Genomic DNA, 72,089 nt, shown 5'->3' with positions numbered 1-72,089 from the left:
ACCCTGGGATGATGACCTGAGCCGAAGGCAGACATAAGGGACTGAGCCTCCCAGGCTCCCCTCAAAATGTGTTTAAATGAAAATTTCAAATCATTTCCATAAGGAGCATATATATGGATGAATATTTGGGTTAAAAAGTTTATTTGCTACCATCTAACACTAGGTAAATAAGAGGGAATTTGTCAGCCTTTTAGCTTTGTTTTCAATGACTGAAAAGTTTTTAGGCCATGGGACTTTAAAAGGGAAAAGCAAAAGTTAGCAACACTATCATCCCATTCCCTAAGAGGCTTTCAATATAAATAGCATTCAGGGATGGGGATTCAGAAAGGAAGGAAACAAGTGAAGGACTGTTGCTGTTTCATGCAATGTGGAGTGGTGTTTAGGAGTACAACTCCTTCACTAAGGCAAAAAGAAGTTCCCAGGTCCACTTGGTTATGAATGTCAGGAAGTAGCAATAAAACAAAAACAAACAAACAAAAAAACAGGATAGGGTGAGCCACAGTGGTTGAAGATAAGGGATCTTTAGGTATTCAACCTTACTTAAGCATGTTTAAACTCTCTATTACAAAAGTTATAAAGTGATCAAAACAAGGATATTTGTCTTGGTTGGCAAAACTGATTCACATAGAACAAGGAATCACTTAAGTCATTCTGTATAAACTAGTTAGTTCTCAAGAAAAAAAAAATAAATGTCTTCTTCTGGCCCATCTAAAATAACCAACACTTCCTAGTCTGCCACTAGTACCTCTCCTACCAAATAACACATTGTATGTTGCCTAGATGACAATATTTATTCTGTCCAAATATAGATACTCTATGATTTTCCAGGTAAAGCAAGAGTCTGGGATGTTAGGGTGCAATTTTATAAACAATTCCCTCAATTTCTAAACTCAATGGTGATATTTTAGACGCTCCACACTGGTAACCTTTTTTTTCCAATTTCTCTTTGCTCTAGTATTTTCTTTTCAGGAAATACTTTTCTTCTTATTAGTTTCATTTATCAAGGAATAAAAGACACTGGGCACTTATTACATTCCTCTCTATTTTGTTTATTTTAACAAAACCTACTTCTTTCTTTATTTTTTTATCATTATGTTATGTTAATCACCAGACATTACACCATTAGTTTTTGATGTAGTGTTCCATGATTCATTGTGTATAACACCCAGTGCTCTATGCAGAATGTGCCCTCTTTAATACCCATCACCAGGCTAACCCATCACCCCACCCCCTCCCCTCTAGAACCCTCAGTTTGTTTTTCAGAGTCCGTCTCTTATGGTTCGTCTCCCCCTCCGATTCCCCCCTTCATTCTTCCCCTCCTGCTATCTTCTTCTTCTTCTTCTTTTTTAAACATATACTGTATTATTTGTTTCAGAGGTACAGATCTGTGATTCAACAGTCTTGCACAATTCACAGCGCTTTTTTAAAAAACAGATACCATAGCAACTATAACACTATAAATTATAGAATGCAGAAAGCAACTTTGTTCTTACTACATCTTCGCCATATCCTTTAATACTTTAAATTCTGAAGATAGCTGCTACTGGAGACAAACCATAAGAGACTCTTAATCTCAGGAAACAAACTGAGGGTTGCTGGAGTGGACGGTGGTGGGAAGGATGGGGTGGCTGAGTGAAGGACATTGGTGAGGGTATGTGCTATGGTGAGCGCTGTGAATTGTGTTAGACTGATGAATCCCAGACCTGTACTCCTGAAACAAATAATACATTATGTGTTAATAAAAAAAATAAGAGAGAGAGAGATGACTATGAGAAAAAAATTTCTGAAGATAGAATTCCTCCATGAAAGGCAGAGGTTGAAATGAAAAGTCCATTGGGATAAAAGAAACAACTTTAGGTGTCCTTATGTTCCCCAAAATGTGATTAAAGTTTGTTTCATCACAATTATTTAATATTTATTAAAAATTATTGTACCTTAGGGGTGCCTCGGTGGCTCAGTTAAGCACCTGACTCCTGAATTTGGCTCTGGTCATGATCTCAGGGTTGTGAGATCAAGCCCCAAGTTGGGCTCTGTGCTGGATGTGGAGCCTGCTTAAGATTCTCTCTCTCTTCTTCTCCCTCTCCCCCCTACCCCCGGGCCCATTAATCTACCTTAAATTTTGAGAGTACTTTGTATCCATCCTTTATTTGTCCAGGTTTCCTTCCACTTCAAAAGTTGTGAGTTGCAAAAATTTGTTTGCTGGTTCCTTCTCTATGCAACCTCTTAATTTTGGAAAACCTCAGGGCTCAGTCCTAAATCTTTTACTCTTCTTTCTGCTATTTTCACTCCCAAGAGATTTCATCTGGACACATTGCTTTGAAACACACATTTGCCAAAATTTTCAAGTTTACATTTCTAGCCCTGGTTTGTAAACTGAATTTCATTTTGATATAACCAACAACCTACTGGAAGTCTCAACCTGACTTCCTACAAATATATCAAACTTAATGTGGAAAAAAAAGAGAACTTTGACTTCTCAGTTTCTGTCCAAAGACTTAACATGGATTTCCCTCATTTTAGTAAACAGCTATACCATTCATGCAATTGTTGAAGCCCAAAACTTATGAGTCATCATTAATTCTTCCCTTTCCTACACATTTCATATACAAAAGAGTAGTAAGCTCTACTACCTCCACCTGAAGCATATCCCAAATAAATCCTCACAATCTATATATTTCTATTTCTTTCCACATGTACTTTGCTACAGCCTATTATCTTTCACTTCATCTAACTTCAATAATCTCCTCCGTGGTTTTAGTACTTCCAAATGTGCCTCTCTGCAAGCCATTACATTCTTGTTTTAAAAAGCCAGTGGCTTGAACATTTTCTTTAAATAAATTCCAAGCCTCTTCCCAGAGCCAGAAATCATGGCCCTTACCATCTATGCTGCTGCCTCTCAGAGCCATACATTTTGTCCGCTAACATCTAGCCACGTTGGTCTTTTTGTTTCTCTCTCCTGCCAAACACGTTCTTGCCTTTGAGTCACTTGTCTTTACTGTTACCTCAATGCAGAAGGCAATTTTTCTTCTTGTTTTAACAGGTATAAATGTCTAGCATGTAACTGGATTCCTTGCATGGATCTTGTATATAGTTTTATTTCCCGGACTTCCATGATAAAATAAATGTTGAATCCCTTTGGTTGTAGTACCTGGGATTTCTTCATTTCTTTGAGCTTAACCTCAGAACAAATAGCAAGAAAGACAGTACCTTCCCTGCAGTTTTCAATAGACTTGTTCACTGTAGGAGGACAGCTAATCAAGGGAAATAACAAGGAGTGAAGTTTTAAGTTTTCTGTGGCTTAATTGTCAAAAGATTTTCCTAGGCTGTCTAAAATTGGATACTTCTAAAAATTTGATTTTACAGTAGGCCCAGATTAATAGTTGTACCAAAAGTTGAGTGGAATTGGGCTCGGCTCTAAGTCCTGGAAACTGAAGAAAAAAAACCTCTCTCTTTAGAGCTGAACTCACTGACAGCTGACCAGTGGGTATGGTACTTTCAGAGCTACAAAGGAAAAAGGACAAGTTGCTGTGAATGGGTTGGTGGCTATTAGCTTGATGTAATGACTTTCTGCAAGGATAAACATGAGAAACACAACAACAACAAAGGTCATGAATTTTATAACTGTTATTGTTATCACAGTTCCTGGAAGCTATTCCTTCTCACCCCCTAGCATCATCTTTGTTGATGTCTGTCATTCTCTAAAGCAGGGGTTAAAGTTTTTTTTTTTTTTCTTGTTGGATAGTAAATATATTAGGCTTTGTGGGTAATTTGATGTGTCACATAAAAGGCAAAGCATTGAATGGTTACCTCTTCTTGTAATTCAGATTTTCCTTGATACTTGATAAAAGGTAGCATTGTTCTGCCCATGTATCACCCAGTATAGTTTCCCTTATAGCATTCAATTGCTATTAGAAAGACTTTTGTTTTTCTGTAAGCTATCAATCACCTTTCAGTAAAAATTAATCCACTGTCCCTTCTATGATCACAGCGACTCTAAGAGTTTCTGGCGGAGAGCGGGCACTATAAAATACTTCATGAAAAAAGAAATAAATTAATGAACACCATTTTCTCTATTTTTAAGTGGATCATAGTCACATGACAAAATATTGATTATGAAATTATATATTTTATGTAAAAATTATACAAATATTTTGTAATATCACAAGATGTCTGATGAGTCAATCTGAGTCAGTCATTCAAGGAGAGAAATGAGGAAAAGATATTTTTTAGATCCTTATTGTCTACTTGTAATTTTCTTAATTGATTAGGGAATATGTCTAAAATATTAGGGAATTCTTGTAAGATCTTAGGTTATTCCAAATAAATATATTTTATTTCCCATTTATTTAGCTCATCTTGACTAAGAAATCCACCTTTAAGGATTAAACTAAAATAGCTATTCTCTGTTTCTGAAAGAAATAAGTGTTTCATAGGATATTTTCATAAGATATTTTTCAGCATTTCTCAGAGAAAGTATTCCCTGGTTAAAATAATGTGGGAAATATCTAGTTTGCCATGTAGCAAGGTTTTTTGTTTTTGTTTTTGTTTTTTCTTTTTTTGCCGTAGGCATTCTGATAGCCTTTAAATGCTAGTCTCACTGTGAATGTCCAAGGGAAAAGGTACCTTCAGTGTTTTCCCATGGTACTTTAACCTGGAATCCTTTCTTTCCATGGTACATATGACTATTTTGGGGAATTGGAAACATGGTTTCATTTATCTCCAGAATTTAAAATTATACTTCATATAATATTTCAACCTTCATATCTATGAAGTGCCAGTCCTACCTCAGTACTTTAGATCTCCTGGGTATGGTGAACAAATGTCAGCATAAATTAAAACAAAAACACAAGACCAAAGTTGTCTAAATGTCACCTAAATTACTTTCTAAAGCTCTTTCAAAAAACATGAAAGTGTAGGGTTTTGTATTAATATTATAGGACCAGGGTATATAAAGTCAGCCATACCTCGGGATTAAAGGGTGACCCAAGGCTGCTTGTCAGCTCTGTTAAGTCACAGAAGTGAGGCCCCAGCCCAGAAGACCAAGGCTGAAGCCAAAGCTGCTGCTGTGCTAAACCTGGCCAGGGAATCTCTTTCCATCAAACCCTAACAGAGAATGAGCTAGATGCCTGCATTGCTGTGCTCACTGCGGTGGGGTCTGTGTACAGAAGTGTGCGTAAGAGGTGATCGTGGACAGGCACGCATGTGCGGGCATCTCTCTGTGCATGTGTGGGTGTGGCTGTGGGTGCGGCACATGGCACCCTGCTCTGTTTCCAGTCCTGGTATGCCTGTCCCTCCTACCATTGCCATTCTTAATGCAACTTTGATGGGAAACAGTTGAGTTCAGCATATTTTTAAAAGGAGGGGGAAGATGGTAGGGATGGAGGAGGTGAGTGGGCCACAGTGTGTTGCGACAAGGTGCTAAATGACCACTTATGCATCACCTGCCTTTCCACGACAGGTCTCATCTGTCTGGTTGAACTGCTGGTGTCTGGTAATTCACAATGATACCCACTCCTAAACTTTGTGTTCAAACACCAGTTTAAATGGTTATTTTCATATAAACTTGTGACACATGAAAATTTTCAAATAAAGTGGATTTCATTTAGAGAAAAAAAAAGCTTTTTTCCCCCCCACTATTAAGACCTTTTACACAAGGGTGAACCTTCACAAATGGCCAAAGGAGGTCAAAAGATACAAAATTCTAATTATAAAATAAGTAAGTTCTGGGGATTTAATGTACAGCCTGGTAACTATAGTTATTAATACTGTATTATTTATTTGAAAGTTGCTAAGAGAGTAGATCTTAAAAGATCTCATCACAAGAAAAAAAAATCATAACTATATATGGTGCCAGATGTTAACTAGACTTATTTTGGTGATCATGTCATAATATATACAATTATTGAATCATTATGTTGTATACCTAAAACCAATATAAGGTTAAAAATAATGTTATGTTTTGGGGCATCTTCAGCTCAGGTCATGATCTCAGGATCCTGGGATTGAACCCTGCATCGGGCTCCCCGCTCAGCGGGGAGTCTGCTTCTCTCTCTCCCTCGGCCCCTCTCCCCTACTTGTTCTCTCGCTCTCATTTGCTCTCTCCCAAGTAAATAAATAAAAGCTTAAAAACATAATGTTATGTGTCAATTATATCTCAATAAAAAAAGAATTCCACACATCCATTTAATTGCTTCATGTCATTCAATTATTGACTTTAACATTATTATGAACAATAATGAAAAAATGTTCCTCAGTAGAGGAAGATGAATGTTGGTTATCAATAGGACAAAACTATCTTTATTTTTTTTCTTTCTTTTCATCTTCCTAAAGATCATGTTTGGGTCAGTAAGGCTCTGTCTCTTGTTTGGAGCTTGTGCTCCTGGGCCTGGGGAGATGGTGGAGGATCTGGAAGCATGAATCTCCCTTTTCCAGTTCCTCTCCAACACAGCCACAAGGAATTGATGGATAACTGCCCAGTGGTGGAAACAAAAGAGAAGTTCTGAGAAGCAGGTGAGAAGGGCACTGATGTCCTTCTTCCTGCTCTGGATGTCCCTGTCCTGATGACCTCTCAGAGGAGGTCCCTCTATCTCTGGGAAATACAACTCCCACATGTTACAAAATAGAAAACCAGATTCTGGCCAAGGTATGTTCTGATCACTGCTCTCAACCCATCTCCCAATCCCCATCCCATCAATTTGATATTCTTTCCAATGAACCAGGACAAGAATGCTCAGTCAGTTGTACCTCCTGACCTTTCATTTAAATCTCTCCCCAGTTAGATCAAGTCTCAACTCCTGCTTGATTCTCTACTTTGCGGAATTATGAAGATACCTGGCTCACCTCTGAAGGCAACGCTATGATTAGATCTTCCTACAAACATCCAGTGACTGGAGATTTTTCTTCCCTGACAAATTAGAGGCTGTTGCATCTCTGAGGACCATGATGGAGTGTGCTGTCTAAGGCATGTCCTTGGAGAACTCCTGCTTGTGCCTTCTCACCAGAATCCTTTGGTGTCAGTGTCACAGTTTTCACAGGCTTGGTTCTAAAGTCAACCAATAGAAGCCCCCATAATATCATGCCTCTCCCCTGTCCTGTACAATAAATACTGACTTCTGTTGTTGGCATTCCTGTTGCTGAATACAATCCTTCTTCCCGTCATGGTGACTGTACTTACCCCTCTTCTGTTCCATTCTCTTCTCCCCCCAACTTCGAAGTCCTGTAACCTATGAATGCCCCAGCCTCGTAGCATATGTCAAAGTTAGACTGGCTTTCGATGCATATATAACACGATGTCCTTTAATACACAGATTCAATTTATTCAAACACCTAACCGCATCCTTTAAGAAGATGACTGTGAACTCAGAGGCTTATGTCCCCTGGACTACTGACAGCTCTGATTTCTGTTCAATTCTCATTCTCCATTTGGTGCAGTGCAGTTGCTCCGTCATCTCCAGCACAACAGCAACTCATAGATGGGGCCAAGACCCTACTTTATAAACTCATACCCCTCAATATCAAACAGAAAAGACAGTTGAGTTTTACTGCTGATTCAAGGGTAACAGGAAGGTTAGTATACATCACAGTGTAATTCAGCAGATGATTGGAAGCTAAATATCAGGCTTCTCTTTTCCTGACTTTCTCTATCATTTCAAGAGTGTTCTAGCCTCCCACCTTTCTGCAGAAACATCTCCTTCCTGAGTTCTTCCTTGCCCTCAAATTCTCAACAAAGAGCAGTTACCTAGTTTTGTTTTCTCCTTCTGAATCCCAAATTATCTCGCAGTAAATTAGGGAGGTTCATTCCTAAGGACAGGTATTTTTTTCCCCAAGAAATATTTTGGCAACAACTAGGAATTTAATAATTTTTCTTTCTGCCAGGCAAGCGTTTCATAAAGAATACCATATCTACTGTTACCAGAGCTCAGCCAAGTGACCAAGGATGGAAAAAAGCAAATGTCATCATTCAGAATTACTCCTTGATAGTATCTATTTTAAACAGCTTTTTGAGATATATTTCACATTCTGTATAATTTGCGCAATTAAAGCACGCAATTCAATGGCTTTTCGTATAGTCACAGAGTTGTGCATCAATTAACACAAACAATTTTAGAATATTTTCATCAACTTGAAGCTATACAAGCCTTACCCCCAAGGCCTATGCCCCCCCAAAACATAAGCAACCACTAATGTACTTTCTGTCTCTGTATACAGATTTTCCTAATCTGGACTTTTCATATAAACGGAATTATAGAGTATGTGGTCTTTGGAGTGGCTTCTTCCGCTTAGCATAATGTTTTTGAAGTTTATTCATGTATCAGTACTTCATTCCTTTTTATGGTTTAATATTATTTCATTTGTATGGCTTATCACATTTTGTTTATCCATTTTTCAGTTGATGGACATTTGGATTGTGTCCACTTTTTGGCTATTGTGAGTAATGGTGCTATGAACATTTCTGTATTAGTTTTTTGTGAATGTATGTCTTCAATTCTCTTGAGTAAATACTTAGGGGTTGAATTGCTGGGGTATATGGTAACTCTTTGTCTGACTTCTTAAGGAATTGCCAAACTATTTCCCATAGCAGCTGTACTATTGTGCATTCCCAGCAGCAATGTATAAATGGGTTCTAATTTATCCACATCATTGCTAACACTTAGTATTTTCTGGGTTTTTGTTTTATGTTTTTATTTGTTTGGTTGGTTGGTTTGATTTATTTATTTATTTATTTATTTATTTATTTATTTATTTGAGAGAGTGAGAATGAGAGAGAGAGAGCACATGAGAGGAGGGAGGGTCAGAGGGAGAAGCAGACTCCCTGCTGAGCAGGGAGCCCGATGCGGGACTCGATCCCGGGACTCCAGGATCATGACCTGAGCCGAAGGCAGTCGCTTAACCAACTAAGCCACCCAGGCGCCCAGTTGGTTTGATTTTTTTTAATTTTAGCCATCATAGTGGAGTAAAATGGTATCTTATTGGGGTTTTGATTTCCATTTCCCTAATGACTAAAGATGCTGAGCAGCTTTTTATGACTACTGTTTATTGGCTACTTGTCATCTTCTTTGGTCTACTCTTTAAATCCTTTGTCCATTTTTTTTTCCTTTGCCCATTTTTAATTGGGTTGTTTGCAACTTTGTTGTTGAGTTCTTTATATATTCTGGATACTACATTTTTAAACGATAATATAATTTCCAAGTATTTGCTTCTATTCAGTGGGTTGTCTTTCACCTTATTGATAGTATCCTCTGATGTACAAACATTTTTAATTTTGATGAAGTCCAATTTATTGTTTTATTTTATTTTGTTGCTTATGGTTTTGGTGGAAACCATTGCCTAATCCATGGCTGTGAAGATTTATACCTATGTTTTCCTCTAAGACTTTACATTTAGATCTTTGATTGATTTTGAGTTAATTTTTGTGTGTGACATAAAGGTCTAACTTCATGATTTTGCATGTGGATATCCAATTGGCCCAGTACCATTTGTGGAAAAGCCCATTTTCCCCCTATATAATGGTTTTGGCATCCTTGTTGAAAATTAATTGCTTGTCAGTCTGGCATTATTCTGGACACTCAGTTCTAATCCACTGATCTATATGTTTATTCTTATGCCAGTACCACATGTTTTGAGGACTATAGCTTAGTAATGAGGTTTGCAATTGGTAAGTGTGAGTCCTTGTATTTTGTTCTTTTTCAAGATTGTTTGACTATTTGAGGCTCCCTGAAATTCCACATGAATAAAATTGTGACTTAAGGAGCCTCAGTATTTTCAGTAAGGAAGGAAGTTCATCTCAGGGAAATGGCAGGATAGAAGACATAAGGACCTTAATGGGACATAAGACCGTATGTCTGCCAATCAATACATAGGCAGACATAGAGACACGTACACACTCATACCAAAAACACTCATGACAAACATCAGTAAGTGATAAAAGCACTTCTTCCTAGTTGGTCCATATTCAGACTCAGATTCATTCTCAATATAACATTCTAATTTGAAAAGAAAATGCATTTATTAGTTCTATAATTTAAACATCTAAAAATAGTTATTCTGTAGGATTATTTTATCACAAATCCCAAAGACAGGAACCCCCTGTCCAAGTCATTTAATATGGCATTCAGTAACTACTTACTGAGCATATTATGAGAAAGGCAGCATCTGAGAGTCAGACACAAGAATTTAAAAATTGCATTCATAAGAAAAGGAATACAGTGGGAAGCATAAAAAAAAAAACAAAGTGTCTCAGAAACACAAGATCAAAAACCCTTTAATGGGAAACAGATAATTCCCTGAAACTGGCAAGTATATTATATGTTGAAAGCCTCAATGGATGTTCCTTGGGACAGCAAAATGGTTGCTGTTTTTCAAGTGGGTACCAAAGGCAATGTATCTGTGCTTCTGAATCTTAACCACTCCCACGTAGAAAACTTAACTTTCTTTTCACCCACTCTCTTGATCCTATCAGATTGTTCACAATGTCTTCAGGATGGCTATAGCTTCTGCTCCACTCTACAGACACTGTTCCGGCAGCCTGGTTTTGACTTCCTCAGGTCATAGGGGCTCCAGAACCAGCACCAGCCGCATCTGCTCCTTTGCACTATCTTAGATGACAGTCACTCATAGCAGATCATCTAGAGTTGGCTAAGAGCATTCCATAGCCCACAGACCTCCTGGGGGGTTGAACCACCTAAGACACTGGGCGGGGGGGAGTCTCAAATCTGGGGACTACCATCTGGAAGGCAACTATGCCCACCACTATACCACCAACGCTGGGGAAGACCATCTGATTCGACATTTTTCCCTTAACTATTAGAACCCCTGTCTGCACTAGGTGAGTGTGTCCCATGCTTTGAGAATGGGCTTTCTCTACCTGGCCTCTGTCTCCTGTGTCTGGGAGAAGAGAGAGAGAAATCAGGGTGGCAGTGTTACCAAACTCAAGTTTGGCTGCCTGTTGCTCAAAAGACCATTTACTCGGGACACATGGGTGTCTCAGTTGGTTAAGCATCTCCCTTTGGCTCAGGTCATGATCCCAGGGTCCTGAGATCAAGTCCCTCATCGGGTTCCTTGCTCAGTGGGGCGTCTGCTTCTCCCTCTGCCTGCCGCTCCCCCTGCTTGTGCTCTCTCTCTCTCTCTCTGACAAATAAATAAAATCTCTATTAAAAAAGACCATTACTCAAGAGATGAGTTTTTTATTAGAAAGGAATATGAGCTTCATTCAGGAGGCTGGCAACGTGGGGAGAAAGTGGACTCTTGTCCAAAAGCCATTTCTGAGGTTTCTGACTGGCCCAGGGTTTTTAAAGGGGATTAGGGTAGTAAATCAGCAGGGGGAGTACAGGGGCTGCAAAATTTCTTGATCATGTGCAGACTTGATGATGCAAGCCACAAACATTATCTCAGTGCTCAGGGCTTGTGCAAGGGGGTCTGGTGCTTGTTTCATTATGGGCAGGAATATTTTGTTCTTTCTGCAAGGGAGGGCAAGTTCTACAGATACACAAAGGAAGGTCAGTAAAATCATATATGCAACCAAAAAAAAAAGCATTTTGCTAAAAATTGCCAGGCTAATCAGAAAGCCAATTTGGCTTCAGATTTGCTGGCTTCTGTGGCCTGGGAATGTTCTCGTCCTTCACTCCTCAAGGTCAGTGGTCTGCAAATCTCAAAGAAAGGAAATTAGTTCTCTTATAGAACAAGGGACTTGGGTCAGAAAGTAAGAAGTGTGTTAACTTGAAGCAAGTTGACCCTTGAACACTCCCTGTCCAGTTTGCTTCCTGGAATGCTGGTTCTCTAATTCACTAATTCCTCCAACACTAGGAGAGTTAGTGGGCTTCATGGGGGCAGTAGGCAGTCCAGCCTTTTTAGGAATTCAATTAGACCTTAGAGTTGGAGGCTCAGGAGCAATGAAAAAGGGATAAATTCAGAGAGAGCAAGCCTTATGGGCCCAATGACATGGATCACCCTGGTCTCCTGGCTCTCCCCACCCCAGGGCTGCAGCATGCTCAGAATGCCCTCCTTACCTACAGCTCACCCAGGACACCAGAACTTAAGTTGCCTGGAGGAGTTAGCAATTACTGGTAGACCTCACCTCTCCAACTTGAAGGAAGTGCCAAGTTTGTTAGTGCCTCCTAGCTTTGCTCCACCAGCTGCTGTTGCAATGGTATGGTCCCACCCTCCCTTGCCCCAGCCAAACCTGAGGGCTCCTCCATCCCCTCGAGACTTGCCCATGACAAAGCCATCTCCAAAGATAGAGATGTGGGAAATAGTTTCACACTTTAGTTTATAAGTATATGAGAACATGATTTATCTATGTATATGTATCTGCATATGCTAGATTTTGGATGAGGAGGCTCAAGAATGACTCTGTAGACGTTTCCTTAATCTGTATGCAATGAATCCTCCCTTGTTGGCCCTCCAATTTACTCTAATGGTGCTTTCACTTTACATGTGGTGCACCGACTGTGGCAAGTCAAATCCTGTCTCTGGATTTCTTTCCAAGCATTCTTTTAAATCTCATTGCGCCATCCATGGCCCTGAGTATAGCATGAGCAGCACAAGAGTCCCACTTGAATGTGGTATCTTCTAAAATGTTGTAAATGTCCATAAGACCTTGGACAACACAAAGACTCTCGTAAGCAGCCTCGGCCACCTAGAATATGTTATCTCCACATACCCTTGAGGATTTGACTTTGATAGGTTTCATTTTCACTTGTACTATTTTGTTACAAGTACAAGCTGAAGACCAGTGGGAGAATTCCACCTCAGAACTGGTGTTTTCAATCAGTTGGCTCTGTGTTTCATCGCTCTTTCTTTTAGAGATAAGGGCTGAAATGAATGGATATTGGTCCCCATGTAAGAAGGACCCCAGTAGCACTGTCCTTTCCAACTGAGTGTGTTTAAGTCTTGTGTACAAAATATTAGTTGATGACCCCCTTCAGGGGCATCCTTGTCTGAATGTCATAGATACCAGCTAAAATGATGTCCATAGGGAAAGATTCCTTGAATGGATTTAATGTCAGCTGAACTTTTTATACTCAAATTCCTAAAATTTCCTGTAGAATGTTGAACTCTACAGAATCCAGGTTTGGGTCAGTAAAGGTGACATCCTGATGAACAACCTTAGCTAAAGCTTCAGGTGCCAAACTGTTATCATTAAGGACTTTGCTAAGAAGCTCTACCATTTTTTTCTCTGTTGGGCATAGTCTTAAGATTACCTTTCTTTCTAAATCATTAGTAAACTCATTGGATTCCTTTCCAGAATTTTTTTTTTTTTTCCAAGCCTGGAAACTTCTCCAAATTCTGTTTCAAAACTTCCTGTACTAATACATGAGCAGGGTCTTGATATCAACTGTGAACTTCTTGTTCTTTCCTCCCCCTTTCTTTTCTTCTATCAAGCCTTCTGGAAGAAGGCTTCCTTCTGCCTGCATGCCCAGGTTATGGCAGCTTTCTCAGAGGCATGGAGCAGCTCACGGGGCATGTCTGACATTTTTTAACCTTGCTTTTCAGTTGAAGCTGCTGATGGAACTGGTACCCCTGGGCCTTCAAAGTTCTGGAAGATAGGAAATTCAAGACCAATGTGTCAGCAGGCTTTATTTCTCTTGAAGTGTCTCTCCTTGGCTTGCAGATGGTCACTTCCTTGCTGTGTTCTCACATGGCCTTTCCTCTGTGCATAACTTTTTTTGCTTTGTTTTGTTCTTTGCTTTTCTATTTTAATTACAAAAGCAAGTTTCCAACCAAAACACAGAAATCAGTCATAGAAAAATAAGAAAGGAAAAATCTCCAAGCTGTATAATAAAATCCTAGGAGTTCGGGCTCAGTGTGTATGTTGCAGCGGAGGGAGGACAGACAGATGACTGGCCATCAAAGATAAGGTAGAGCTATGGGAGATATTGAAGTTGTCCTTAATAATGAGAGAACACAATGATCTCATTGTTTTCATAAAGTCTTTAACCATTCTAAAAAGTAAAAAAAAAAGTATATATATATATATTTAATTTAAAGTTTTAAAGTTTTTGTAATGCTTCCAAAATTTTGAGAGTTTGGAGCAATAATGAATTAAAAAAAAGGTAACTAAAAATGGACAAATCATTATTCTAAATCATCACTATTCTTTTTGTTCATGTTTTTGAATTAAGGAAATAAATAAAAATAATACTATATAAAGAAATCTAGACCATGAAGAACTAGAATCAAAAGAACCATAGCTTCATATTCCATTTGCATGTTTCCTGGCTTTCCATAAAAACCTTGTACCCTGTTGAAACATATCATAAAACAAAATCAAAAGAATATATAGATTGTTAATATCAATTCTTTAAAGTAAAGATTACATTCAACCTCTCTATAAATAAGAAATTACTGGGCTGGGGGATGTCAAGTTTTATCTACCAGGTAAACAAAATTTTGGAGTACTTGGAATCTCTTTATTTAGCATTGAGCCAGAATGGATCAAATTGATTTTGTGGGTTTTTTTGGTCATGTTTGTACAGAATAGATATATATTGCAAAATTATGTCAAAATAATTAAAGTCAGTCTATTGGCTTTAAACAAGGTATAAATTTTAAAGGAATGTTATTTAGGTTTATCTGAATTAATATATTTTTCATTAACAGTAAACTATATTTTTAACTAGTATGACATTATGAATGTATAAATTAATGTATTACTAACATATCAATAATTGTCTAACCAATAGTTTATGTTATTTTTTTAAAAGATTTTATTTATTTGTCAGAGAGCGAGAGAGTGAAAGAGAGACATAGAGCGGCAAGCAGAGGGAGATGCGGTCTCCCTGCTGAGCAGGGAGAGAGATGCTGGACTCGATCCTAGGACCCTGGGATTATGACCTGAGCTGAAGGCAGACACTTAACTGAGCCATCCAGGCATTCCTTAACCAATACTTTAAAAGGGAAAGAATAATTTTCTGAAATGTAACACTACAAAATACCTAAGAAAATATTTACATGTTATCAAATTTCTTCATTTGGGATTTCCTTGGGTTGTTGTAAGTTTAATAATTTGTGGGTTTTTTTCTATTATTTTGGTGATGATCTTTTCTTGAACCCTATAGGAGAATCCTGTTTTATGACACTGTATTATGAACTTAATTTCAGATAGTTCCAATGTCTCTGGTATGTGGTAAATAGAATTATTTTGCAACATTAAAAATAATACCCAAGAGATATTCCAGGTAATTAAATTATTTAAAATATGCTGATACTAGTTTAATTTTAACATTTCATAACAGATGCAGATGCAAAAATCAAAGAAAATCTTATTTGTGCATTATGTATATTTTGGTCTCAAAGTTGCAAATAAAACAACAAGGAACTAATTGCCATGATAATCAATTTTGTAACAATTCTCTCTTTCAATAGAGATTGTAATAGTAAATAGTAAATAAGCAGATTGAAATGTAAAAAAATGTATTTTTTCATTAAAATATGTAAAAATAAAGAAATAAAAAAGTTGTACCTTAATGTGATAAATGCTAACCATCATCTAGGAAGATTAATTCTGGAGATAAATTGTATATTCTAAGTTATGATCAAGAATCTGCTAACTGGGGGTGCCTGGGTGGCTCAGTCATTAAGCGTCTGCCTTCGGTTCAGGTCATGATCCCAGGGTCCTGGGATCGAGCCCCACATCAGGCTCCCTACTCGGCCGGGAGCCTGCTTCTCCCTCTCCCACTTCCCCTGCTTGTGTTCCCTCTCTAGCTGTCTCTCTCTCTCTCTGTCAAATAAATAAAATAAAATCTTAAAAAAAAAAAAGAATCTGCTAACTGACTTAGAAATAAATACCAGGCACTATGTCGAAAGAAATTGAAAAATATATATTTTTAAAAACCTTACTATACTCGTAATTCTTAACTTTTAAAATGTATTAAGGAGAAACTACACAAATTGGAAAATATGCTCTATGCATAAAATTAAATATTCTTACCTAATTCAGTGTGCTTTCCTAAAGAAACCTATAAAATGTTAACTATATCATTAAAACAATTGAAATATCACACTTACTGATACTGACCAAAGCCTAAGAACCTAACTCCTATGAAAGTAGCAGTATGTGTCATTTGAAACATTTTTAAAAAAAACCTCCCTAATATTCCTAATTACAGAAAGTTGATAAGGAAACAAAGGCCAATTAAATAAATTAATTAAATCACAACAAATTTGACTCAATGGGATTTAAGCTGAAGTTCCAAAATGAAAAATATCCCTTTGGCATTACATAACAAAATTTCAGACATTTAAATGGCCATTGAATAAAGTTAGTGCAACTATAATCTACTTTCTCTCCGGCCAGGTATCTTTTTTTTTTTTTTTTTTTAAGATTTCATTTATTTATTTGACAGAGAGAGACGCAGCGAGAGAGGGAACACAAGCAGGGGGAGGGGGAGAGGGAAAAGCAGGCTTCCCGCTGAGCAGGGAGCCCAATGTGGGGCTCAATCCCAGGACCCTGGCATCAGGACCTGAGCTGAAGGCAGTCGCTTAACCGACTGAGCCACCCAGGCGCCCCGACTCCAGCTAGGTATCTTAATCAAGAAAATATTGTACTGTACCAGCTTTTAATTTTTTAGAAACCTTGGAAACCATACAGTCTTATATATATGATCACTAGACATCTGATTAGGGAATATGGATCATTAAAATATTTATTCTCTAAATAAATAAAATTAATATATTACTTTGTCATTATTTTTTATTATAACTTCAAAAGACAGTTAAAATACACAACACAGAGGAGAGGAAATGAAAGAGTATTATGCAGAGAATTACATAACACTTGATTAAGCCATATTATTATAAATTTCATGAATGCATATTCATTTAGACCCAACAGAAATGGCTAAAGTCATTTAAATTAAGTGCTATCACTTCATAGCTATTACGTGATACTGGGAAATAGTGTTACTGTAATAAAAAGGATCATAAAACAAACTGTACACTAAGAAATTTAACTTGAGCAAGTTAGATACAACTAAAATGTTAGAAATAGTAACTCTATTTTATTACTATTTTATATGAAAAATATGAATTTTCAGAGTTATTGATATGTTTGGGAGAATATTAATCTTCCTAGTGCAAAGGACTACAATAGGACTCAAAGGACACTGGAAAATTATATTTTTGAAAATTAAATTTCATTGGAAAATAAAGGCTTTGAATATCACCTCTTTGTAAGGTAATAAGGAAACAAAGAATCATTTCAAAGGTGACTTGAAATAATCCATTAAAGCTTGAAAAATAATTTCTGCATATGGGTGATTCATACATTTAAACAGTAAGGGAAATGGGCAGATATGTTTTTTTAAAGACTAGAGCTGTAATGTCAATCTGATTTGGGTGAGATTAACAAATTCAGGATAATTAAAGACTAATAGTACATAATGTGTGCATTTCTGCCACAAGTACCATTTATTAATTCATCAAATACTTGAGTATCTACTGCGGTGTTAAATGGGGCCTCTCTTGATTGGATGGGGGTCCCCAAATGTGGGGCCACCGATCAGGTGGAAGCTGGCGGCACAGGAGGTGAAAGAATTCACCTGAAGCAGAACAAAGGAGACAGAAGTTTATTGAATACACTTTGAGGGAGCTGCAGGCAGGACAGCAGAGGAGTGCTGTCTGCAAGGAGGCAGTGGGTAGGGGCTGTTTTTAAAGGGGAAGTTGGGGAGGGTATGTGCTATGGCAAGGGCTGTGAATTGTGTAAGACTGCTGAATCACAGACCTGTACCTCTGAAACAAATAATACATTGTATGTTAAAAAAAAGAAGAAGAGGGGCGCCTGGGTGGCTCAGATGGTTAAGCATCTGCCTTCAGCTCAGGTCATGATCCCAGAGTCCTGGGATCAAGCCCAGCATCGAGCTCCTGGCTCAGCGGGGAGCCTGCTTCTCCCTCTCCCTCTGCCTCTCTCCTGCTCATGCTCTCTCTCTGTATCCCTGTGTCTCAAATGAATAAATAAAATCTTAAAAAAAAAAAAAAAGAAGAAGATAGTAGGAAGTGTAAAATGAAGGGGGGAGGAATCGGAGGGGGAGACGAACAATGAGAGACTATGGACTCTGAGAAACAAACTGAGGGTGTTAGAGGGGAGGGGGGTGGGGAGATGGGTTAGCCTGGTGATAGATATTAAGGAGTCATGTATTGAATGGAGCACTGCGTGTTATACGCAAACAATGACTCATGGAACACCACATCAAAAATTAATGATGGGGGCACCTGGGTGGCTCAGATGGTTAAGTGTCTGCCTTCGGCTCAGGTCAAGATCCCAGGGTCCTGGGATCGAGCCCCTCATCAGGCTCCCTGCTTGGCGGAGAGCCTGCTTCTCCCTCTCCCTCTACTGTTCCACCTGCTTGTGCTCTCTCGCTCTCTCTATCAAATAAATAAATAAAAAAAAAATCTTTAAAAAACTAATGATGTAATGTATGGTGATTAACATAACATAATAAAATTAAAAAAAAAGTATTGAGGGTTCAAAGAATTTTTTTTAAGATTTATGTATTTATTTGAGAGAGAGAGAGAGAGCACGTGCAAACTGGTGGGGGTTTGGGCAGAGGGAGAGAATCTTAAGCAGACTCCCCACTGAGCCTGAAGCCAGTGCAGGGCTTCATCTCATGACCCATGAGATCACAGCCTGAGCCAAAACTAAGAGTTGGACACTTAACAAACTGAGTCACCTAGACAGCCTGAGGGTCCAAAGAATTTTTATTCATATGTTAGATCTATCAAAGTTCATATTATAAGTTAACTCTGAAAAATTATTATTCCTCTTAAAATAATAATAAACCCATTGTATAAATAACATAGTTTATTAAAATAATTATACTTTCCAAAACAAAAAATTAGTGAAAAGAGTGACATTGTTTTTCATTTCAGCGAATTTCTTAAATAAAATGTCCTAAATTTCCAGCTGGCTTAAAGAAGGCAGCTGAATTTGTATGTCTTGCATTCAGTCTGTGCTAATTGCACTCATCCCTTAGCCCTTTGAAAAATCCACAGTTCACACATGAGGAACTGTGAGTGAAAAATAATTATCATGAGACAAATTTCAACCTCTGGGGTCCCTGAAAGGGTCTCTGGAGTTCAATTTGAGAGTCGTTAGTATATAATATCCCATAATAATACTATGAAAGGGAACATTGATTCTCAGTAGATTGCTTAACTCTAACTCTTGATAGAGACAGAAAAGATGATTATATTTAGAACTAGTCAATACCAGTTGATATCTTTGACTACCTCATGCTACATGTCACTATAATTCCAGAATTCCATGCTTAATATTGACAAGTATTTCTTTTATGGTCTGAAGCAAGAGCATTATTCATTACCTCATCTAGGAATTCTCTTCAGGAAACTTCCCTATATTGATGGACATGGTTAAATATAATTTGATCACCACACTATAGCCTATTTTCTTCGTATAGAGGTAATTAAGATTATAATGACAGGATCTGAGGCTTAGCAAAATGACTAGCTAAACTATAAATCTTACAGTTCTCAGTATAGAGTAAGTAAAGATTTTGCCAAAAGCATTCTCTAACGTATACTCTCCAAAAAGCAATTTTGCAGTAAAACCCCCACAGTACCATTTACTTATTAATTAAAGGTGAAATAAATTATTCTTAAAACTCTTGACTCTCATTTTCATGGACTTATTTGTAAAACTAACAGCTGTATTGGTATATAATATAGTTATTTATCATTTAGTGATTTTTCAACCATGCTAATTAATGATTATGTTTCTTAAATTTTGAGTGGATATTGTTTCAGCTTATTTGTTTTTATTTTTATTTTATATGCCTACTAGGTTCTACTAGTATAAGTTAACATTATTAACTATATCATTTAACTAGCAAAAGATCAACTACTATACCAACTGTAATAAATTAAAATATTTAGCTGACCAAATACAATTGCTGTTTACATTTTGATAAAAGTAGTTTGTAATCATGTGAATCAAAAAGGTATTTGACATCTCTGGACTGGTAGAAGTTGAATATTTGAGCCAAATTATTCTTAGAAACAATAATATGAATAAAAACTTAATATATCGGGACAATTAAGCTTATTTTAAATAATTTCATTAATAATATAAAATGACTCCAGTTCATTTCTTCCCTACTACATCATTAAATATTATTGAGTTAGGTCCTGACACTTTATTCAGAATTATGTTTCTGGCATTTAAGTATTCAGCTCTAAATGTTAAGGATGTCATTTATATAAGCATCCATCTTTTTCACTATGGTCTGCCATCAAATATTAATAGTAGAAGCGTTAATTCATTTCAAGTAGTCTCAAATATCTGTCCTGAAGAAGGTTTCTACTCTACAAGTGCTCTGACAACCTCTAGTAAGTAATTACTCTTAAAAATATCTCAGTAAATTCAACTCACTCCTAGAGGCATTTTAAATTATATGTCGTTAAAATGTAATGCTTTCTCAAATGACAAGGTCATGCCAAAAAGGAAAACTACACTTTATTTTTATGAGACATACCCACTCCAATAAAAATGTTACAACTTACACTTCAAATCAGGAAAGATAAGTCATGCTACATTGAAAGACACATAGTAATCAAGGTAAATTGTTATAAACACAAACAATAAATCGATACTGTGAGAATATCACTCTATGTGAGAAAATGGTCCATTTGTGTGAAGAGTAGGATAATGCACATTTTTTAGAATTTGGGACCAAAATGTATTCACAAAACAGGATGTTAAACTGTCTCTACCTAATATTCCCTCCTCACACTTTGACTATTTCCTTCTTTTTGGATGGATTTTTTTTTTTTTTTAAGATTTTATTTATTCATTTGAGAGAGAGAGAGAAAGCTAGAGAGCACAAGCAGGGGGAGTGGCAGAGGGAGAAGCATACTCCCTGCTGAGCTGGGAGCCCAGTGCGGGGACTGGACCCAGGATGCTGGGATCATGACCTGAGCCCCAGGCAGACGCTTAACCATCTGAGCCACCCAGGCGTCCTGGATGGATATTTTCAAAGTGAGTAAGGAAAGGGTTAAGGTATAGGCAGGGAGAGATAGGAGGCCCCTGACTTCTATGAGGAGGCTCCTGCAGGGGGCTCTGTGATTAAGCTAACAGAAATCCCAAATGTGGAGAAATGCTGAGGCTTACAAAACCAGTGATAAGGGAACAAAGCAGACCACCTGGCCCCAGATGTTAGGGAGTATATTTTTTTGGCAGCTACACTGTAGTCACAGAAAATGACCAGACCTCAAAGAAGTAAGCCATTAAGGATGTTATTTATCAATAGTCCTTGCTCAAACCAAGCTGGCATTAAGAATTTCAAGGCCACAAGCTTCCAGGTCAGTTCTCAGTAAAAGACTGCCACTAAAAGCCCACAGTGGCAACTCATTCGGGACCTCTTCACTCTAGACAGGTTTGTCTTTCCTTTCTGCTCTCACCTTCGCTTAATAAACTTCCACTTCACTTCACCCTTTGTGTCCACGAGATTCATTCACGCTGTGGGACAAGAACCATGTAATCCTGCAACAAAAGTATGAAAACTGGAAATTACATGAAATTTCACCTTCATGTTTAAATGAGTATAAAAATGAAGAGATGCCGGAGCGCCTGGTTGGCTCAGTTGGTTAAGAGTCTGCCTTCAGCTTAGGTCATGATCCCAGGGAGTCTGCTTCTCCCTCTGCCTACCACTCCCCCTGCTTGTACTCTCTATCTCTCTGTCAAATAAATAAATAAATAAATAAATAAATAAATATATATATATATATATATATATATATATATTTTTTTTTTTTTTTAAATGAAGAGATGCCTTACAAGGCATACTGGTCATCTGTTATATACTTTTACCTCTCATGGCACAAGAATAAATATATGATGATCTAGAATAAATGTAAATATAAAACCCAAAAGGAGTTATGAGGAAAAATAACCTAATTTTATTCTTACCCTATAGGATAGAAACATTTTTCTTAATAAAACTACTTTGATGATCTGAGAATAATTATGGATGTAATATGTTTTCTACTTTGTGACAGTCAGGATATTGATGAAATAGAATCTATTTTATCATCTCCCTCAATTCAGTCCACTAAGAAAACTAAATGCAATCATGTCTATAGAAGCTACAACTTATAATAATGATTTGCTTCTATAAGAAGTTGATTTTGGATTTATATGTATGTAATATATAAAATAACATATTCAGCTTCTGATCTATAGTATATATGAAGAAAAAATGTAGACAAAATTATTTTTTAATACAGATGACTTTTAAAAAATGCTTTTATATTATCAAATGTTGCTTGAGTAAAGCACTTCTAATATCTCTTTTGCAATTAAATATTCTTAATAAATATGAAATAAAGAAAAATACATCTCACACAAACTCCTCCAGAAAAAATAAATAAATAAAAGGGAAAATTTCTGAAGACATTTGAGGAAATGACTCTGATAGCAAAACGTAAAAAGGTCATCAAAAGAAAGGAAAATTATAGATCAATCTTGCTCATGAACTTAGGTGAAAAAAATTAAAGAAAATACTATGAATCAAATACAACAAAATATAAAACACCAATCAAATGGAGAATACTTTAGGAGTTGAATTCTTTTTCCCTAATATTCAAGTTAATCTGTGACTACATAATAAGAAATGAAAAAAAGATCTTTTTAAAACTATACTAGAAAGCATTTCATAAAACAAAATGCCAAGTCATAATAACATAATATTAAAAAATATGATAGAAAAAAAACTTATTTAGCTTAGAATATTAACAAAAAACCTAGACCGGATATCCTACCCATAATGAATTATTGACGTATTTCTACCTAAAATCAGAGCAAGATAAGGCAGGCCACTATAACTGCTTCCATCAGGCAGTATATTGATGACAATAAAAATACAGTAAGAAAATTATAAGAAATAGCAGGCATCAGTATTCATAGATAAGAAATAAATGAATTACCAGTCACTGATAACATGATTGTGAACGGAAAAAATCTAAAATTATCTAGAAAAAACAGTAACAATCAATAAGTGAATCTAGCAAGATCACAGATAACATATCAATATAAATACATCTATTTAATTTCTATATTGGCAATAAAAAATTGAAAAATGAAATAATATATGCTTTACAGAAACTTAAAAAAATCATCAAATTCCTAAGAATACATGTAATAAAGGATGTGCAAAGATTTAATAATGAAAAACACAAAACATCGCTTAGGAAAATGAAAAATGTTCTAAACAGATATAAATGTGTGATTTTCATGGATTAGAAAACAACCTTGTAAAGGAGCGTTTCTAAACCTTTGCATCATTGATATTTTTGTTTGAATATTTTGAAGATTCAGTGGAACCTCACTCAAGATCAGGTATGTATTTGTGTATGTTTGTAAATTCATAATCCAGTTCTAAATTTTGTATGAAAAGAAAGACAACACTGGAAACTTGCACTACCAGATAGCAATGCATGTTATAAAATTCTAGCAATTAAGGCAATGTAATTTTGTCTGAAGGTAGATAGATCAACCAAAAGAATAGCATTTGGTGTCCAGACAGATATCCGTATGTGTATAGTTATCTGACTTGTGATAAAGCTGACACAAACTCTGAAAATGAAAAAGGGTGTTTTTTATGAAAAATGACCCTGGATAGTGAAATGTCCATAAGAAAGAAAACTTAATGGTGGTACTAACAGAATCATTTTCAGATATTCTACAGATCTAAGTATGAAAGGCAAATCAATAAAAATCCAAGGAGAAAATACAGGAGATTATTTTTTATCCTTAGTTAGGCAAATATTTCTTAAGAAAGATATAGAGATGGAGAATAAGAAATGTGGTCATACTAAAATTAAGAAAATGTGTTTATCAAAAAAACATTATTAAGAGAATGAAAAGACCAAACTCAGAGTGGGTGAATAAATTTTCAGTATGTACATCCAACAAAAATTCGTATCTAAAATACAAAAAGCAGAAGAGACAACTCAATAGGAAAAAATAGTCACCTTACAAAAGTTTATTCAATTATCCAAAAAACGTATGAAACTGTACTTAATATAATTACTCCAGGAAAATGCAAGTTATAATTAAAATGTAGTACTATTATTATACACTGTGAGAATGACTAAAATTAAAAAAAAAATCAAATGTTGGTTAGAATGTGGAACAAAGAAATTCTTTTTTTTTTTTTTTTTTTTAAGATTTCATTCATTTATTTGACACAGAGAGAGAAACAGCTAGAGAGGTAACACAAGCAGGGGGAGCAGGAGAGGGAGAAGCAGGCTCCTGCCTGAGCAGGGAGCCCAATATGGGGCTCGATCCCAGGACCCTGGGATCACGACCTGAGCTGAAGGCAGATGCTTAACAACTGAGCCACCCAGGCACTCCTAGCAAAGAAATTCTTATGTGCCTTTCGTGAAAGTGTAATTTTTATAACTAATTTAAAAAAACTTCTTGGTAGCATCTATTGAGAATCTGTTGAGCTTATACACACATATATTATGTAACCAGCACTTAAACTCCTTGTTATAATGCAGGACTTCTTTTTCTTATGGATGTTTGCTATGATATATGAACAAAAAAATATGAATAGCAATTCTCCTTGTAGGAAGCACAAACAGGAAACAATTCAAATGTTTATCAATATTAGAATGTTTCTATACATATAGTATATTCATATGATAAACCTTAATATGACAATGAGAATGAACAAACTATATACACGTAACAACATGGATGAAACCGAAATATACTATGAAAAAATTGGGAACTAGATACATTAAGTAAAAACCATATGCTTTTTTTTTTAATGTAAAGTTCAAAAGACAAGTAAAATAAAATTTTGTGTTAAGTCAGTGTAGTGGCTACCCTTTTGGAGTTAAGTGGTGACCGGAAGGGGTACTCAGAGTACTTCTGGGATGGTGTTGTCAATCTTGATTTGGGTCCTGGTTATATGAGTATGTGCTATTAATTTGTGCTCGTGTGATTTATGCATTCTTTATGAAGTATCTCTGAGCAAGCTCATAAAATATGAGATATATATAGATTGGGAAAGAAAAAAAGTTAATAAGTTAATGTACACTTGTTACATTGGGAAAAGTGATAAAAATGGGTCTAGCCAGAAAGGAATTTATCTTGTTTTGCAAGTGTTTGATGGTAGAATTGAACAGTCTTCCAGCAAGAACCACAAAACTGTTATGTTGGGGTGCCTGGGTGGCTCAGTTGATTAAGCAACTGCCTTCAGCTCAGGTCATGATCCTGGAGTCCTGGGATCGAGTCCCACATCGGGCTCCCTGCTCAGTGGGGGGTCTGCTTCTCCCTTTGACCCTCTTCCCTCTCGTGCTCTCTGTCTCTCACTCTCTCTCTCTCAAATAAATAAATAAAATCTTTAAAAAAAAACTGTTCTCATGTTATAGTTTGTATGTAAAACAGTGTATTTTCTTTATGTTATTATTTTAATGATTTTAAGATTTTTCTAGAGGTCACTAGTGACTCTTCAGAAATGATACTTAAACAGAGGCATGACAACAGATGAAACTGGATAAGAAATTATTTTGTATTTATTTTATCTATCATTTGAACCAATGTAGAGTGCAAATAGTCCCAGACTCAATCCTAAACTAGACATCCATTTTGCCTCTGAAGCACTTATTGTAACATGCTCTCAAATGTGATATTACATTGAGCTAATATCTCAAATCTAGGAAAGCTGACATGTGAGAGCCATCAGGAATATTTATTTATTATTTTTTTAGATTATGTGTTTATTAGCTAATTATCATATAAGAAATGGAGATGTGTTTGTTAATAAACAGTGTTCATAAAGGACATGATAAAAAATTATTTCAAAGCGATATGAAAATTATTTAATATATGTTAAAAGTTAATGTTATAAGTTATCTATTATTTAATATATATTTAATTGTTATTCAATATATAAATAATCTTTGTAAAGCCAATGTTAATTCCTATTTTTATTCTTTACCACTTAATGCATTTATTATGCTGAATCTATTGAATTTTATGCTATTGTTAGTTTTTCTTTTTTTTTATTGTGGTAAAGTAACATAGCATAAACGTTACCATTTTAAGAAGTGAAAGTAGGGACTCAAACAGATATTTGTATGTGTTCAGCAGCATTATTCACAACAGCCAAAAGGTGGAAGCAATCTAAGTGTCCAATGATGACTGAATGAACAACAACAAAAAAATGTAGAATATACATACAATGGAATATTATTCAGTTTTAAAAAGGAAGGACATTCTGACACTAAAACATGAATGGATCTGGAAGACATTGTGCTACCTTCTGAGACAATGTAAGCAAACTAATTTACAAAAGAAAATTATTATATAATTCCATTTATATGAGGCTCCTAGAGTAGTCAAATTCAAAGAGAGAAATTAGGCTGGTGGTTGCCATTAACTATTTAAAATTGTTTTTAAATATTTTAAAAATTCTTCTAACTTAAATAGTAAAAATGGTAAATTTTATAATATGTATGTTTTACCACAATAAAAAAGAAAAAATTAACATAATTATTTTTAAGTGTTCAGTTCTGTGGCATTAAGTACATTTACTTTGTTGCATGACTATCACCACCACTAATCTCCAAGACTTTTCCATCTTCCGAAAATAAACTCTATAACTATTAAAAAATAACTCCCTATCCCCCCATTACTCCAATCCCTGGCAATCACCTATGAGATTATTGACACTTTATTCTATTTATCTATATCTACAAGTATTTATCAATCTATTTATCATATTGTATAATCTATGGTCTATCTTTCTATCATGTACTTATCTATCTACCCAACATCTATTTATCTCTGTTCAATACCATAAAACATTATTACACTGTGAATATTTAAATATTTTCTTTCTTTTTTATTCAGCCCTGCATGGAGCCCCACATGGGGCTCCCTGCTCAGTGGGGAGTCTGTTTCTCCCTCTCCCTCTGCCCTTCCCCCCACCCCTGCTCATGCTCTCTCTTTATCTCAAATAAATAAAATAAAATAAATAAAATCTTAAAAAAAAAGTTAGCCATTAGTTTAGTTAAGACTCCTCAAAGGATAATCCATCTCTATCTTTTGCTTTTACTTATTTTACTATGACATACCTAGACAAGAATTTTATTTTTTTAAATTTTTTAACCTGTGATTTATTTGTTCATATTCTTAATTTCTGCATGATGTGTTCTATTTCTTTTTTTTTTTTTTTAAGATTTTATTTATTTATTTGCCAGAGAGAGAGATAGCAAGAGCAGGAACACAAGCAGGGGGAGTGGGAGAGCAAGAAGCAGGCTTCCTGCCGAGCAGGGAGCCCGATGTGGGACTCGATCCCAGGACCCTGGGATCATGACCTGAGCCGAAGGCAGACGCTTAACGACTGAGCCACCCAGGCGCCCAATGTGTTCTATTTCTTTGTGGAAAATTTAAGCCACTATTTTTTCAAATGTTGGTTCCTCCCCATTCTATCATTCTGGAACTCCAATTGCACATGTTAGATCTCCTTTCTGTTCAATATTTCCATCTCTATAGCTTTTCATGTTTTAATACATGTAGTTTCTTCTGGGTTATTTTCCTGTTCAAGAATTCATTTTTCAGTTATGTCTAAACTGTTAAAACTATATGTTGAGTTATTAATTTTAATCAATTATTATATTTTTCATTTTTACATTTGTTTTATAATTGACATAAATATTTTTATAGAGTCCTCTGATACTGTTATTAACATGTATTTAGTATTCTTAAACATAGTAATATAGTTATCATAAAATATATTTGTTAATATCAGTATTTGAAGGTCTTATTGGTCTATTGTCTTTTTTATTGTTGGTTATTTTTATATATCTCATATCCTAATATACCTATATTTTTCATTCTAAAATATTTTCTATTGTTTGTAGAACTATCTGGAGGCTATGGAGGATGCTATCTTCCTTTGTCAAGTTTGGGAAATGTGAAGTCTGGAATCATGTTAATCCTTTTTGTGGTACTAAGTTGATTCAAAGCTATACTGAAGTCCTTATTAAGTGTAGTCTACTTTCATTTAATCTTTACTCCTAGAGTACAGCTCTTCAAGGTCCCAATCCAAACTCTAAGTCATTTGCCAGCTCATGTCCTCAAACTCTCGTGGTTCCTAGATTCCAATGTTGTACCCATTTTCAGCCTTTTGGCACCTCATCCAGAAACAGCAAATGTTCCCGGAGAAAAGCAGCCTCAAAACTGGATTTCATCATTGGATGTCATCCCTGGATTCTGCCTTCTCTTGAACCTTGATCAGTGATTATTTAATAGGCAGTTAAATAATGTCTATACGGTTCTCTAATGTCCTCAATGTGTGTGCATGTATATGTGTATGTGCCCGCACTGTGACACACAGCATCATGTGACATTTTATAATACTTTCATCAAAATAACATATGGAGAAAGGGGAACCCTCCTACACTGTTGGTGGGAATGCAAGCTGGTGCAGCCACTCTGGGAAAACAGTATGGAGGTTCCTCAAAAAGTTGAAAATAGCTACCATACGACCCAGTAATTGCACTACTGAATATTTACCCCAGAGATACAAATGTAGTGATCCAAAGGGGTACATGCACCCCGATGTTTATAGCAGCAATGTCCACAATAGCCAAAGTATGGAAAGAGCCAAGATGTCCATCAACAGATGAATGGATAAAGAAGATGTGGTATACATATACAATGGAATATTATGCAGCCATCAAACAGAATGAAATCTTGCCATTTGCAACAACATGGATGGAACTGGAGGGTATTATGTTGAGCGAAATAAGGCAACCAGAGAAAGACATGTATCATATGATCTCACTGATACGAGGAATTCTTACTCTCAGGAAATAAACTGAGGATTGCTGGAGTGGTGGGGGGTGGGAAGGATGGGGTGACTGGTTGATAGACACTGGGGAGGTTATGTGCCATGGTGTGCGCTGTGAATTGTGTAAGACTGTTGAATCACAGACCTGTACCTCTGAAACAAATAATACATTATATGTTAAAAAAAAAAAGAAGATAGTAGGAAGGGAAAAATGAAGGGGCAGGAAATCAGAGGGGGAGACAAACCATGAGAGACTATGGACTAGGAGAAACAAACTGAGGGTTCTAGAAGGGAGGGGGGAGGGGGATGGGTTAGCCTCTTGATGGATATTAGAGAGGGCACGTATTGAATGGAGCATTGGGTGTTACACGCAAACAATGAATCATGGAACACAACATCAAAAACTAATGTTGTAATGTATGGCGATTAACATAACATAATTAAAAAATAACATACGGTAGATAGATGAAGATCATCTTAAAGAGAAATGTAACAAATATGTCAATATATAATGTACATGGAAAGTGATCCTATATGAAAGAATGAAAAAAAAGTATATCCCTAAAGTAAAAATCAAACTAGAATCTAGGTAAAATATCATTGTCATGTGAGTTATAACAATATATTGATCAATAAACCCGGTATGTTTTAAAAGAGGGAATTTTTTTTGTTCACATGTGTCAGAGCTCTAGCTTAAATAACAAATTATACAATGTTGTCCTTTGTAAATTTAGAAGTAGAGAAAGTTGAATAAAGGGTTCTAGTCACTTTAAATTGACTAATGTATAAATAACTTTGAAAGTATTACTTCTGAACTCTTTCATTCACATAATTTTGGTAATCACTTTCACAGTGAAAATTCAAACAGCAATGCTCATATTTAGCTCTTGGTTTAGAATTACTTTTTTAAGCAATGTCCTTAGCATGGTCAACCAGACCCTACATGCATGCACTTACACACTCAAACACACTTGTACACATAACTTTACTTATGTGTTAATCTTAATTGACTTCATGAATTAGAGCAAGAGCTCATGAAACTGAAATTATGTTAAATCAAAACACTAATAACTTTTATTCTATATAATTTTAAAATTATTTAGTGGCATCATTATTGGTAAAAGAATACAAATAAAACACACCTACTTACAAGAATCAGTTGCAAATGTATACATATTTATGTATACATGTGTATATAGACATATATGTATGTATATACACTAATACGTATATAAATATATACATAGACAAATATGTATATATTTGCAAGTTTGTACCATACATTAAAATAGTATGCATGTATATACTTATTTAGTATTCTAAATTTTGTCTGATTTTGTACTTTTGAGATTTTGTTAAAAGGAATATAACCCCCCCAAAAAGAATGATCAATAAATTGAGATATAGCTAATGAAAAAGTCAATATTGAAAGTATTACCAGAATATTTTACAGACTATATGTTGCATTTTAAAATTCACACACTATGTTTTTTGCTTGAAAAACTAAACATGGATATCCTGCCATGGAAATCAATATAATTCTTACACATATATGTTTTCAGGATTTTCCTTTCTTATATAAAGCAATTACTTCAAAATCTGTAGTTAAAATATGACTGAAGCAGATACAAATAATTATCCTCAAGTCATTTTTGCTGCCATTTAATCCTTAGGATTGAATAATTGATGAAAGTATGCTTACTGAAGAAGCACTAAGTATGTACTTTGTACAGGCATTTAAATCACTCTGACTTCTCATTCATCAACATTTCTAAGCAAGATGATTTATGCAGAAAGTTCTGATTTATAATAATGCAGATCTAAGAAATCGAGGTAGTAGTGTGTCATCTAATTATAACACCACTTCAACTATCCAAGGCAATTTCTTCCTCCTTTAGTTGGGAATGGGTTTACACAATTAAGAAATCATCTTGATAATGTTAATATAACACCTGCATTACATAGTGTCACAAAATGATGGTGCTAGGAATAAGGCTCTTCAGGAATTAATTTTAGCCTAAAGAATTATACACAGAAAGATAATACATGGATTGAATTTTTGTCATATTTAATTTAAAAAACAATATTGTAGAAAAATAACATACCATATTTTAAAATCTGTGCCAAAATCTTTAAACATATACAAATAAATTAAAATGTGTAGTGACTTCAGAGGAAAATTCTCACATTTCACATAATTATTATTGTTTAACCCTTAATAACTTTTTTATTTGCCTATCTACCTCATAACCATTCACAATTTTATTTTAATTTTAATACTTCTTAAAATAGTCCCTGAAAACCAACAATAATTTATGTTATAGAATTTAATAATATATAAGTACCTATTTCTTGTGATGTAGATTTTAGAACAGAAAGTCTTGGTTTCAAGTACCTTCTTATAAGTTGTGTACTATTCAATTTGAGGGTGATAATTTCATTTCTTTGAGCTTCATGTTCTTCAACTTAAAAATGGAAATAATAATAAATTCCAAATAACATGGTTGCTAAGTGAATTTGTTGAGAAATAGCTTGTTGGTTGGCAGAGAAGCAGCATTCAAAAAATGATTTATTACCATTATTAAGGATGATTATTAGAAATTCACTCAAACTTAGATTATTCTGGAGAGAATACTTTTTTAACAAAATTGTGTATTAGTCTAATGATTTGGCTGGATTTTTAGAGTATACTCAAAGACTTACACTATATTGCTCTGAGCAACCGTTTATTGTTCATTTACTTTTTAAAAATGATTTAATATTGTGTTAGCTACTAAATTTTAGAAATTTTAAGCGGAGCCACTTGACATAATTCATTTTTTCTTCTGTAAATTAAATTATTTTATATTTTTACGGAAATAATAATGTTAAAATATGTTAATATGTCATCTTTAAGAAATATGCAGAAAAATAAGACAAGTGATCTATAATCCAAAACACTATTGCCATCCTGTTTTTTGTGTGTTTGAGTGTGTGTCTTTTCCTTTTTTCATACATATTCATTTACAGATATTTATATATGCAAAGACACTAGAAAAGGATTTTGTGAAATATTTGAAATAAAGATTGGAGATGGATAGAATTCATCAAAGCCAGATAGAAAAATGTAATGACAAAAAAGGTGGGACATTGGGTGTTTCTGTGATATCAAACATACAGCAAATAAGCAATGCAGACCTAGGAAGAAGAATTATTTTTGTTTGATCATGTCTTACTCAGAGTCTGTGCATGAAACAAAAAAAAAACGGGGAATTAAGGAGGCCAGTATAGAAAAATGCTTGTGTCTAGGAAATGACAAAGGTGGCCTAAAATCAAATGCATACTGTGAGAAAAGAAGAAAGGAGTTGCTGAATCAAAACAGAACAAAACAAAATAATTTCAAGTGCTGAATTCTATATGACTTGGAAAATATTTTCAAAAATATTAAGAAGGGGTGCCTGGGTGGCTAGTCGTTAAGCGTCTGCCTTCGGCTCAGGTCATGATCCCACGGTCCTGGGATCAAGCCCTATATCGGGTTCCCTGCTCAGCGGGAAGCCTGTTTCTTCCTCTCCCACTCCCCCTGCTTGTGTTCCCTCTCTCACTGTGTCTCTCTCTGTCAAATAAATAAATAAAATCTTTAAAAAATATATATTAAGAATATGGGGCGCCTGGGTGGCTCAGTTGGTTAAGCGACTGCCTTCGGCTCAGGTCATGATCCTGGAGTCCCGGGATAGAGCCCCACATCAGGCTCCCTGCTCAGCGGGGAGTCTGCTTCTCCCTCTGACCCTCCTCCCTCTCCTGCTCTCTGTCTCTCATTCTCTCTCTCTCAAATAAATAAATAAAATCTTAAAAAAAAATATATATATATATTAAGAATAAATCAAAGAAATATAGTTTTTTAACATATGGCAATAATTAGATCTAATTACAAAACGAAGTTATATTACTAAACCTTCCCTTTTATTATCTATCTCAAAGATAAATACATAAGTATGTATTTATCACACTTAATTGTTTTTAAAAGTCCAGATTATTTTTTTATAAGCTGTCTTCTTTTTTTTAGTTTTTTTTAAGATTTTATTTATTTATTTATATATATATAGAGAGAGAGCACAAGCAGGGAGAGTGGCAGGCTGAGGGAGAAGCAGGCTCCTCACTGACCAAGAACATAAGCAGTGGGAGTGGGAGTGGAGCAGGGAGCCTGATGCGGGGCTCGATCCCAAGACCCTTGGATCATGACCTGAGCTGAAGGCGGATGCTTAACTGACTGAGCCACCCAGGTGCCCTTATATTTTGTCTTCTAAATAATAGTTTTAACAGAGGTAATGATATCTGAGAAAGTTCATGCAAATCATAGGTAGACATAAGTCAATATTATGTTTTTCTTTTTATTTGTACAAAAAAAAAAAACTTTATCTTTATGGTCTACCTTCTGATATGTGAACCAATACAAATTGTTTCAGAAAGGATTTTTGTGAAGATACAGCATTATCAGTTTACAAGGGCCCCTCTTACAGCATGAATATTATTTTGAATAGTTATTTCAGAAATGTGACAAGAAATCCAAGCTAAAACAATGTCAACTATGAGAAATAACATGCTCAATGTCTACCCCATGCTTAGCCTAACTGTCCCACCATTCCCGCCTCCTTAAGTAATGCAATTTAGCCAGAACCTGAGAGCTTCTCCCTGAGTAGAGATTGCAGGGGACAAAAACATCATATTGAATATATATTATTATTTTACTCTATCATTTGGTTACTGATTTGTTAGTATGATATTTTCCCTGTAGATTTAACCCTATATTTACTAGCATGTTTTTATTTATTTTAAAAAATCACCTCCATCTTGGTAATAATTAATACAAAGAGAGTCCAGTAAATGAACCCTTGCATACTCACCAAAAAATCAAAACAAACAACCACAACAACAATAATAGTGAACCATATTTAGAAATATAAATCAAGTGTGGGGCGCCTGGGTGGCTCAGTTGGTTAAGTGACTGCCTTCGGCTCAGGTCATGATCCTGGATTCCCGGGATCGAGTCCCGCATCGGGCTCCCTGCTTCGCAGAGAGTCTGCTTCTCCCTCTGACCCTCCTCCCTCTCATGCTCTCTGTCTCTCATTCTCTCTCTCTCTCAAATAAATAAATAAAATCTTTAAAAAAAAACCATAAAAAAATGAAATATAAATCAAGTGCAACTTAAATGCTCCATATTTTTAGAGTTACCTGGACTCAAGGAAATATAGAAGGGATACAGAAGGGCACTGTGATTAACTGGGGGTGGGGAAGCATGCTTCTTCAGGCCAGGGAAATAATCTAGATCCATATCCATAATTGTCATCAACATGTCACCTGTTAGAGGACATTTGAAAATCATGTAATCTCTTTGACTCTTGTTTGTGTCCTGTGCAAAATTAAAGTAATGATGAAAACTAAAGAATGTTCCAGGGAAGAGTTCAATGAAGTAATCTAAATAAACCATTTGCACATTATAATAATGAGACATTTTATAAGGTTTCTATGTATTGCATCATATGATGTTTAGTCTGATCATGGTGTGTAATTGTTCATTATTGTTTGTTTATTCACCCACTTGTTCATCCCCTCCATTTGGTTATAAACTTCATGAGACATATATAAATATTGTTCACTACTTTATTTCTAGCATCTGGAAACCAGTCTCACATCAATGAAGTTCAGAGATTGACAGAAGGATAGGAACATGGCTATTAGATTAAAACATCAAAATGAGGGTAACTGGATGATAGTTGTAGCACTGGAAATGAAAATGAGTTGAAAGACATTATTAATGTTTTGAGATAAGATGACTGAATCAAAAGAAAACGTGGTCACTGATTTGATATTAATGTTAAAGTGGAAGAATGAGAACAAAAAATAAATGGTTTCGGTGATGTGAAAAATATTTGAAACATGGACATAAAAAGGAAAGATTAAAGGGAAGCACACTGGAATAATATGAAATAGAGTATTAGGTTTACATTAACTTAGGACATAGTTAAAGGAAGAGTTATGTAAGAAGTTATTAAAAAATTGAGCTCATGTCAAGACTAAGAAGTGAGAGAAGGAAAATGTGGGTGCCAAAAAATAATAAAATGGAAGAATGGTAAGTATGGCTGTAAAGGTAAGCAAAGAGATGACCATTTAAAACCCTATAGTGTAGTTTAAACATTTTAGAATATCTTCTAAGAGCAACAAGGAGTCCCTGTAGTATTTTAAGAAAAAAGTTAGAAGACATGTTTTTTTTTTTTTTTTAAAGAAGTTGAAAAGCATGTTTTATATTTTTTGAGATTTACTCTCAGTACAATGATAAGTGAGAATTGATATGGGTAGACTGGTAGGAGAATATTTCTCTGGCACAGACAAAGAAAGATGCAATCTTGATATGGTGTTAGTAGTTAGCAAGGAAAAAAATAGTAAATGATTCAAGAGAAATTTAGGAGGAAATCTAAAATTGAATTGTATGTAAAGTTTATAGAAAAGAAAGCCATACAGAAAGAATCCTTAGATTTCAAGTCTGGGCAAAAATATTGTGTAGTATGATGTTGATTTCCACTGCAAATATTACAAGAACAATGGTAGCAGAGACACTCTGGGGCACATTTGTTTAAGGTATTTATAAAACATTCAACTGGAGAATTTAGTTATGCAGTAATTACATAGATTTGAAGTTCAAAAGTGTGGTCTGGTTGGAAATAAGCATGTATTAAGATATCAGTATTAGATGGTAATTGAAGAGATGAAAAGGTGGAAGAATTTGTGTAAAACTTTACTTTTGTACTTATGTGGTTAGACAATCTAACAATTTTATATTTTAATTTTTAAAGGTAACTGCAGATATTGACAAATTCAATATACAGTAATTCCCCTTATCTGCAGTGGATACATTCCAAGAACACCAGTGGATGCCTGAAATCATAGATAATAGCGAACCCTATATATCCTATGGTTTTTTTTCCCTATAAACATATAGCAATGATAAAGTTTAATTTATAGATCAAGCACAGTCAGATATTAACAACCATAACTAATAATAAAATAAAGTAATTATAACATTTTACTGTAATAAAAATTATGTGAATGTGTTCTCTCTCTCTCTTTCCCAAAATATCTTATTGTAATGCAACTACCCTTCTTCTTGTGATGATGTGAAAGATTAACTGCCAACTGATGAGATGAAGTGAGGAGAATGACATAGAGCGTTAGGCTATTACCTACCTTTTGACATACTGTCAGAAGGAGGATCATCTGCTTCTGGAGAGCAGTTGACCTCAAGTAACTGAAACCACGGAAAGAGCAATCGTGGATAAGGGGAAACTACTGTATTAACATCTTCATTAACCAAATGAAAAGTAATATTTGAAATTGCATTTGTGCCTCTGCTTTTCTTGAGACTGTCATATTATGAAAGATATAAAGTTAGATTTTTAACAATATTTATTTTTTGGAAAGCACTTAAAGATGTTACATAAGAGCAAATAATACTTTTAAGATGTATGTCCCGTATTAAAAGTGGATCCATTATGCATAATTGGAGACTTTGTAGAGCAATGACTTTGCACATTACTAATGCTAAGATTGCAACAACTTTTAAATATGAAGACAAATAACCACAACTGTGAGGACATTAATAGGCATCAAACATTCCAACAATACATCTCACTGAACCATGATTAATCTTACACATGCTGATGATGTTTAAAGCAGAAGCATTATTGAAATTAATCTTGTTCTGTGGGAGAGTTCAATGAATAGTGTTGTGTTTATAATTTCAATTTCTGGATAACATACTGAAGCTTTAGCATTCGTAATTTCACATATTTTGCTATGTTAGACACTTTTTTATACTAAAGATTATTCCATTTTTATAAAATTTTATAGAATAAAAATTCATTTAAAATGGAGGAAAATACACTGCTTAAGAAATGAGATATTACCTTATATTAAATGACAACAGTTTAATATCTTTTGTTCCTGGTGGAGAAGTTGTGGTAATGGGAAGCTACCTTGTGGACATGGAGCTCAAAAAACCTGCAGTGCCAAAATTTCTCCCCTCAAAATAAACCAAGTGATGAGAAATGCTTTCTGTATAACTGCTTATTTTTTAAATAGTTTATCATGTAAAATTATTCTCTGTGCATAATAAAAAAAAATTCATTAAAGATATGAAAACTACAACTAAAAGTCCTTTTCTCATAAGGCACCAGTTTCCCAGAGGATAAACTATGAAAAGCTTCTTTTACATTTTATACAAGTATATGTGCATTCATTCCTTTGTTTTTAGAATATTATGTTTATAAACATATATTACTTTGATACATGGATTATTGAATTAACAATATACTTTGGATATCTTTATGCATCACTAAATGTAAATTTATATTTCTGTTGTTCTAATAACTAATAGTTTAACAAATAACAGAAGGTTAATTTGGCAGTAATAATAGTATGGCAAGAGTTGGCTTAAATAAAATTGGAGAGTTATACAACAGCCAGATTAACAGGATTTTTAATGATTGATAAGTTATTTTTATTGAACATACACAACATGAGATATACAATTTTGGAACTCAAGAACACTGGAGAAAAGAATCATATTCGATGATTTATAATGAGGTACTTTGGAAGTACTATATTTTCAAGAATATAGGTATAATTTGACAATAACAGAAAAATGAAGTAGAGAGGGCGTAGGGATTGTGGGGCACTGAAATTATTTTCAAACAATGATATTTAGGGAAAGCTTTGTTTAGAATATCAGATTTTCATAGAAGTGGAAGGAGGAAGAAGCTAGACAGATGCAAAACTGGTAAAATAGCAGAATAAGCAGAGTGTTCAGCAAATGCAAAGACCATAAAATGTACTGTGCTTCATGGGTTTGCAGAAAAGAGAGGCAGCCGGGGTGCCTGGATTGAGGAGAGCAAGGGAAAAGCAACAAGAAATAAAGGCTAGAACTATGGTGACAAATCATATATAGCCCTGTAGACCAAGGTAAAGATTTGGTAAGGGGTGATATTTGGTATTTTGCAAACAAGAGTAAATAACTGGAGAGCACACACAGCCAGCTTAGAACAAAGTATACTGGGGGAAACAATGTGCTGCTGAAAAAACAAAACATTCTGAAAGATTGAAAGTTGAAAGCCTGAACCTAGTGGATAGCAAAACATACTTAAAGTACCGTAATTTCAGCAGTATGGTATCGGCACAGGTTATATAAATATATAATGTAATGGAGTAGTGGGGAAAGAAAGGAAAAACAGACCACCACATTTAAGATCATTTGACATAAGATGAGGACACTGTAGCCATGCAGTAAGGAAAGGCTACATTTTTTTTTTTTTTACATTTTTTTTTTAATAGACTATTTTTTTTTTGAGAAGTGTTGGGTTTATATAAAAATTGAGTAGAACATACAGGATCATTTCTCATTATCAGCAACAAATGATAGTTCCTGTTGCTCCATGTCCTTGGCAGCATTGATATGGTCAGGGTTTGAGATTTTAGCTATTTTAATATGTGTGTAGTAGTATCTTATTGTTTTAATTTGCATTTCCCTGGTAACTTATGATGTAGAGTATCTTTTCATATGCCTGTCATCTTTATATCTTTCTTTGGCAAGAGGTCTGTTGAAATTTTTCATTTTTAAATTGGGTTGTTTTTTTCATATTATTGAGTTTTAATAATTCTTTACATTTTTGGTAACAGTCCTTTCTCAAATATCTTTTGAAAATATTTTATCCATGTCTGTGGTTTGTTGTTGTTGTTGTTTATTCTTTTCACAGTATCTTTCTCAAAGCAGAAGTTTTTAGTTTTAACAAAGTCCAAATTAACAATTTTTATTTCCTGTGTTGTGCTTTTGTTTTGTACCTATGAAATCACCACTAAATCCAAGACATCTAGATTTTCTTCTATGTTGTCTTCTAGGAGTTTTGTAGTTTTCCATTTTCCATTTAGGTCTATAATCCATTTTGAGTTAATTTTTGTGAATAGTATAAAGTTTGTGTCCAGATTCATTTTTTTCTTGCATGTGGATGTCCAGTTTTTTCAGCACCATTTGTTGAAATGATCATCCTTTCTTAATTGTATTACTTTTGTTGCTTTGTCAAAGATCTGTTGACTGTATTTGTGTGGGTCTATCCTGGGGTCTCAGTTTTGTTTCATTAACCTGTTAGTATATATATTCACCAACACCTTGATTTGTCTTGATTACTGTAGAGTCTTGATTACTGTAGTTTTATAGTAAGTCTTAAAGTCAGGTAATGTAAGTCCTCCAAATGGTCCTACTCCTTCAATATTGTGTTGGTTATTCCTGGTCTTCATTAAATTGGGAAGAACTTACATTGTGATAATATTGAGTCTTTTTATCCACGTAGATGGAATATTTCTCAAAATATTTAGATCTTTTCTAAGTTTCATTATAAGAGTTTTATATTTCTCCTCATATATATATCCCATGCATATTTTATTACATTTATATCTAAAAATTTCTTAGTTGAGGTGCTTATATAAATGATATTATGTGTTTAATTTCCAATTCCAATTGTTCATTGCTGGAATATAAGAAAGCCATTGACTTTTGTATATTAACATTTTGTCACAACTTTGCTGTAATTGCAGTTTTAAAAAAAACAGGTTTTGTCATGTATTTTAGACCATGTATTTTAAGACCAACAGATCAGGAAATGACTGCCATTCAAAAGATAATTTGTAAATCACAGATCCCAAGAATAAGAGGCATGCCACACCATATGAGGTCACAAGAAGAAGCACCATGTTCTGTCAAGAAGCAGAAAGAGTAAGTGAAAAGCATTGGCAGAAGGGTTTACTGTGGTTTCCATGGAAAAGACAAGAGAAAGTAGGGTAGGAAGGTTTAGGATTGGCTACTTTGAATTCCAATGGGCTCTAGGGTTATAGTGGCCACTTCCAGTTGTCCTGGTAAGTGAAACTAGGATGATTAGGGTAGATAGGAATGTTGCTTCTGGTAGTGTAAAAGCCACACAAAGGTAATTGGAAGTGTAAGCTATGGATTGGTTAATTTGCATATGAATAGCAGTCTCCATTTTCTCTAAGAAATGACTAGCCTTGAAAACAGCATCTCCCCAGTCAGCAAAGCCCTGGAACATCAAGAACACAATTTAAATAAATAAATAAATAAATAAATAAATAAATAAATAAATAAAAAGAAAATGTAGTTAATACAACTGCATATTAACTCCAGAAAGTTTTTTGTTGATTCTTTGCAGTTTTCTACATAGACAATCTGGAATTTGTTAAATAAATAAATAAATGAATAAATAAATAAATAAATAAATAAGACATTTTTATTTTCTTCTTCTGAACTTGTATACTTCTATTTTCTTTTCTTGTCTTATTGCACTAGGAAGAATTTGTAGTATGATTTCGAATAAGACTGGTGAGAAAGGAGCATTGCTTTATTCCTGATCTCAGCAGGAAAGCATTTAGTTATTTACCGTTAAATGTGATGTTATCTATTGGTTTTTGTAGGTATTCTTTATCAAGTTGAGGATATTCCTCTTTATTCCTGGATAGCATAGTCTTTTTAATAAAGGGCCCTGTATTAATTGGATATCCATAATCAAAATGATTTAGATCTAGAAATTACAATAAACACAGGTGTCAATTCCAGATAGATTATAGATCAAAACAAGACATTTCCAGAAATAAGGAAGAATATTTTCATGACCTTACTGCAGTAACATTTTCTTAAACGGAACATCACTGTAAAGGTAGAGATTTATGATTTGGTTTATATTAAACTTAGCCAACTTTTGTATATCAAAATAAATCATTAAGAGAGAGGAAATGCAAGTTATGTTCTGAGATACATAGTTTCAACGTATTTATTTGGCAATAGACTCAGAGATGAAATATAAAAGTGATACACTTGCATAACCAAAACCAGACATTCCCTTACCCTCCTAGATAGGTAAAAATCTTGAAATTATACTTTATAAGAGAAGGCACACAAATGGCCAGAAGCCTATAAAGAATGTTCTCAAAATCATTTGTCATCAAGGAAATGCAAACTAGAACCACACTGAAATACTAAAATTATAACAAAACCTAAACATACTTAATCAATTACACAAAAACAATGTGGTAATATCAGGTGTTAGAAAGATGTGGAGCAAGGAATATCTGTTATTCTGAGTATAATTAAAGCCCATGACTCAAAATTCTGCTTCTAAGTATATCTTTCACAGAGTTGTTGACATTTGAGCACCAAAACATCAATCAGGAGAGTCTATGTTGTACTAGATATACATATTGCTTAGATATAATATTCAAAAACAGGAAAGATTAGAAAATCCTGTATGTGCCTTCCCAGATTTGCTCTTTCGTTACTAGCCTTGACATTCAAGATCTTGTTCAAAGGAGATAAATACGGAGCAACATGGTCTTAATACTAACTTCCTCAGTCTCATTAGACAGGCTGAATAACAAAAGTAGGAGCAGTGTAGTTAATGTTCTATGGGGGAAAAACTGAGATAAAAAACAAAAACAAAAAAACGGGAGAAAGAATGGTCTACAAATATAACTTCCTTTCCCTTTCTTTTTTCACAATAGACTCTTTTACCTTGCAATGATTCCACATACCCTGTCTGAAGAAGGTACATGTGTGCAAGTATGTGCTGTGTTTTGCAAAGTTTTGTCCAGATTAGTAATACACCATCGACTGCTCTTGTTCTTTTTGCACACTAACTACAAAGTTCCAATGAGGTACTGGCATATAATATGCTCTTCACGTTTTGTTTTAGAACAAGGAGTCAGAAAATAAAATATTAATATCTATAAATTCCCCAAATCTAAAAATAACATTTTTAACATTAAGTACAAACTTTTCAAAACACACAAAGACTAGAGGGATAAGTAGATTGATATAAATTGGAGAGGAGCAATAAATTTAAGAGATGGAGATAAAATAATTTCTCTGAAATGTGACCAATTATTAACTTAGTTTAACAATATAATTAAATATGAATAATACAGTTTAATACTATAATTAATACTATTATTTTTATTTAAATTCAACACAAAAGCAAGTGAAGTACCATTCAAGAATAAAACTTTAGGTCACTTTTTCTTCCTAAGGAAGTTAACATTTCTTAGAATATATCTATGAAGTTGTAAAAAAAAAAACAATGAAAAACATAAAAGTTTTAGGTTCATCATAAAATGAAAGATGACAGAGCTCATTTTTTCTAAATTTATCTTATACCTTATTCATTTCTAAAATAGAGTTGAAGTAGTTGTCATAAAGTGATAAAAATGTAAATAATTGCAATGCAGATTAATTTTTCATAATCTACAAATTAGGTCAAAAGTTTTCTATTTTTCCATGATTTTACTTTATATAACCAATCACATTGTATTTTTCTATTCTCTGTGCATAATATTTGCACATCAACTACCTGTAAGAATTTTGATCAATTCAATTTTGTCTCCACTCTGAGGAGTAATAATCCAGTGCTCCACCAAAATGACTTCAACACTTTTTATCATTCTCTTTTGAATGGACAGAGGTTACATAACATTTCCTTCATTCACACTTGCAGACATCATTCTTATTTTATGCCAATTTGTGTGTTGTGTTCAGGTGAATCTTATGTTATTATTTCATTCACTTACATTAGCAGATGCTCATTTATATAATTAAATTTGTGTTCATTTTGAGAAAAAGGTATGAACTGTCAGAAAGAACTGAATTTTGTATCCAAAACTAACAGATCACTCATTACAAGCAAAGTTTCTCTAAATATAAGTGCACTTTCTGTTTCTGTCAGTTGAGATAGAGACATTAAATGTGCTTGAGAAGTTAAATGGCAGAAGTTTCTGAGAAAAAGAAAATGAGTGTCAGAATACTTTGTCAACTCAAATGATCACCCACACACAAAAGAGCTACTGCTTCTATGAAATATTTTTGGAAATACATATAAAAGCAGTACAGTTACCAATGTACCTTAGATAAAAAGTGTGGGTCAATATTTAGCTTTATTCCATTAACAGGTTTTACTTTATATAACTCTTACCAGATTAGCTGCCTTAATACTTAGAATGTTCTATTTAAAATAAGAAAAAAAACTTTGGAATATACATATGCTGAATATTTTCTGACAAGAATATTTAATGATTTCTTACTTTATCAACCCAGTGATAATAAGTTCCTGGCATTTGCCAAACTAGATTCCTGTATAGATTCCAGATTCCTGTATAGAATGACAGTCTGTTCTCTTAAGCACAAGCGAGGTGAAACAATTAATTTCCCATTTATTTCTTATAATAGGTACATTTTTCTCCTGAAAAATGACAAATTATAGTTCAATATGCCCTCCCTCTAAAGGTTCATTGCTCAAAGTTCAAACTTGGTCTAACCTTTGGGAGTCAGTGATGGAATAGGCCTTCAAAATTTTCTTCAAGTTGAGTTAAATGAATAGTCTTAGAGCTGGCAGGTTATTGAAACATGTTCAAAATTTAAAGACACATTTCATGATCTCTGTTCTCCCCAGTATGTCAGAGATAACAGTAGAGAAAAAAAAAGTTCTTTTTTACTGGAGAAAAAAAAATTGCACTAAACAAGGTCAACATTTTCGTTAAGGGATAAATGTGTATTCATTCTTGGACAACTATCTATAGGGTAATGATATAAGCAGATCCATAATACTAAAAGTCAGGTATGAGACAAATGGTCATTATAACTTTATGGGCCCCAATGTTCTTACCTATAATGTAAGTAATTGTAGTAGATGATTTCTTATTTTCCTCTACCTCTGTGATTATTATTCCTATAATTTATTCAAAAGGTGTAAAACACTGGTAAACAGTTGCTTTAAAAAAAAAAGTACAAGTTTTTGTCTTTTAAATCAGAGATATTTTCCTGTCACAAATTTTCCATGATGAAATTATTAGTAAGTAGAATCTTGAAATGTCTTATGTTTTTGTTTCTGTACTTTTTATCAAACTTGAGTTCCTGAAATAACTAAAAAGAGAAGATTAACCAATAGAGAGAGGGAGAGAGAGAAAAAACAGAAGAACTATATTCATAGATGAAGGGGATGAAAAAAACCAAAAAGAGGAACAGGACTCAAAGTGTCATTGGATATTTCTCTTTCCGATTGTATGCTAGAAAACAATAAACCATAGTTTCAGTATGCTGAGTGAAAATAATTTGAAGGTAAAAGTGTGTTCTCAGCTAAATTATGTTAATACCTTATAATGGTTTCCTTGACTCTAATTGCTCTAATTGTAAACCACTTTAATTCAGTCTTGCTTCAAAGTAATTTTTCCAAAATTACAAGTGTGATTATTTCACTCTTAACTTAAAACCATTCAATACTTTTCCATTTCTTTCATATAAAAAATCAGTGACTCACTATGTCATTAGTGGAGTAACTCCTCTTAGTTCTCTTTTTAAGTCTTGTGCAAGCTAGTGTTAAACTTACTTTATTTAATCGTTGGAACCTTTCCTTTGGTCTTAGCTTTTTCTAACTTTTTAGAACTTAAAACTCAGCAATAAGAAAACATAGAACACAATTAAAATATGGGCCAAAGACATTAATAGACCCCTTACCAGAGAAGATATACAGATGGCAGATAATCATATGAAGAATGCTCCACATCATATGTCATCAGGGAAATGCAAATTAAAACAATAAGAAATTATTACACCTATCACAATGGCCAAAATCCAGAACACTGACACCACCAAATGCTGTCAAGTATGTGTAACAACAACAAAAAAACAGATAACAAAAAACAGAAAAACTCCCTACACATAGCTGGTGGGAATGCAAAATGGTAGAACTATTTTGGAAGACAGTTTGGTGGTTTCTTACAAAACTAAACATACTCTTACCATAGACTTCAGCAACCATTCTCCTTGGTATTTACCCAAGTGAATTGAAAAATTATGTATACACAAAAACCTGCACATGGATATTTATAGGAGCTTTATTCATGACTGCCAAAACTTTGAAACAACCAGGATATTCTTAAGTTGATAAACTGTGGTGCATCAAGCCAATCTGAGAAGGCTTGGAATCTGTATGATTCCAACTATATGATATTCTGGAAAAGAAAAAGACTATGGAGTCATTAAAAAGATCAGAAGTGTCAAGGGTTTCAGGGAGACGAAGGGATGAATAGGCAGAACACAGAGGATTTTTAGAGTAGTGATGCTTTTCTATATGATACCGAAATGGTAGAGACATGTCATTATACATTTGTCTAAACTCAGAATGTACATGAAGAAGGTACGACAATGTAAATTGTGAACTCTGGGTGATAATGATTTATCAATATAGGTTCATCAATTACAATAAATATACCACTTTGGTGGGAGATATGGATTAAAGGGGTAGCTATGCATGTGTGAGGGCAGCGGGTATTTGGAAAATCTCTATACCTGCCTCTGAAATTTGCTGTGAACAAAAAGCTGCTCTAAAAAACAATGCCCAATATATATTAGACTTTGCATATAATGGTATATATATTATACACCACCATGGCCCATCAGAAAGGCCAAAAATTTTAAAAAGACAAATGTATATATACAAAACAAAGATGTGTTGCTCCAAAATTTTCATATATCAGTGAGGAGAGTAAATTGGTAAAACCATTTAGGGAAAATGTTTGGCATGATCTGCTAAAGCTGAACATATGCAAACCCTATGAATCAGAATTTCCATTCCTAGGTATAGAGCCTACAGAACACATGCAAGGATTCTCTAATGACAGGCATATGAGTGTTCATATCAGCACAATAGGATGATAAATATGGGTACCTAAATTGCAGTATAATCACTTGCTGGCATACCATAAAGGAATGAAAATGAATGATCCACAACTACATGCAACAATACGTATCTTAAAAATAAAGGTGAGTTGAAGCAGCCAGATAAAAAAGACTGTACATTGAGTTTATTTATGTAAAGTGAAAAACAGTCAAATATATTCCTAAGAAACTGAAATGTTGATTCTCCAGGAGAAAATGATGGTTTTTACCTGAAGGCTAAGAGAAGGCTACTTGCACACTGGCAATACACTTTCTGAATCTGGTTCCTGGTTTCATAGCTGATCAGTTTGTGAAAATTCATTGAGCTATATACTTAGGTTTAGTTTTCTATAAAACTTTAAAAAGTCTTCTTGGAGAGCTAAATACTAGCATCACTATATGGTACTTTAATATACATATAGCATATACACAACATAGATTTTTATATATGCATAGCATAAATATTTAAATATCTGTAAGGATATATCCAAATACTGTGGTTGACCCTGGGATGTAGTATAAGGATGTATTTCAATTTTATAAGGATAAATTTCAATTTTTTCCTAAAAAAAACTTTTTTAAAAAATGTGAATTTCATTGTAATATAAAAACAATTTTAAAAATTTAATAGATTGCATATTAATTTAATACAACATGTATTTGTATTGGAGCACACTCAAACATTTCCCCATATTAGTCATCCAGGTCTGTTCCTTTGACTGCTTCTTCCTTCTTTTCTCTTTTCATTCCTCTACCTCTCCTTTTTATACTTTTTTCCCTATTTATACCTTTTTCTATCTTTTTTTCTTTTATAGATACTGATATAAATATCCATCTCTTTCTAAATATATATTTTCAGGGGCGCCTGGGTGGCTCAGTTGGTTAAGCGACTGCCTTCGGCTCAGGTCATGATCCTGGAGTCCCGGGATCGAGTCCCGCGTCAGGCTCCCTGCTCAGCGGGGGGTCTGCTTCCCCCTCTGCCCTCTTCCCTCTCGTGCTCTCTGTCTCTCATTCTCTCTCTCTCTCAAATAAATAAATAAAATCTTAAAAATATATATATATATTTCATAAAAAATTATTTAATGAGAATAAAATGTTAGGAGTACTATCTTAAGAGTACCAAGTCAACATTTATTTATTTATATATTTAAGATTTTATTTATTTATTTATTTGAGAGTGAGCGGGAGGAGGAGCAGAGGGAGAGGGAGAAGCAGATACCACACTGAGCAGGAAGCATATGTGGGGCTTTATCCCAGGACCAGAGGTCATGACCCGAGCCCAACACAGACACTTAACCTACTGAGCCACCCAGGAGCAGCAACAACTCAACATTTATGCACATCTATGGATATCTTGATATACTTTGCTTTTTAATTTCCTTTAAGCATTGTGTATTAGATACCAATTTTTAACACAAAATTTCATAGTCCTCTGAAGTAAAGTTTTAAGTTTTTCTTACTATTCATAGAAAATTAATAGCCAAAAGATGATCTTTACAATTTGATTTTAATTGGTCTTCAAATTTATTATTATTATCATCACTATTATTATCATATCCTCTGCTCTTACCCATCTGTAGAACATTATACTCCAGGTTCCAGTCACATCTTTGTTGACCAAGTTTTGGAATACACCATTCACTTTCATATTTCCCACATTTCTCAAAATATTCCCTTTCAGGAATGATTTACCCCAATTGGGTAGAACCCTCCCCATCCTCAACACCTAGTTTGAATTTTTATCTACTGTGTGAAATATTCCCTTTTCCCACCAGCAGGAATAATTGTCACCATCTTCCTTGCTTCTATACTATGTTTATATTGCTTTATAATTAACTAAATTAACTGGAATTTATAGGGTCCTTTCCACAGTCTTTGGTACATAATAAGCTCCCAAAGAAGGTAAAGTAATAAAATCAATAAGTCTTAATGATATTATCAAAATAACAAATATAATATTGTTATAAATTATAACATTGCATTTCCTTTTCACTGGATATTAAGCTCACTTGGAAGTAGAAATAATACTTTATGTATTATTACATATATACAACCATATTTCAATTTATAAACACACATATGCACAAAAATACATACACACATATTTTTCAGATATTCTAGAATGTAGGAGATGATGATTTTTTATTAAATAAAAATGAAATGTGAAAATGTTCTTACTCCCCCTTCCATTCTCTGGAAACTTATTCATCCTAAAAGCTAACTTTAAAAAACAAAAAATAACTCTGTGAAATATTTATTGAACAACTTCATTATGTTATATCTCTTTTGGTAATTATTAATGATACCAAATCAGAGAGTTTGTCTATATTATCTTTGATGTCCTCATTCAAGCACAATGCCCAGTTCATCTGAAGTTCTTAGTAAATATAATTTGTCATAGAAAGATTAAGTGACAAATCTCATGCATTAGAAAAAGTGAATTTTCTTAGGTTTTAAATCTCTTTATCATGATGTACAATAATATAACTATGCTCTACAGTGTACATATATATGTAGAAAAATGTATGTGTATATTTATGCTTGCTGTATCTTTAATTTCAAATAGTTTGGAAATATGTTAGGGAAGCCACATGCTTATGTAATTATCTCGAATATACATTAAACTCAGAAACATAAACAACATAAGTGCTTATTTTATATCTTGTAATTTATTTAACTGTTTTTCTCACACATTCTAGTAATGAGAAGAGAGTTATCCTTGCTTGAATTTTTTTTTAATGCTGCTCTTTTTGGGATTAAATAGTAAGATTGACCTATTTTATACCCAATACATAGTTTATTTATTTATTTACTTAAATTCAATTAGCCAACATATAGTACATCATTAGTTTTTGATGTAGTGTTCAATGATTCATTAGTTGCATTTAACACCCGGTGCTCATCACATCACATGCCCTCCTTAATGTCCATCAATACATAGTTTCTAAATATGTATTATTTTATTAGGATTATAATTCATCAAAAAATTATACCCTAGATGTTTATATTTTCCCCATCAAGATTTTAAGAAGAGCAAAACTCCTCTATTGATACAAATTTTAATAAATTATTAAATCTATATATTTAGTTAATTTATTTAATAAATTGCTGAATCTATAATTCATAAAGGAGTTTTTCATATATAAACATTTAAGTTCCTAAGCATTCTTTTTTAATATATTCCTATATAGGCATAACTCATTTTGTTGCTCGTTGCTTTATTGTGTATTGCAGATATTGTGTTTTTCCATTTTTTACAAATTGAAAGTTTGTGACAACCCTGCATTGAGCATCAATCAGCACCATTTCGTGTCTCTGTGTCACATTTTGGTAATTTATATTTCACAATTTTTCATTATTACTGTTTTTCATGGGGATTTGTAATCAGTGATTATAACTTGCTGAAAGCTTGGATGATGGTTAGCATTTTTTAGCAATAAATATCTTATAATTAAGGTAGGTATATTTTTTTACCCATAATGTTATTGCACACTTAGTGGACTACCACATAGTATAAACATAACTTTTATATACGCTAGCAAACCAAAAAATTCATTTCACTCACTTTTTTTTTTTTTGATATTCATTTTATTACAGTGGTCTGGAACTAAACCTGCAATATTTCCAAGGTATGGCTGTACCCATATACAGATTAATTAACCTATAATTTAAATAAAGAATAACTTCCTTGGTAAGTGAGAACATAGCTATTGAAAGACCAAAGCTAGTAAAAACAACAGCACTAGTGATAATAACACTACCCATTCTGAACAATCAATTAACCATGCAACTGGCTAGTTCCTTCACCATAAGGAATTCCAGGATTTTCCTTTCCATATTAGTTAAGAAGAAAATTCAAGAAGAATAGGAGTTAAAGGAAATATCTATTCTTTCATCTTTTAAAAATATTTTCATTAATTTTTCAATATCACTAAAATCTTCCAAAATTTAGAAAAAGGAAAAAAAAAATGAAAATATATTTATATTTGTACTTGACTGACATTAATTTAAGTAAGGTGTTGGAAGTGTTTGGCACAAGATGTCATACATAAGTTAGACACAAAAGAGAACACCCAGATACACCAACACATTAAATAATAACAAGCATTACTTTTGGAAATGAAAATTTTGGACTATAGTTAAAAAAGAATTTGAGTATTTAAATTTAATTAAACATAAACACATTACCTAAGCACATAATCAAGAATATAGTACCTCTATGCTTACCAGTTCCAGAGAACTAAGTGCCTCATCGATGTATAAAATGTATAAGATTTCAAATTCCCAATTAATCCCATTTAATTCTTGGCTTTGTAATAACTGCACTTCCTGTGCTTTATTTTAGCATAGAATATCAGTTTATACTTGAATACTTAGAGTCTTGAGTCCGAAATACATAGGGCAGGATAGCAGCCTGGAAACCAAGGCAGAATTCCTTCTACTCTGGTAAATCTGTTTTTCCTCTTAACTCCTTTGACTGGAGAGGTCCAACCACATTATGGAGGATAATCTTCTGTGTTTAAAATCAACAATTTATCAATGTTAGTCACATCTACGAAATACCTTCACAGCAACATTTAGACTAGTGTTTGAGCAAAGACTGGGAACGAAAGCCTAGGCAAGGTGACGCATAAATCAAGTTACACAGGGCAAGTAAGAACAACCTGTGTGTGAATTGCATGACATTCAATGCAGAATATTCTGTAGCCTTCAGGCCTTGAGGTTTATCTGGGAATTATATAAATCACCGAAATAGCACAGAAAATAGCACTGAAACTTAACAACTTTACAGTTTTCTCATGGAATTTGCTATCCTCGTTTTCTGAATGCATTGAAAATATTTTAAAAATAATTTCCTGGCTTTTCTCTATTTGAGAATCATTAAAAGTCAATTTGCACAATAATGAAATGGTCAAGGTCCATAACCTGTGAGGTAGTTTACATGATTACATTAATCTTGCATATCATTCCTTCATCTCCAAGGAAATGCGTATGTGTGTATAATAGTTACTTGTAAAGAGATGCCTGTTTCAAATAGACTTAAGGTTAATAGCATTAATTTATTTTTCCTTAGAATGCTATGTTTTGCCAGATCACTTTATTGAATTTCATTTTAATTCTCAGTATTCTCTGCTAATATTGCCATATGATAATGAAATCTAGAATTGAGAAGCAAAGAATAAATTACAAAAAAAAAAGATATTTCAGTTACTTAGGTAAGTTTGCTGTTGGTCCAGAAATGGAAACAAGTAACATTTCCCCAGGCAAGAGAAAAAGAAAACCAATGTGCTGTGGGTTGAAAATTTTAATCGTTGGGGTGCCTGGGTGGCTCAGTCGTTAAGTGTCTGCCTTCGGCTCAGGTCATGATCCCAGGGTCCTGGGATCCAGCCCCTCATCGGGCTCCCTGCTTAGAGGGAAACCTGCTTCTCCCTCTCCCACTCCCCCTGCTTGTGTTCCCTCTCTCGCTGTCTCTCACTCTGTCAAATAAATAAATAAAATCTGTAAAAAGAAATTTAATCGTACATAGTAGTGAAAATAATAGTCTCATCTTTTTTTTTTTTGAATCAGTTAGCCACTGTATCTTAATGTGGTTCTCATGGATAATGATCCAACTTTGTATAGGGCCATGATTAATTCTATTTTTTTCTTCTGTGGATATTAATCTCTAAATTTCTAGGTTTATAGCATTTGCATCTAGATCCTTGTGAACCTGTTAGTATCAGTTTACGGATTTTTGGAGGAACTGTGGTGAGCAGAACCTTGGTCCCCTCCCTTGGTATTCTTTTGAGTAAAACCATGCTATAAAAGTGGCAATGATAGGGCGCCTGGGTGGCTCAGTTGGTTAAGCGACTGCCTTCGGCTCAGGTCATGATCCTGGAGTCCCTGGATCGAGTCCTGCATCGGGCTCCCTGCTCGGCAGGGAGCCTGCTTCTCCCTCTGACCCTCCCCCCTCTCATGCTCTCTCTCTCTCTCTCATTCTCTCTCTCAAATAAATAAATAAAATCTTTAAAAAAAAAAGTGGCAATGATCTTGGCTTTGACTCTGAGTGCATTGGACTTGGTCAGCTGCTTTTCACTGGCAGCAGGGATCGGGATGTCACAGTCAGCTTCCAAGATGCACCCTTCACAGGGCTTTGCCCTGGGGAAGCCCGGGATTGATCCATGTTACAGTCTGAAGTCTTCCAGTTCCTCTGGGTCAGTACCATCTGGATTTCATATGCTCCCATCAGATTCACCAACACCAACACATTTAGCACCAAAACTATGTAAATATCTCATAGAGTGCAGGCCTACATTACCAAATCCCTGAACAATGAATGTTTTATCTCCAAACCCTGGTGTCATTCCTAAAATACTCATCTAAGAAGCTTCGTTGGTGAAATTTTCAATCCCATGGAAGACTCCCAGGCGAGTAGCAGAGATCCGCCCGTGGATTCCGCCCTGACTGATGGGCTTACCGGTAACACAAGCATGGGCATTAATATCATAGTGCCCTATGGTGCTGTCATAGGTGTCAGCAATCCAGGACATCTCCCACTCACCCATGCTCATGTCTGGGGCAGGCACATCAATGCCAGGACCAATAAAGCCCTTCTTCACCAGCTGCACGGTAAACCTCCTTGTGATCTTTTCCAATTCATTATCAGTATAGTTCTTGGGATTGATCTTAACACCAGCCTTGGCACCCCCAAATGGCACCTCAACCACTGCACACTTACACGTCATCAAAGAAGCCAGAGCTTTGAGTGCAGTCAGAGCTGGGGCCAGGAACACACCCGTTGCCCAAGAACAGCCAGCTGCTGACCACATCGGCTCTGGACGAGTCTGAGATACGCTGTAAGGGTGATGCTTCTGAGCAATAGGTGTGAGCATTTTCAGAAGGTGGCATGGTCCTCAAGTGAGTTACTGGTATTTTACATCAGCAAAGTAACTCAATTTTACAGATAGCAACAAAAATAAAAGCTGTTTCCCTTTATGCATTTTACTCTCTTAGAATAATAAGTACATGCTGCTGTAATAAAATTGCCTTTAATCACTTACCAAGCCTAACCTTGACTCAAGCAGTGAATGCCTATAAATATAATAAATGAAAAAAAGCTAGTATTTTTATAATATAAAGCAGTATCATTTATAGCTTGTCAATCATGTATTGTTGTCAAGCAAAAATAAAATAGCTGATAGAGAATTAAGTTATCTTCATACCTGCAAATGGTGGAGGCTATTTTTGTTAAGACTGTCAGAATTTACTAACCGCAATTACGACGTATAGTCCAAAGAGTACAGTGACCTCCTCATCACGTTAATTAATTGTTCTCCTTTGAAGATCTACTGTGTTGTCTAATTGAACAATAATTCAAGTAGGGTGTCCCAGAAAAAAACCACTTGGGCTCCCACTTTGGAGTCTAGCTGGCGGCTCCGAGCCCTGCCAATGGCTCCGACTAGGCCTGACATGGTGTCTTCTTCGAGAGGCCTGAATTCTTGCACACAGCTTCATTACCATTGGGCTGGAAACAACCTTGGGTTGAGTGTTTTGTTTGGGAGTTATTTCCCCAGGGCTTTTTGAACAGTAGTGTCCCAATGAACTACTAGAGATTATTTATGTAAGAATGAGATTTTTTTTTTTAAACAACAATATCCTTTCAGAAATTTCTAACTACTTTGTAACTGCATGACTTAGCCTGGTGATAAAAGCAGTTATTAAAAGTCTACCTTTTTGGGGCGCCTGGGTGGCTCAGTTGGTTAAACGACTGCCTTCGGCTCAGGTCATGATCCCAGGGTCCTGGGATCGAGTCCCACATCCGGCTCTCTGCTCTACGGGAAGCCTGCTTCTCCCTCTCCCACTCCCCCTGCTTGTGTTCCCCCTCACGCTGTCTCTCTCTCTCTCTGTCAATTAAATAAATAAATAAAATCTTTAAAAAAAAAAGTCTACCTTTTCCAAAAAAAAAAAAAAAGTGTGTTTTCTTTACTCTTTGTCCAATATTTCTGTGTTTTGTGAAGGGAAAGCTTTATAAGACACTGAGTCCACCTTCATGTCTGAATCTCTTTTAGACCCAGGGCTGACAAATCCAAACCCAAATTTCATGAGTTATTTAATCACTGCATATAAAATATTTCTCCTTCCAATCACACTTTAGATCTTCTGAACCTCCTATTTTATTTCAATATCAACTTTTTTGCAAACATATTTCCTCTTTCTGAATGTCCTCTAAGGTTGCCATATTTAGCAAATAAAAGTCCAGGACTCCAGGCCACTTTGAATTTGTGATAAACAGCAGATAAATTTTTAGTGTAATTATGTCCCAAATATTGTATGTGAAATTTATATTAAAAAATCTATTTGTTGGGGTGCCTGGGTGGCTCAGTCGTTAAGCGTCTGCCTTCGGCTCAGGTCATGATCCCGGGATCCTGCGATCGAGCCCTGCATCGGGCTCCCTGCTCAGCGGGAAGCCTGCTTCTCCCTCTCCCACTCCCCCTGCTTGTGTTCCCTCTCTCGCTGTATCTCTCACTGTCAAATAAATAAAATCTTAAAAAAAAAATCTATTTGTTGTTTATCAGAAATTCAAATTTTACTGAGTGTCCTATCTCAGCTTTTAAATCTAGACCCTCTGCTAGTCTGTCATATATTACTTGCTCCACAATAAATTGTCACATGGTTTTCCACCTGACTAGAATGTATGAATCCACGTTGTTTTGCCCATAGAAGTTTGTTCATGCTTTTATAATGGCATTTAATATCATGATATCTGATATATTTGTGAGCTTCCGACAAGCAGAGATAATGTCCTATTCATCTTTGCACCCACAGCACATACAAAATGTCTTTACTTTAAAAAACAATCAGTTAACCTTGTTGACTAGATTACTATTTTGTTTGCTGCTCCTTTTGATTTAGGACTAGCCTTTGAAAGAAAGAACACAATAGTAACAATAACTAATATTTCTTGAGTGTTCTCTATATTCCAAACATTATTCGATGTATTATTTCTGCTCTAATGTGGTATATGAATTGTAGCAAAACCTCAGATTCTTCACAATCATGCATTAAAAATATAAGACAAAGAACAGGAAACTCAAATCATATGCATTTTTGTAATCAGAGTGCCAACAATTATAAAAATTCTAATAATTATACTAGAGCATATACAAGACAGGTTCATTTCTAATAAGTAACAAAATACTACCGTAGATATAATACTTTACATTAGAATGAATAAAATGGGGGACAGACTTGATATAAAAGGTACAAGGAAGTGCTATGGTTGTTTAGTTGTGGAGACATGAGAAGAGTGTACAAATCTGGTGGAACTATGAAATAAGCATATCCAGGAGAGATTATGGTGCTAAACTGAGCAACAAAAAGAGCATGAGATGATTGGGTATCATGGAAAGTTTTGCACTGTATTACAGTTTGCTGTTTCCAGTTGTGTATTTCATTTTGAGTGTGATTGCCTTTATCTGGAGGAACAAAAAATATATTTTAAAAACGTTAGGCAAGGGGCGCCTGGGTGGTTCAGCCAGTTAAGCCTCTGCCTTAGGCTCAGGTCATGATCTCAGGGTCCTGGGATCAAGCCCCACATCCTTCTCCCTGCTTAGCAGGGAGCCTGCTTTTCCTCTCCCTTTGCCATTCCCCCTGCTTGTGCTCTCTCTCTCAAATGATTAAATAAAATCTTAAAAAATAAATAAATAAAGTGCTATTTTAAAGAATTAAATGTTAGAGAAAATGTAGTATGGACAAATTCTTTGTTATAGTAACATCATTCCTTATTTACCAATTGCATATAAGCTATTTTACATTATAGAAACCCATTAAGGTGCTGATTTCATGAGCTAATGTTCCCAAAAAGGCTATGCACTTAAGAACTAGTTTTTATTATTATTTTAAGGAGAAAATATCTAGGGAAAAAAATAAAGTTTTGTAACATGTCCATGGGAGTACAACTAATAAAATTGGAGCCAAGGTTCCAATCTAGACCATTGGAAGGCATAATCCTCACTGTTATCTATGAAGATGTGTTTGCATTTTTGAATGGTTGTTCTTCTATTGAAGTTGTAAGTATTGATGTTAATATTCCAAAATTCCATGATTCATAGGCCTAGAAACATAAAAAATTCCATCTTTATGTCCTCATGCTATCTACAGAACATAACATGAAATTTAAAATGTTGATTCCATCTTTTTTTCTAAAGTATCCTTTTTTGAACTACAGTATTTTAATCTCAAAATGTTAAAGTTGGTTTGTAATTTAATAATAGTTATGACACTCAGATCTTAGTTATCAAATTTGATGCCTTCAGATCTATAGAGATAAACCCTTGACAGCCGAGTGTAAATTTTATAAACTTTTCTCTGCTTCAAGCCAATTTGGCCATTGCTGGAAATATTATTCAAGTAGAGCAATCATATTCTATTTCTCTGAAATTCAGAATTTTGTTTGATGCTTTTCACTCACTTTTTGATATGATTAGCATTATATTACATAAATTTAGGAAAAGTGAAGCAATTATATCCTATCACATGAATAAAAAAAAGCAGAAAACCAATGTACAATATTTAAGAAGAATGAGGCATATTTTCACAGAGAGGAGAGGACAACAGACAATACATCTGTATTTTCTCACTTATTGATAGTTTTCTAGTTCCTGGTTCCATCCAAGATTTAGCTAATCTTTTGCTCTTAGTTTATAAGAACCACTATACATCACTAGGAAAGGCTTTTTTTTTTTTTTTTTAAGAAGGGATACACAAAAATATTTTAAATAATGTTTTCTTTCAAATGCACATGCTATTTCATTACTTAAAGAAATTTTAAATGATAAATTAAATATAATTTTATAGTACCTAGGTTGATCAACATTAAATATTAATGGCATAAAAGAATAATTTGTGTGAAGATAAATTACATTATGTGAATTCAGGAGTTCTTTGCTGCATTAAATTAAAGCAAACAAACAAGAAAAACCTTATGCTACATACCCAGATATTTTTCTTGAAATCTTACAAAAATTCCTCATAATACTTGGTAATAAAAACTGACTCTCTTTATGGAAAAGGAACTTACTAACTATATATTTTTATATACAAAGGGCTTTAAAGCCCAAGACTAAACATTTTAAACAAGCCAAAAATAGTGACATATCTTGAAAGAAATCCAACACTGCTAGTTTTTGGCAGCGGGGAAAATATTTTCTATTAGAATTTGTTTTTTTTTGTCTCAAAAAATGTCATGATTGTTCTTGATAATTTACATTAAAAATGAAATCCTTAAATATTCTTTGAAGTTTTATTTTATCGTTTCAAAAAGTATACAATGTTATGCTTTACAATACGCCTTTGATTATACTTACCATAGTGCAAATTATATATTATACAGTAAAATCAAGGTTTGAATGTAATTTTCTTTGATATCAAGTTCAAATCTGCTGATTTCTCTTATTATAAGATGAAAGACAGACACATGGAAAGAAGTAAGAATGCATGATTTATTCCAGTTCAAAAAACAGAACACAAACTCTACAAAGCTGATGAGATTTTTCAGCAGCAGTAGACAGTAGGTGTCTGTCAGAAACAACATTTGAGCAGCCTGACGCCTGCTTCAACACATCATTTTCAAAGTAAAAAGAACCAGTGAATCCAACCAAATGGGTTATCTTCCTTCTCTGTTTTGAACTGTCTTGCCATTGGCAGTGTGAGTCTCCTCAAGCAGCTCTATAAGCTAATAAGAGCTTTAAGTAATTCAGAACCACCTGTATGAGGATACACTGAATTTTTATTCCTGCTTTTAAATAATAAAACTATTATGATAATCCCCAAAAGCTACTACTTGTATTTTTGCTCTACAGAAAGATTTTCTGTTGCATACAAGTGCAAGTATTCTATCTTCCCACCAAACTTAGAAAAATATCCAATCTTGTGGTTAGATGTAGCATAATTTTCTTTCTTTAACTGTGTGCCTTTATAATGAGTAGCCTTTAACTATACTTAGTGATGAAAGCCTAAATTAAATATCAACACTTCAATGGTTGGTCATGGTATTCATAAGAAAGTCTCTTTTATGCAAATAATGTATAAACTAATCTGAATTATAAATTTACTGCTAATTTTGTAGCTCAAAATAATGTAATTGCTACAGTTTTGCCAAGAAGAAAAGCAAGGATATTTTTAAAAATAATTTTAAAACTTCAAACACTGGAAGATAATTTTGAGTGAAGAAATCTGCAAACTACACCGGAGCCTCTCTAAGCTGCTTCATATGGTCTGTGCTATTGAAATGCTTTGTAGGTAGCAATACATTGCCCAATTATGTACTTTTTGGTGTCCTTATTAGTAGCTCTTAATTTTGCATATCACCGACAAATAGGAAATACATTTTAATTGCATTGAGTCAAGATTTTTTAAAAAAAATGTATTTCATTAAATCCTTCATTGATAGCTATTCATTTGCCATCATTTGGTGCCAGGCACTCTTCCAATCCTTAAGGATATAGCATTGAACAAAAAAAGGCAGCTGTCACCTTCTTATGGAACTTATATACCAGTGGGAAAGATAATACAAAAAAAAAGTAAAATATAAATGATGTTAGGTAGTGATAAGCATTCTGTAAAAAACAGATATGGAAGGTTTAATACATTTCAAAAAATATTGGGTGTGGGAATTATTTAGTATTAAATATGAGGAATAGAAAAGTTTTCACTGAAAATAATGTAAATTTTGAATAAAAACTAGATGGAGATGAGGGAGCAAAGTTTTAGATAATATATTCTAAGGGCAAAAGCCCTAGGGAAATAGCGTATCTCGTATATCTAAGGAAACAGCAATGAGGCCAGGATGGCACAATAAGAGTGTGGTGGTTGTGGTCAAGGAACAAGGAATGAGATCAAGTAGGAAAAAAGATGATGGGAAAGGATGGGTAAGATTGCACTGGAACTTATATGCAATTTGACATTTCTCTAAAGAGAGATGTGAAGCATTGCTGGCTTTAGTACGAAAGAATGCCATACACTTTACAAGATCACTCAAGTTTGTGTTGAGGCTAGAATGAAGGTGGGTAATGCTGATGTAAGAAGACCAGGGAGGAGGTCATCACCAATGCAGGTGAGAGGTAATGGTGACTTGAACCAGATCTATGCAGTGCCAATGATGGTGGCCAATTATAAATATATTTTGAAGCCAAAGTCCACCAAATTTGCTGACAAATTGAATTATAAATGTGTAAGAAAGAAAAAGTAAAAAAAAATACTCCAAGGTTTTGGATTGAACTATTGTTACATATTAATTTCTAATAATAACAATAGCTAAAACTTTGAAAGTAAGATACATCACATGAATGGGCAGAGGTGGATGAAAAGACTAGTTTTGAACATGTTTAGTGTCAGATGCTTATTTGACATCCAAATAATGATCTGAGTTACGTGGGAAACCTTTTAAGTGTGAGATAATCAGACTCACATTTTATTTAACCACATCAATCACACTACTTTGTTAACCAAATACCTACCTTGTACCATGCCATATTCTTGTAGTTTTTTTTTGCCTTTGAACAAACATTGTTAATGACATACTCTTGAACTGGTTTATTTTGGCTTTATTTAATTGATCCCATAACACAACTAATTATGGGATATGCTTTGTCACCTATTACCTCTTAAACCAAGGTACTTTTCCACTGTAAAACAAGTAAAAAAGAAATAAACAAATGATTACTAATACTAAGAAATAAAAAAAAAAGAATAGACAAAGTGGAAGGGGGTAGTCAAGGCTAATGAAACTGGAAATAAGAAAATGCTTGTTAGCAACATAAATATCATATGCAATGAACACATCATCCATGTACTAAATGGAGTGCAAGGGGGAAAAATATATTGGTTACTATTAGAACCTGTAAAAATAACCAATAAAGAAATTAGTCTTGAGCTAAAGACTTTTTGAGTTGAGAACTTTTTCTAAAATCATTTCTTCAGGAAACAAATAGCAACTCAAAAACACCAAGCCAACTATTACTTATATTATTCATAATCCTGTTTAGCACTCCTAACAATGTTTCACCAGCACACAGATGGTAATTTTGAAGTTTGCTCAGATTGTGCTAGAAGGTAAAAAGCTTCCAGGTTATTGGGTTTGCCTAAGGGGGAATGTTTTAGCCATTTTAATTCTCTAGTGAGTTTTTTAGGAGGATTGCCTGAAAATAAATATCAGATTGTACGAGTGGAAATGTTTCAAACAGTTCTGCTTTTGGAACTTAGAGTAGAACTGCTCTTGACTGCTGATTATTCCGGATAAAATCTCATTTTGTAGTTTGTTCACACAGCGACAACACAAAACAATACACCATGTCTGAGAATTTCTTTTTTTTTTTAAAGATTTTATTTATTTATTTATTCATGAGAGATAGAGAGAGAGAGGCAGAGGGAGAAGTAGGCTCCCAAGGAGCAGAGAGCCCGATGCGGGACTCGATCCCAGGACCCTGGGATCATGACCTGAGCTGAAGGCAGACGCTTAACCATCTGAGCCACCCAGGCGCCCCCATGTCTGAGAATTTCTTAAGTCACCTGTAACCTCCACAGATTTTCACTTTCCTGTATTTTTATACAACTGGCACACTCGGTTGAGTGACTTATGTTGGCCTGGTAATAAGTTGGGTAAATTCAGCCAAGACTTGTATATAAACAGATTTACTATGGCCCACTTAAAAACAATTATCTCAAATTACACCCTGTAAAAGCCAAGGATACAGACCTGGAAGGAAGTTTATATATTTAGTACGCTTAGAAATCATTCTGGCTATATTAGTCTCCTAGGCTCCTTAATTATCACTTATTTACTCACAGACTTTGTTAGCAAACTTGGGGGTCCAACAACTAAAAGGCTGTCCACTGGCGTGTGCAAGAATTCACAGTCTTACTTTTCTCATGATGCTTGCTAGAAGTCTGGCAAAGGATTTACACTGGATTATTTAAAAAGGACCAACATAATGTACTTCAAATAAATAAGGTTTATTAATTTGTATCAGTGTTGTTGTGGCAAATAGGAAAGAACTAAGAGACCTGCATGTGGGGAGGATCATGTTACTAACATGATACTAATAATGACCTCACCCACCGAGCTATTGGTCAAGATCCATTTTCCGCTTCCTGGGCATCCGAGGTTATACAACTCATCTTGCTCTCATTTTGTAGCTTTTCCTCAGCAGTGTGAGTTGGCATTGTCTCCACTGCTTTGCCTCCAATCTGAAGGGTCAGAATCTCTTTAAAGGGACCATTACCTGACATGGGAATTCTAGGGGGAGAAAATGTCAAAACTTAAAGCCTTACACATCTCCCTAAAGTTACATTATACTCTGTAAAAAAACATATAACCTACAGCAACTGATTTTCTAATTTACCAATATGTTATACCAACATATTTAATAATAATAAATTTAGATATTCATGAGAATTTTTTAAAAAAAATATTGTTTTTTATTTTAATTCAAGTATAGTGAACATACAGTGTTGTTATATTAATTTCAGGTGTACAATATAGTGATTCAACAATTCTATACATTACTCAGTGCTCATCTGGATAAGTGCACTCTTTAATCCCCATCACTTATTTCACCCATCCCCCCACCCATCTCCCCTCTCATAACCATCAGTTTGTTCTCTATAGTTAAGAGTGTGTTTCTTGACGTGTCTCTGTCTTCTTTCCTTTATTCATTTGTTTTGTTTCTTAAATTCCACATGAGTAAAATCATATATGGGGTTTATCTTTCTCTGGCTGAATTATTTCACTTAGCATAAAACTCTCTAGCTCCATTCATATTATTGCAAATATACATGAGAATTTTAATACTTGACCACGTTTCTACTACATGGGACATGTGTGGTATGTCAGTCTCAGTTTCATTAGAAAAACGTTACCACTACATGTGTTAGGGAAATAAAGGGGATAAATGTAAGAATAAGGGCTTACATATATGTGGATGGAGCTTAGGGGACAAAGATCTGAAAGACCAGAGCTGAAGCATATGAGAAACTGGCATCAGTGCGAGTTCTGAGGAGCATAGCACGTCTATGGCTATGAAACAGGAGCAAGCTGATGGGGTGCCTGGGTGGCTCAGTTGGTTAAGCGACTGCCTTCGGCTCAGGTCATGATCCTGGAGTCCCGGGATCGAGTCCTGCATCGGGCTCCCTGCTCGGCAGGGAGTCTGCTTCTCCCTCTGACCCTCCCCCCTCTCATGTGCTCTCTCTCTCTCTCTCTCTCTCTCATTCTCTCTCTCAAATAAATAAATAAATAAAATTTAAAAAAAAAAAAAAGAAACAGGAGCAAGCTGAGAGGTTTGTGAAACCACCAGTATACTTAAAATATCAACACACAAACTCAGTGGAGAACTGCTAATCTGACACCTCTCTAGTATTCATGATAGAGAATCAGGAAGTCATGGAGAAGTCTGCAGGGCCATGTTGTCTGACCACAAAAAAACCCTCCAAAAATAGCAGTTTGCCTGTCCGTTTCCCATCCACCTTCCAAATATCCTGGAAGCTCCTTTTATTGACAAATTCTAGCCCAAAACACAGAGGTTAAAGAGATTCTCAGAAATCTACGCCAGAGGGCGCCTGGGTGGCTCAGTCATTTAGCATCTGCCTTCCGCTCAGGTCATGATCTCAGGGTCCTGGGATCAATCCCCCGCATCGGGCTCCCCCCACTCACTGGGGAGCCTGCTTCTTCCTCTCCCTCTGCCTGCCACTCTGCCTACTTGTGCTCTTTCTCTGTCTGTCAAATAAATAAATAAAATCTTAAAAAAAGAAAGAGGAGGCACCTGGGTGGCTCAGTCGTTAAGCTTCTGCCTTCAGCTCAGGTCATGATCCCAGGGTCCTGGGATCAAGCCCCTCATCGGGCTCCCTGCTCTGCAGGAAGCCTGCTTCTCCCTCTCCCACTCACGCTGCTTGTGTTCCCTCTCTCGCTATGTCTCTGTCTGTCAAATAAATAAATAAAATCTTAAAAAAAAAAAAGAAATCTATGCCAGAGCTTCTCTCCTCATTAGATGAAAGTAAGCAGAGATGATACTGAGCTAACCAGATAACATAGGGCAGTGCAACCCTTCATAAACTCAAGAGATATAAATATCTCCTTATACATATTTTACAAGATGAATATATAAAAATATATTGTACATGTTATATTATAAGTAACTATATTATATATAATATTTGACTTCTTAGTATAAACAGTAATAACAGCTGACCACCACCTAACATGATATAACTCCCATACCACCAAAGTCATGCCTACCTCTCTTATAAAGTCAGACACAATCTTATATGCCACTTTATATATTTTGATATTTATTCCTCTTCTAGCTCTTTCACAATCTCAATGAACTATTCTGTTTATTAAATATGTAATTAAATAGTGAAATATTTAGTCAGTCGTTATATGAATACTTGTGAAATAATAAGAAAATAAAAGAATATGAAAGAAAAATGATTGGTAATATATTTTCTACCTAACACACACCCACACACATGCAGACACACATATGTATACACATAAAGAGAAGGACATATTTGTGTAGCTACTTTCTAATGGGTAATTTGGAGTAAAATGAGACATACCTGTATCTACCACTTGGTTTGCTGACCCACATATTTGACTGTGGGAGAAATAATGCCATCTATTTGTTGCTGGCTCAGATACACTACTGTTCTGGACTAAAACTAAGCATTCAAAAGGTTATCCCACTGTCTTTTCAGAGCATCTGCTCTATTCAGCTCATAGTTAGACTGGCAAAGTCTGTGGCCCAGATTCTATTGCCTTGAATCATAATGAGTTACTTTCAGGAATATGCTCCATTTTAGAAGCAATGATGTATGGAATACCAAGACAGCAAATAGCATTCTATAAACATATCGATTAGGGTTACAGCAGAAATAACATGGATAGGGGAGAAAAAATCAAAATGTGATTTTAAAGATTTTATTTATTTGAGAGAGAGGGAGAGAGAGAGAGACAGAGAGAGAGAGAGAAAGGCTGGAGTGGAGGGGCAGAGGGGAGACAATCTCAAGCAGACTCCAAGCTGAGCACCCAGCCTGACATGGGGTTTGATCCCATGACACTGAGATCATGATGTGAGCTGAAACCATGAGCAAATTGCTTAACAAACTGAGCCACCCAGGCATCCCCAAATCAAAGTATTTTAATACATGACTTCTGGAATGGTGGGGTAAGGATAACAGCAGGATCTTTTCTCAGCAAGGTAAAATTGTGCAATAATATAAAAGTAAAATCATTGAAAGTCTCTGGAAATTGTCCAAAAGGTATATACAAAATAGAGAAATGTTCATATATGGAAATCTACTAAATCTTGATGAGACTAATACATGTTTGTAGCATTTGAGGTATAGTCTGCTGTCTTACCTCACATCCCTCCATCATTTCCATGTTATAGAAGCTCTATCCTGGGCATATGTAGTCACTAATCAAGGCTCTCCTATCCTCCAAGCTCCCCGTTTGGGTCTACAGTTTCACCCCAAACATTCAGGCTCTTGTTTCTTGCCCTCCATGAGGCTCTATTCCCAGCAGGTATTGCTGAAAGGAGCAAGTCTCGTTTCCCCCAGCCAAACCCGTATCTGTAGGGCAGAGCCCCACTCCAGTCACAGCACAGAGAGTACTGGGATTCCATACTTCCCTGACTCAGCTTGCTTGCCCATTAGACAGAGGTTTAAAGGCCAAGTTTTGCTATTTCCTAACCCCCAGTGTCTGTTCAAAGAGCAAGGGTGTCATTCCAGAAAAAAAAGCAGGTTCTTGCTCTTACCTCTGGTCTAGTTGTACAGTGATTCTTTATGATGGAATGGCAGGCCGTAAGGATGAGGAGTTCCAGAGCTTTGCTTGAGAAGATTGATTTTATTTGGATCAGAGAATGGAGAATGCCATGCTTAAGGGTGTTGTCAAAACCTATGAGGGCCTTGATGGAGAACAATTAAGAGGATCTGTTTGCTTGGCTGCTTTGCTTGTATCATGGAGCTAACAGAAATTCGGTAGAAAGAACCATAGAACCACGGAAGGGACAACCAAAAAGAGCCTTCCTTCCTGGGATCACAGTTAACCCTGGGTCTCAGAAAAGCTGTGCATGTATGTTAGGCTGCACCCCTTCAGAAGCAAACAAAGCAGGACGTGAGGCAAACTTGAGAGCGTTCTCCAAGACACATGCGAATCCATCAACATGGGGCTGATCACCTGGCCAAAGGGGCTGAAACAGACTGATCTAACACTGAACAATAAGCCATTTTGATCAGGGGGTGACTCCTAAGAATCCAGGCTTAAACATAAAGTTATAATTCTCTTTGGATGTCTGAAACATTCTGTGCCTACTCAAGTATGTACCCTCTAAGGAGTGAACAGAGAGGAAACCTCCAAGTTACAAATCCATGGCTGAATTTAAGGGAGAAAGAAAACTGACAAACACCCTGATTGGTGATAACATACTCCAAACAACCTGCAAATCCAATGATAAAGAATAAAATCAAATTAGTTAAAGGAGCTTAAGCACAAAATTTGACTAATTAGTTTCTTACAGCAACCCAGAGCAAACTCTAATTAGACAGGCAAAAAGACCAAACTGGAGGGAAAATCTGAGCAGAGACATAAAAGGCAACACACTGCAAAGGAAATAGCCTTTGCAGAATCAGTTCAGGCAAGTTACTCATAAACAAATTATATAAAATGTTTAGAGGTTTAGCATACCATGTTCATGTCTCAGAAGAACTAATATATAGTTTTTAAAAAACTGCAGTATTTCTTAAATTGATCTACAAATTCAATCTCTATATCAAAATCCAGGCATTTTTCTTTCTTCAGAAATTTACGACTTGATTCTAAAATTCTTCTAGAAGTGCAAGAGACCCAGAATAGCCAAAACAATCTTGAAAAGAAACAAAGTTGAAGGACTTACACTTTCTAATTTCATAATTTATTACCAAACTACAATAATCCATATTTTGTGGTACTAGGTTAAGGACAGACATATATATTGGTGGACTAGAAATTATAAATAAACACATGTATCTATGATGAATTGATTCTTGACAAGCATGGCAAGACTATTAAATAGGGAAAAGAAGTCTTTTCAGTAAATGGTGTTGACATAACTGGTTAGCCATATGCAAAAAAAATGAAGTTGGATTTGTACTTCATACCATATGTAAAAATTGAATCAAAATGTATAACACCTAAATATACGAGCTAAAAATAAGAAACACTTAAACTGGGACAAATAAAGATGACTTGGGATTTGGCACTGGTTTCTTATATATGACACATATAGCACAGCAAACAAAGGAAAAATTCTAATTTTGGTTTTATCAAGTTTTTAAAATCCATTTAAATAGCAAGAAAGTAAAAAGACAAACCACAGAATAGGATGAAATATTTTCAAATTACATATCTAATAAAGAAATTGGATCCAGAATATAGAGAGAAATTTTGACCCAATTTTAAAAATGGTTAAAATATTAGAATAGATGTATTTCCAAAAAGGATTGGCAAATGCCAATAAGCACATGAAAAGATGCTCACCATTAGTTATTAGGGAAATGCAAATCAAATCCACAATGAGATTCCATTTCATATCTTCTGGACATCTATAAGAAAAATATGGACTAACAATTATTGATAAGGATGTGCAAAAATCATAACCACCAAACGTTGCTGGTGGGAATGTAAAATACTGTAAAATTGCAATCATGACCTGACAACCATGTGAATATACTAAAAACATTGAACTGTACATGTACACTTTATAAGGTGAATTGTGTGGTATGTTTATTACATGTCAAAATTGATGTTAACTATTAGTTATAAAAATGAATCTTCTGATAAAACTAAAAATTTCATGATGGAAATGGTTCAATTTAATCAACTTGCTTTCATGTGACTTGCTATTTTCCCGGAGGAATGGTGCCATATGAGGGACTCACTGAGAGTTTTGCAGATAGCTATGACCAGCTCAGGCTTGTTGAACGGAAATTATTGTTGAACTCATACATGATCTCCTCCTTAATGTCATCAAGATACTGTAATGAGTCCATTAACAAAGAAAAGAGTAGCTGGGGAAGAAGATTACTGACACCTGAAGAATAGGTTATCTTGATCTTCTGATATTGGAGAGACTCCTTTGTCTATAATTTATTGTGGTGTGCATTTTTTTGGGAAAGAAACAACTTCAATTTGCCAAATGGTGGTGAACATAGTTCTTCCCCAGACCTCCTTCTCACTGAATTTCCAATCTTGCTCTTTCCAAGTCCTTGACCATATGTCAGACTATTAGCCATATTTCATGAGTCAATATAAATTTATACTTCTCATCTCTCCCTCTAGATAAGTCAGCAATCAAGCATATAGTTTAGAGTTTATCCTATTTGGAGGATTTTCTTGCAGTCGCTCACTTTCACATGGTACCAGCATGCTTATTAGCACTACCTGTAAACTAAATCTGATTTCATTTTCTCCCTAATCAAGCAATCACAGGGGATGTTCGATGAGCATCTGAGACATGAGACACTTCCTTATGCAATTTATTTATGCCTCCAATATCTGTTCTCTTCTATAACCTCTTATTCACAATTTTAACTTGACAATGGAGTGCTGCTAAAGCACTTAGATTTATGGCTTAATGACTCAGACATTTTGAGTCCAAGATGGACAGCTAGGTTCTGGTATTCTGGAGGTCCATGCTAAAGCATTCAGTCTTTACCAGGCACAATATTAATGCAGAGCTATTTTTCAAAAAACACACACACACACACACAAATTTCTGCATCAGCTGGCTTATATTTGCTCCCAAATCCTTGGGATACACATAATAATTTGCCTATAGCGTTCCCCTTTGTCAGAGGCACTTCATCCACCATCTGCTATATCCTATGCCCCAGTGTCACACTTTGCCAGACAGTCGGAATCTGTTGCAAAGCTTTCTTTCCTGCTGAACTCAAAACACATAAACATATGGGTTACATTGCAAATGGGCTTGTAGAAACGGGCTGAAAAGGAGTGAAAGCTACGGCTCAAACCTAGGATAGATAACCAGAGAAAGGGAATTAAGTGGCTTAGGTATTTCTTCCCTCTGATTCTTTCATGCAGGTTTGTACTACTTGCTAAATCCTGTGTACTTTAGTCAAAAGGCACAGCCTCTCTCAGGTGGCGCACTTCACCTTAAAAACTCCAACATATGCACAGCCAGATAATCTCGCTCTCATCTTTCATATTACCTCTTCAAAACTGTGTGGTAACAGCCTTCTGCTTTTATTCTCTCCAGGATTCTTTACTCATTCCTATGCTTCTAAATATTCCCCTCACCTTGTAAACATCTTTGAGAACAACCAAATTCAGTGTGCTCGCTCTTTCTTAACAGGAACCTGAAGAATTCACTTGAATATTTTCATTGCATTTCAATAGTTTACAGTGTTACTAATAAAAAAACACTATTTTAATTTTGTTTTAATGTACACTTACTTTACTAGATTTGTTTTCTACTTTCTTGATGCTATCATCTTTCTGAATTCTACTCTTGCTTCGATATAATTTTAAAGATTTTAGTTATTTATTTGTCAGAGAGAGAGAGAGAGAGATAGCACAAGCAGGGGAAGTGGCAGGCAGAGGGAGAAGCAGACTCCCTGCTGAGCAAGGAGCCCAGTGGGGAACTCGATTCCAGGACTCTGAGATCACAACCTAAGCCAAAGACAGATGCTTAATCAACTGAGCCACACAAGAAACCCTTGTTTTGATACTTTTGTTTCTGGGGGAATTTAAGTGACTGGTTTGAGACATGTAAATAAGAATGATAAAGATTAGGGATATTAGTACGTTCTTGTCATTTACATTTCACTTAATTTTCCTTTGCCTTTTTGTTTGCCTTTTCAGCTCATCATTTTATGTTTCTCCAATAAAAATTCTAATTATTACTTAACCCACCTTTTGTTCAATGTAATTATTTTACTTGTTCTCATTTCTTCTCAGGATTTTCTTTTGCCTTTTCAATCTGTTCTACATTATAATGAATTCTTTTTTGTTTTTAAAGCTTTTGTTTATTTATTTGACAGAAAGAGAGAGAGCACAAGCAAAGGGAACTGAAGGCAGAGGGAGAGGGAGAAGCAGGCTCCGCACAGAGCAGGCAGCCTGATGTGGGGCTTGATGTGGGGCTCGATCCCAGGACCCCAGGATCATGACCTGAGCTGAAGGCAGACGCTTAACTGACTGAGCCACCCAGGCACCCCATGAATTCTTATTTGTAAGGACATCATAGAGTATTTTTTTGCAAAGAGGAAAAAGCAGAAAACTTTCTATTGCTTTATTTGGTTTCTGATTGTAATAACATTCAGAGAAAGACCTTCTTTAAAAGTCCTAAAATTAGTGTCCTCTTTCCATTTTTAAATGTTTTATTGATGCAAAAAATGGTCTTTGTCTTACTTTTTTCTCTTTATGCTTATTTACCCATGAAAGGGGAGACATTTTTCCAGCATTATGGATGGCCCTTAATCCCCTTCTGATCATGCCCTTTCTTGAAGAGAATTCTCCTTATCTAAAACTGGATCCCATATTTTTGTGTGCAGCCCCTAACAGTAAATTAGTCAGACTTAACTTACATTGGTTTTAAACTTGGATGTCATGGGACCATCTCCTGCTTAATTACATGTTTCCCAGATTTTGAGAACCACTTGCAATTATTCTTCATAGCGTAGATATAGGACAGCAGAACAACTGTCCAAAAAGTATACAGCTTCCAGGAATCTTTTAGTCTCCATTTCTTGCTAAAATGTACAACCATAGATTTTGTTTTAGTTGCTGACATGGTAGAGATTGGCGTTTGTATTTTCTTTTTTTTTTTTTAATTTTATTTACTTATTTGACAGAGAGAGAGATAGCGAGAGCAGGAACACAAGCAGGGGGAGTGGGAGAGGGAGAGGGAGAAGCAGGCTTCCTGCTGAGCAGGGAGCCCGATGTGGGACTTGATCCCAGGACCCTGGGATCATGACCTGAGCCGAAGGCAGACGCTTAACGACTGAGCCACCCAGGCGCCCCATGGCATTTGTATTTTCTAAATAGACACTCAAGAAGAAGAGTTTGGGCTATGAGAAATTATTCTGGTGAGTCAGAAATGTATTTTTATAAAATAAGTAAACCGGATTCAATAAATGTAAGCTTTGCATTTCCAAACCTTGGGCAATAGGAAAGGGATGTGGAGTGTCTGTTTTTCCTTAACTTTCTCATTATGCATTTTTGTCCTTTCTCATACTGGATGCAGAATATGTGCCTATCTCCTTCATTGCTTTGCCTATTCCAGTAACACTGTACTATGTGACAATTATTCCCATACTGCAGCATGTCAGGCTTTTTTTTCTATTGCTGTGGAAAAAAAAAAAAAACTGTTTTTGTTTTGGCAAGTTTTCAAGGATGTTTTAATGAGAAGTCAAACAAAAGTTACTAGACGAGTGAATCTTTAGTCCCGAAGTTCATTTAAGTTTTTGACAATCTAACATTTGTGCTTGTGACAGGTGTCCAGAATTTCAGCATAAGTCCATCTGTCTATTGCCACAAAAGTGTTGTGCAGAGTACCAGTAAAAAAGCAGACAAATAAAAGCAGATTTATCCAACGGTAGTACAAACACTAGGAACCATATGCTCCCTAGAATAAATAGCATTAACTATCCCAGGAGCATTTCAATTTTTACATAGTGAACCTAATGTCATAGTGAATGCTAATTGTTAACTTCCTGCAGGGGAAGTTAGGTACTTGTAAGTTGTGGCTTCCTACAATGTCCAATTTCTCTGCCTAAATATAAGGATGTCACTAAATTTTATCATCAATTAGGAAAGCACATCTTTTGACCATGGTAACAAATCAGTTTATTTTATTTTTTGATAATGCAGCAAGTTGAACTATCAAGAGAGCAGAGAACATCATACTGATGCAAGTCTTGGTTGTGCTTTTCTTTTGACTGTAACTGGAAAATTAACTTTACCATTGCATTTTGCAATTTGCAAAATGAGAATATCTACTTGTGAATTTGTTTCCCAAATTAAAGTAAATAACTGATAATACTGGAAAATATTTTATATATCAAATGTATATTTAAATTTATAGAAATACCAGTGGCAGAAAAATATTTTTGCCAATATTAAGTATGTTAGTCATTAAATTAAAATTAGCAATTATGTTAGACCTATTTTCTCAAAATATAACTTTATATTATATTTTTACCTATATTTTGCCTTTTTACTGTAAACATTATAGGCCAACATCTTTATTATTAAATCCAGTTCCTAAAAGAATCATAAGCTTTTAAATACAATTATATGATTTGGAAAACTAATCTTTATTATTATTGTTGTTGTTGTTGTTATTCTTGTTGTGTTGTTGCTCTTCTTCTTCTTCTTCTTCTTCTTTTTCTTCTTCTTCTGCTTTTCTTTGGTTCTTTTTTGCTCCCCATAGTGTTAGTGCACATTTCTAAGTTGTTCTTATCCGGTTGAGAGTATGGTATATTCATGGATTAACTTATTTTTCTCCTCAGCTAGTGTATTACCTAGCTAAAGTGACTGCTAATATTTAATAAACTTCTAGTGGAAAGTGCATAGCAGAGTTCCAGAAATAGGAGTGTTCAATTAATGGTGGCAAAATGAACTCACATGTATACAGAATTTCTAGTAATAATACAAATAATATATGTCATTATTATGTATCATCTTATTTCCTAAAAAGTAATTTTTGTTGGAAAAATCAAAACCATTTTGGAATATGTAATTGAAAAATAAAGAGCACTTAAATATATTAATCTAGCACACTCTTGGGCAAACTATATCTATATCCTGATTTAGTGGCAGGTTTCTCTATAAAAGAATATGCATGGTTGAAATAACATTTTAAAAAATCAGTATTTTAAGAAAATATATACTACTTTAATATAAACTGTGCTATTTATAAGACTGAATCATGCTTTAGTTGAAGCCAAACCAAAATAAAACTTCCCAAGTTTTTTTAAAGATCACTAACAAAATTAACTATATTATTTGTAATGTATAGTGAGTAACTTATAGGGTATTATAAAACATTTTGAATAATAATTTAAGTAACTCATTCTCAATAAAATTATGATTCAGTAGATAATATAATTCTAATTATGTAACATCAGGTATAAAAATGAATATTCAGATTCCTTAAAAGTATTAAAATGGGATACATCATAACTTAATATTTAGGATTACACAAAGGTTTTTCTAGGACAAAAATCCCTTTGCAAAGGTCGAAAGTAAATGGGAAAACTCTGAAACTCATGGTATATTTGTGGTAGCAGTAATGAAATGAACAGATAAAGAATCTTAAAGGAAAAAAAACCTTCAAAAAATAAGATCAAATGAGCAATTCTCAGGTGTGGAACAGAAATAAATTCAGGTGCATCATCCAAAAAGATCAAAGAAAAAGAACTCTCTAAAGTAAACAGAGTGATAT

At 34.8% G+C, this 72,089-nt stretch overlaps 2 pseudogenes; both read right to left on the bottom strand.

Annotated features, from left to right (window-relative positions):
- Positions 1-12,292: 12,292 nt before the first annotated feature.
- On the bottom strand, positions 12,293-13,471 carry LOC110591535 (annotated as a pseudogene).
- A 7,967-nt stretch (positions 13,472-21,438) lies between these two features.
- Positions 21,439-52,352, bottom strand: LOC110591352 (annotated as a pseudogene).
- Between the last annotated feature and the right edge of the window lie 19,737 nt (positions 52,353-72,089).

Source organism: Neomonachus schauinslandi, chromosome 2 (assembly GCF_002201575.2).
Source record: "Neomonachus schauinslandi chromosome 2, ASM220157v2, whole genome shotgun sequence".
In the NCBI taxonomy this organism is placed as follows: Eukaryota; Metazoa; Chordata; class Mammalia; order Carnivora; family Phocidae; genus Neomonachus; species Neomonachus schauinslandi.
The sequence above is the reverse complement of the archived record's forward strand: the minus strand, read 5'-3'. Positions and strand labels throughout refer to the sequence as shown.